The 68,540-nt window shown below is 52.8% G+C and overlaps 4 protein-coding genes across 4 annotated transcripts; all 4 read right to left on the bottom strand.

Moving 5' to 3' along the window:
• Positions 1-8,933: 8,933 nt before the first annotated feature.
• KRT3 (keratin 3) lies at positions 8,934-14,611 on the bottom strand. Its single transcript, XM_045553923.1, has 9 exons — positions 13,976-14,611; positions 12,686-12,906; positions 12,054-12,114; positions 11,618-11,713; positions 11,150-11,314; positions 10,616-10,741; positions 10,093-10,313; positions 9,696-9,730; positions 8,934-9,256 (listed from the first exon to the last, which is right to left on the bottom strand). The coding sequence occupies exons 1-9, from the start codon at positions 14,609-14,611 to the stop codon at positions 8,934-8,936; spliced, it is 1,884 nt and encodes a 627-aa protein (XP_045409879.1).
• A 10,709-nt stretch (positions 14,612-25,320) lies between these two features.
• KRT4 (keratin 4) lies at positions 25,321-32,416 on the bottom strand. The gene is made up of 9 exons (XM_045553921.1): positions 31,459-32,416; positions 29,655-29,869; positions 28,628-28,688; positions 28,153-28,248; positions 27,427-27,591; positions 27,035-27,160; positions 26,390-26,610; positions 26,126-26,160; positions 25,321-26,016 (listed from the first exon to the last, which is right to left on the bottom strand). Exons 1-9 carry the CDS (start codon positions 32,203-32,205, stop codon positions 25,829-25,831), a joined length of 1,854 nt encoding a protein of 617 aa, XP_045409877.1. The 5' UTR covers positions 32,206-32,416; the 3' UTR covers positions 25,321-25,828.
• A 5,291-nt stretch (positions 32,417-37,707) lies between these two features.
• Positions 37,708-47,459, bottom strand: KRT79 (keratin 79). The gene is made up of 9 exons (XM_045553920.1): positions 46,971-47,459; positions 44,575-44,795; positions 43,498-43,558; positions 43,275-43,370; positions 40,041-40,205; positions 39,730-39,855; positions 38,889-39,109; positions 38,227-38,261; positions 37,708-37,969 (listed from the first exon to the last, which is right to left on the bottom strand). The coding sequence occupies exons 1-9, from the start codon at positions 47,445-47,447 to the stop codon at positions 37,764-37,766; spliced, it is 1,608 nt and encodes a 535-aa protein (XP_045409876.1). The 5' UTR covers positions 47,448-47,459; the 3' UTR covers positions 37,708-37,763.
• Positions 47,460-53,896: 6,437 nt separating this feature from the next.
• Positions 53,897-61,802, bottom strand: KRT78 (keratin 78). The gene is made up of 9 exons (XM_045553919.1): positions 61,377-61,802; positions 60,744-60,958; positions 59,608-59,668; positions 59,052-59,147; positions 58,051-58,215; positions 57,571-57,696; positions 54,709-54,929; positions 54,392-54,426; positions 53,897-54,311 (listed from the first exon to the last, which is right to left on the bottom strand). Exons 1-9 carry the CDS (start codon positions 61,740-61,742, stop codon positions 54,034-54,036), a joined length of 1,563 nt encoding a protein of 520 aa, XP_045409875.1. The 5' UTR covers positions 61,743-61,802; the 3' UTR covers positions 53,897-54,033.
• Between the last annotated feature and the right edge of the window lie 6,738 nt (positions 61,803-68,540).

Below are 68,540 nucleotides of genomic sequence, written 5' to 3'. Positions count from 1 at the left end.
CTGGCTTGTGGTGAGACTTACAGGATAGAATGTAAGTGAAATTCCCTTGAAAATTACAGAGTGACACACAAGAGTAAGGTAGCTGTGTCTAATAAAAAAGCCTCTCAATATGGAGTTCAGAGGCCTGAGCTCAAATCCCATGCCCACCTCTCACACTATGCACTGACCTTGGACAGGGTACTTGACTTCTCTATTTGTAAGAGGAAGCCTCTACCCTACTTGCAGCATCGTTTTGAAATTTAAATACATCGTGTCCAACAATAAATGTTAAGATTTTTAAATCAACATTATTCCTCCATAGACAATCCATGAAGGGGATTCTGTGTCGGGTTCTTCCTTGAGACATTTACTCCACCCGTCGATTGAATGCCAGCCCTTCCCGGTGAGGTCTTTACTCATATTCTTTGGAATTCCTTTAAAAACAGAAGATCAAATGCCCTTCCTGGGAAGAAAGCTGACTAGGCTCACCCAAAGGCCCCAAAGAGAGCCCAAAGCAAACAAGAGCAGACCTCGGTGTCTCCGGTTGCCTCCCCTCCCTTGGCTCCAGCACTGAGACAACAGATGGCGCCTCCTAAGCGTGGCCCATCTCTGCCACCCTGGCAGGGGCTAGCGAAGCATGAGGGGAGAGAGTTATGTGCAGATCACAAAAGCGAGGGCCTGGGTTGGGTTCCCCTAATCCATGTCGCCTGAGCCTGCCAAAGCAGCACCTTATTTAGCAGGGCAGGGTCATCTTCTCAGCATTTGAATGGAGCTGCTGGAAATATCTAGAGTTGCCATCCTTGGCAAGATTTCTCTTATTCACTGTAGGATCTTTTAGAATAGTGTCTAAATGGGCTGCCTGCTGCCGGCAGTCTGAGCTCTAATCCCCCACCTGCCAGAACCTTCTGTGTAAAGGTTGCCAGGTGGCTGTGCACTGTGGGTCCTTATTTCCTCTCCTACAAAATAGGGAGATTGTCACTAAATAATGTTATTCCCTCTAACCAAATTGCTCTGTTATTCAACCACAGTGAAAAGGCTTAAGCGTTGCCTGTAGTAATTGCGAGTGGAAGGACGAATCGTGAGACAGTAGCCATTACCTCTAGGTCAAGGTGAGCAGACATCCCTCTCCATACAGGATCTGCTGAGAGTGAGGGAGTGATACAGGTGCAGGTTCACAGATCCCATTTTCAAGATAATCACTAATTTGTTCTCAAAAACAAACAAAAACAAGAAAAATGAACAGTCACTATGGGTATGCTGCCCTGTCTGAGAATTAGCATTCTTTTCTCCTTTTTACCATATTCAAACAAAAGCTTATCACTACTGAAATAACTTTAACCAATGAACAATAAAAATATATTACTACATAAAGCAAGCTCACTTTATAGCTAAAACTTGATAAAGAAGTAAACAGATAAGTCCAACTAAACTTTTTGTTACTAAGTTTTAGCTATTATCAATCACAATTTATTCTAATTCTGATCTTATCTCTATACTTGATTAAAATACACTTCAACTCACCCCTAAATCTTGGTCTGGTACTTAGATGTCTCCCCGTGCTTGTCTAGGGCAGAATTCTGTCCCCCAAGGTGGCCTTGATTAAAAGGCTCTGTGAATTAAATTTGGAAAATGAAAAGTCTGTAGCTCTTTCTTAGGATTTTAATAAAGCTCTTTAACACCTTAAAGGCCCTAAGAGGTCCTATAGAAAATAATCTTTTCACTTTTATTTAATCAGAGCTTCCCAAACAAAATTAACAACAAGATCTTTCTATCTGAACCCCTATTAACATGCTGTTGAATATACCTGGGGAAACTCTAGTCCCACTGACCATCTGGGACGGATGAGAATGTGCAGCTAACCCAGTCAAGGAAGTGAGGGCATACAGCCAAGGAGACTTGCCTCGTCCCTGGAGCGAAAGCTCTTGCTCCAAGTGAGGCGGCAGGAAGCTGAGAGCAGACCAAGGCCTGGGCTCAAAGAGGCAGGGACAGGGGCACTGGGACACTGGAAACTGGAAATGTCTCTAAAGACAGACTCTTCTGTCAACATATATTTCTTACCAGTTGTGGATCTTGCTGGTTCTTTCCGAAAGCCATCAATCTTTCCTTGGCATGCTAGATTTTCCAGAACTCAAATGACTGCCTTTCCTCCCTCTCTTCCCTTGCAACTTGAAGGACTGGAAACCATGGAGGCCTTGAAGTTAGGCAGGCCTGTGTTCAAATCCCCGCATTTCAAGTTGCATGACATCAGGCAGATCATTTTACCTCTGGGCCTCAGTTCCAGTCTGTATATTGGAGTTAGCACAACCTCCTCACAGGGTTGCAGTGGGGACTGTAGGAAGTTATATTAGAAAGTCCTCGCACAGGGCAGGTGCTTGGCACACGGCAGCACTTGGGATGATGATGACCATGTGTGAAGTCCTCCTAGAAGGTGTCAGTTTGGAGGCTGATGAGGAGGGAGGAGTCCTAAAAGGTAGCCCAGTTTAGGGTCAATGCAACACTGAAGTCTATGATGGTTTTTGCAACAAGTTACATGGAATCATGGCATCTGTATTAGAAGTTACATAAACATGGTTTTCCACGCACGGCCAAGTGTTTCCCACCACAGGGGCTCATCAGTAATGCAACCTATCAATCAATAAAAATTTATTGAGCTACTGCACACTTTCCATAAATGTGGGGACTATGTTTTAGTGAAAATAATTTCTACTTTCCTATCTTTACTCCTATTGCCTATCTGTGAAAAGAATATAAAAATAGCTGACATTCATTGAGTGCCTACTATATACAAGGCACTGACTTAGGCTGTTTACAAGTATCATATCTAATTGTCATAAAAACTTTGCAAAGTTAGAATTTTCATTCACATTTTACAGACAAGGATATGAAGTTAATTAACTTTCCCCACGTCAATTAGCTTACTGAGCCAAGATTTTAATGAGACTATCCCACTCCAAAGCCAGTCATAAATTCATGAATCCTTTCTCTTTTTTCTCTATGGGCTTGAGCAAGTCAAATTACACCACCCCAGAGTGAAAAGTCCACTTTGGCATTTAAAGAACCCACCCATAGATTGTAATGGACAGACCCACCTTGAAGCATCAGCTTGTGTTAATGAAAGTAGTTTTAAACTGTTTTAATTCCCCTTAGGGATCAAAGAGAAACACTGGTCATTATCAAAGTATGTTTCCCAATCAAACTGTCTGGCTTCTCTTGCTGGAGATCAGAACCCTCCAGAGTTGAAGGTGGGCCCACCCACCCTCACAGGGTCTCAGTGGCAGAAGCCTCTCCTGCTTCTGTATTAACTTTAGGTTTGGTTTCCAGCTCTTCGGGACTCCAGAGAGTTGGTAGCGCCACAAGCCAGTTAGGAAACACATGAGAGAGGACGTCCTAGAAGCCAAGAAGACATCAGCCAGCCCCGTTTGGCAGCATAGCACAGTGGTTGTACAAGTGTGGGCTTTGGATTTGATGCCATATCTGCCACTTCCCATCAGCCATGTCACTCTGCCTCTCTAAGCCCCAGTGTCCTCATCTAGAAAATGAGGATAATTACTGCCTGCCTCATAAGGCAGTTCTAGGGATTAAATGAGATGACATACGAAAAATGCCCGGTGTATGACTTGCACCAGTAACAAAAGTTAGTTGTTTAATCATGTTGTTTTGTTAAATATGACAGCAATTGCATTTAAGAGTCTACCCTTTTCAAGATCTCATTAGGTCAGTGCAGGTCATAGTTCTTGCTATGTGCCAAGCATCCACCCGTCCCTTCAGGTAACTTCCATTCTGATGTGGAGAACAGACACTGAAACTAGCATTTTAATATACTGTGGCACATGATAAACAGGAGTAAACGAAGTCCCATGGGAGCCCAGACAGATGTTCAAGGCCATGTGAGGCGTCTGGGCAAGCCTTCGGGAGGCAGTGCCTGAGTGATGTTCAGTGATGAGCTGAGTGAGTGAAGGTAGAATGAGCATCTGGCAAAGGGAACAGAGCATCAAAGCAGAGAGGCATAAAACAGCCAGGTTTATACCAGAACTGCAAGTACCTCGTAGGTCATTGCACAGGTCTTGAAAGTCCCCACATAAGGTCACGCTTTGCCTGGCTTGTTTCCTGTGTCTTTTTGTAGAATAAAAGGGCATTTCCATTTTAAAACAAATAAACTTATGAAAACATGTACTGCACCTACCCTATTCAGCTCAGCTGTAACCAATATCACTCTAGCTAAAGACTCTCTCCTAGGGAGAGGGGGGATAAGATGACCTCTTGCTTTGAGGCAGGTTTCTCATCAGTGGCCCCATGGACACTCTGTGCTGGCTGTTTCCTAATTCAGGGAGCTGGCCTGTGCAGTGTGGGATGTTTAGTAGCATCCACGCCTCTACCTTCTAGATGCCAGTAGTGCTTCTCTAATTGTGACAACTAAAAGTGTCACCAGACATCACCATATGTTCCCTGGGAGCAAAATTTGCCCCCTCTGAGAACCACAGCTTTATTGCCATCTAAAATCATCCTTTCCCACCCCCCACCCCCACCCCCATCTACTCCAGGGGTTGATGGAGCTGTCACCATTCAGTCATGTCACCATGAATTCCAACAGTATCCAATTGCTCCAACCATACCTTCATCAATGTTCCCTAGGAGAAGTAATATGCCTTCAGCCTTCAGCCTGGGTTGGAAAGGTTGGTGGTGATTAGCTTGAACTTAGACAGAACAGGGATGTGCATTGGGCAGTTTGCATGCCAGGAGGGCTGAGGAGGGATATAGGTAAGATGCAGACAAAATATGTGAAGAAGTATCTTCAGAACATGAGTTTTCCTCAGTTATCCCACAAGGTGTCCACATTGCAAGGTGTCTACATTTCTGGTCCTTGTCAACAGAGGGAGAATGCACCTGGGACAAAGTGCTGAGAAGGCAGCGAGATGGGGCAGTCCAGATCCCAGAAGATGGATCTCTGATGCTTGGCTGACAAAAGCCCCTCCCAGCTCTAGGCAAAACAGAGAAGAGTCATGTAGAGATTTACCTACAAATTACCCAAAACTTTCTCATCAACAGTTAAGTCTGGATTATCCACAGGCAGGTGCTGAACTACTTCCAGATTCTTGTGGGAAACAGTCCCTTGAATTCCTTAACTGAGCCTTTGGTGTTTGTGTCACCATCACCATTGATACGTGTTCTGACCTGCATAGACTGTGTCCCAGCAGGAGATGGAAGGAAATAACCTGAAATCTAAAACCATACCTTGGTCTCCTTAACATCAACCAGGAACCAGCAAGTCCACAAGCTCTTACAACAGGAAGGTGCTCTATTGAGTATTCCTCCCCATGGTGGGGAGGATATGGGAGGGAAGTAGGCAGATAGAGTGGGGTGGGGGGTAGAAATTTGTTCCTCTGTGCCATTGCAAGTGCATATACCACTCCACAACTAAAGAAGAGCAATGCAGAGGAGAGAGCAAATAAATTCTTGACCATTAACTAATGACCACAAATTCCAGTTTAGGACCCAGGAATACAAGTAGGCATCATTCAACAATCACTGCGAGTTCTCCCTATGGGCAAAAAGCATGCCTTAGAGGACAGGAAAAGGGTGGACAACACAGCACCCACTGACTACCTCCTTGAAGAATGAAAAGTCTATTCAAGTATGAGAAAGAAACCCAAGCCCAGAAACTTAAGAGCACTTGAAAATCAACATAGAATTGCACAAAGAAATTATATAAATGCTAAGGCAAAAAGAAGAGAAGCAGTACTCAGAGTCAGGTCAAGTTCCCTGCAACTGTAAGATGTTTTCAGGGCTGGGCTGAGAATATTCAGCCACGCATGGAGTTAACTCCTTGGGTCTCAGGTCCTGGCACCAAGGTTACCTGCCCCAGCCATTCCTCTGGAACAATGACACCTCCAAGAAATAGCCCTCTCCACCACCCCATTTCTCCCAAGCCATGCTTTCTTTTTAAGAAGGTGCATGAAGCCCCACCCCACCACCCCACCACTAGAGGGCTGCTTAGGTAGTGGGGGCTTCTATAAACCCCCACAGGGTGAACAGGGTCTGTGGGCATAGGTTAGAACTGTGGTTCCCAGCCCCTAGGCCGAGGACAGGTACTGGTCAGTGGCGTGTTAGGAACCGGGCCACACAGCAGGAGGTGAGCAGTGGGGAAGTAAGCAAAGCTTTGTTTATAGTTACAGCCACTTCCCATCACTTGCATCACAGCCTGAGCTCCACCTCCTGTCAGATCAGCGGTGGCATTAGATTCTGCATTATGGTGAGTTGTATAATTATTTCATTATATATTATAATGTAATAACAATAGAAATAAAGTGCAAAATAAAGGTAATGCACTTGAATCATCCTGAAACCAGCCCCTACCCCCGGTCTGTGGAAAAATTGCCTTCTATGAAACTGGCCCCTGGTGCCAAAAACATTGGGGACCGCTGGGTTAGAGTCCAGGGAGGAGCAGCAAAGGACAGAGCCCACTGTCTGAATGTGAGATTTGAGACCCAAGGAAGGCTAGGCCTGCTCTGGGCTTTCCTTGCAGCCACTTTAGAAATCCCTTGACTTCTCAGGTGGAGGCATTCTAGAAAACTTGGACCAGGCTCTACTGTGTAGTTGACTGTGCTTCTCTCTCCAACTCTACATGCCAGGCTTCCCTGGAGCTCAGCATGGGCCCTCTTCTCTTCCCTCTCTCTGGGAGAACTCATCAGCCTCCTAACCACCCTGTGCTGATGAGGACTGGGTGTGAGTCTCCAGGCCTGGCGGGACTCCCTTCTGAATCCACACTCACGTCTCCAACTGCAGTCCAGACATCTCACAGGGCTGTCTCATGAGCAGCTCCACCTTTTCAAAGTAGACTCCTGGGGTTCCTCGCACAGCAGCCCACGCTCGCACCCCTCCTCTGACCTTGGTAAATTGTACCACCCAGCACCCAGTTACCCACACTGGGAAACTGAGCATCATGGCTGACTCCTCCCTTCCCCTTACACCCCCTCCCCCACCATCCAGTCCATTAACAAGTCCTGTCATTTCTCCAACTCAGCCCCTGGTTTCCTCACATACTTATCACAACTTAAAATTATGTTATTCATTTATTTACTTTTTTTGTCAGCCTCCCTTACTAAAATAAGAGTGGGGTCAGAGTCTGAGTTTTGCTCACCAGTTCATCTCCAGAATTTAGCCTCACGCCAGACAGAGGACGAATGCTGAATGAATATCGGTTGAATGAGTGGAGGAAGGAATTCACCAAGAATGGCTTTGTCCAAGGTGAAGCAGCTGCCCCATGCCTGGCCTGGCACGCTCCCCTAGGGCCAACCCTCCAGCTGGGTCCCACCTGTGTCTCCTAGAAACCAGAAAAGGCACATTCCTGCCCAAAAATGAGGCAACAGGTACTAAACCCCACCTGCTTCACCAAGCCTTCCTGGGTCAGCAGCAGAACCAGCAGCTGAATCTCCGTACTGAATCTCCTCCACTCTCAGTGCAGGTTTGCTTTGTTTAACAGCCAATCCCCATCTCGGAAATAAATTCAGCTTTGGCCTAGGATGGAAATACTGCATCCCTGGCCTGGCCTGACTAGACATTTCTATGCCACAGCCCGGGTGTTCTCTCTGAGTGGCCAGGCAGTGTGGCGTGCCTGGAAGGCAGCGCCTGCAGCCTCAGACAGTGTGGAGCAGTGGATGGAGCTCTGGACTCAGGGTACTTGGGTCCACTCCTAGCACAGGGCTTCACGTGCTTCAGGACCCTAAGTGAGTCATTCCACCTCTCTGAGCCTCAGTCTTCTCATTTGCAAATGAAGGGCTTGGACTCCTTGCTCCTGAATCCTTTCCAGCCATGACCCTCTGGACAACACTCTCATGGCCAACTAACACTTTATCAGGGCTTCTTGTGCAGGGCAGAGGCCAGGATGACTGGGCTTTCATGGCTGGTGCCCACACCTGGAGGCCAGAGTGCACGCGGGCCGTGCTCAGGTGCCAGGTTTTTCTCTGAGGACTGTTGATAGCTGTTTCCAAGGAAGGGGGCCCTCTGTGGGAAATGCTGGATTAAAGAAAGCTAACAGGCTTTCTTTGCTACAGAACTTTTTAGAAACTCTAATATGTGCTCCAAAGAGAGAAGACTTAATGAGTGTGAATGCTTTATTGTAGAGTGTCTCAATGGACTGGTGTTCATGGATCAGACTTTGAAATAGGCTGCTCTCGGGAAATGCCTCCAGCCCTGGGGTTCTAGCAGCTCACACTTTCCCAGGTGCACTTTGATGTGGGACAGATTTTAAGATGTCAGCTGGAATGGGAACAAGGGAGGAAACCCTCTGTCCCCAAAACCCGCTTAGGTCCCCCAAATGAGAGAAGGCAGAGAGGAAATAGATGTCTGCATGGCCCAGGCTTCCTCCCTAACGAACACGGCCTCCTGGAGCAGCCCGCACCCTCCCCACCGTGCTCAAAGAGTAAATGGACAGATCTTACAACGGACAGTGGGGACAAACTGCCTTGGTCTCAGAGGAACAGTAGTTCAGGTGCTCTGTACATCACAGTGCCCAAGTGGCAGAGGCAAAGGCGGGGGGAGGCAGTGACCAGAGAAGTCGGTCCAGTGGGGACAAGTGTGTGGAGAGAATGCTCAGAGCCTAGTGTGAAACAGTGCACTTTATTGGGGAGGCTGGTGGGCAGAGGGGGCTGCGTGTTATATACATTAGGGCCGTGCTGACCACCCCACCCAGGCAGGGGACCCCAAGGACAGCAGAAGGTGGTGGCTGGGGCCACACCCGGACAATCACAGGCACAGGCTGGAGCTGCAAGGAAGAGAGCCTGAAATTCTCGTGTTTGGGCTTGTCGGGGATCTGAATGGAGGAGCAAGAGGCCACCAGCTTTCCAGCGACAAAGAGCGGCTCCCTTGGGGACAGGGGGATGCGCTGGGGTGTTGCTGATGGCGGGGAGCGATGGGGAGGCAGGTGCTGGGCTGGCTGCCGTGCTGACGCGCCTTCTTTATCTGGAGCTGCGCTGGGAGTACTGGGAGAACGTGACGCTGCCGCCCGGGTTGCTCCCTGAACTGAAGCCTCCGCCACTGACTCCACAGCGACCCCCGGAGCCAGAGCCAAAGCCGCTGCCACCGCTGAACCCGCTGCCGCTACCGAACCCAGCGCCGAACCCGCCGCCGCTGCCACCGCCGAACCCGCCGCTGCCGCCGCCGAACCCGCTGCCGCCGCCCCGGCCAAAGCCACTGCCTGCGCTGCCTCCCAAGCCACCGCCATAACCTCCGCCGTAACCACCTGCCGAGGCGGAAGTCGTGCTGCTGTTGCTGACCACCGCTGCAGGGAGAAAGGACACAAGATCAGCGCCCTATTATAATTAGCCAATGATCCCCTGGTCCCAGGATGGTTGGGATCACGACTGCTTTGCACCTGATGACCACCATGAGCCATTCTAACGCCCATAGTGTTAAGTCGTTATGAATTATCCAGTGGTTTCTCCTACATACCCAACTCTTGATGAACCCCTTGGAGGTTATCCAGCCTTGGAATTTCTCCTCCCATTGAGGGCTCCCTATTGGATATTCCCAATCTGCCACCTAGACCTATTAAAAGTGCCCTGAATCCAGAACAATTGCAAAAGCCAACCCACTGTCCTTCCACTCTCAGAACACCCTTCCAACTTCCATAGGAATATTTTTAAATTAGTAGCTATATCCCTGTGTTAGTGTAGATATTTCAGAATTAACTCATTGTCACAGCTACTTTGGCTACTTACAGATGCTGACAGCACTCGGGCACTCTCCAGACATTCTGTTTGAGAAAGCAAGAGAAATATAGCTCCATCACAAAGCACATCTCCAACATGTCCATGGATCCAGGTGACAAATAACAACCAGAACCGAACTCAGAAGCCTGGCAGGTCAGTAAACTTTCTCCACCCTTCTACGGGCCGTAACAAGGAGACCCTGTAAGCAAGCACTGGGTGCATGTGTGCTTTGGCTACCTGTGGAGCGAGTGGGCTGGTGGAGACAAGTGCTTCTCTCCAAGGCCCATGGAAGATAGGAGCCTCTCTGTATACAAAAAGCCTCCATTCCCATTTACCTAGTCACTTATCTGGCCCTCGATATGTGGCTTGGGTCAGGGGATGTGGGGAGATGGGACTGGAGGCTCACCTGTACTCCTCACCCTCCAGCAGCTTGCGGTAGGTGGCGATCTCCACGTCCAGGGCCAGCTTCACGTTCATCAGCTCCTGGTACTCGCGCAGCAGCCGGGCCAGGTCATCCTTGGCCTGCTGTAGGGCAGCCTGTAGCTCTTGAAGCTTGGCATTGGCATCCTTGAGGGCCATCTCCCCACGCTGCTCAGCTTCCGCAATGGCTGTCTGCAAGTTGGCATTCTGGGGCAGGAGGTAGAAGGGATGAGCACAGTAAGAGGGTCCCTCTGTGTCTTACAATGAATTATTCCATCTTAAAGTCAGGGAACATCCCCCCTCCCCTAGCACCACCATCTTATTTCCACCCATGGAAATATTGTCCTGTGGATTAGCCAGCCATCTAGACTGGCTTGGTCTTTGAACTCCCCGGAAGCTGATGCTGCCTGAGATGACCTTCAGAAGTCTATTCCATGCTGGGAGTCCTGAGATCATAGCCCCCAGCCCTCACCAGTCAGCCCAGGCACCAGCATCCGTGGCCATCCCACCTGCTTCTTGACATTCTCAATCTCCGCACGCAGCCTCTGGATCATCCTGTTGAGCTCCACGATCTCACTCTTGGTGCTCCTCAGGTCATCCCCATGTCTGCCGGCCGTGGTCTGCAGCTCTCCCAACTAAAGAACAGAAGGGAAGGTGTGATATTGATGAAGCTTTGCCTGACTTGTTTCTGTAACCTCAACATCACTCCCCAAACCTTGAAAAGTTCAGTAAGCATTTGCTAAAATGACACTGAATTGTGTTTTTGCAGGGACACTCCAAGGCATCAGGGAAGAGAACATCTGGGTTGTTGTAGTAGAATATTTTCCTACCCTGCAGTCCCTAAGCAAGCTAGAGTCCATCCCACCACCTCTGCCCCAGGGGAAAGACCTTCTGCAGCTGAACAACCATTAGAGGGATGTCTCCAGAGGGTAGAACCAAGAGGGGTTCACCCAGTGACTGCCGGGAACTCACCACCCAGCTGTCCCACAGGCCATAACCTCTGAGACCTCCCATGGCTCCTCCAAGAGGTGCCTAGCACCCACCTTGGTCTGGTACAGGGCCTCAGCCTCAGCCTTGCTCCTCTGGGCAATGTCCTCGTACTGGGCACGGACGTCAGCTATGATGCTGTCCAGGTCCAGGCAGCGGTTGTTGTCCATGGACAGCACCACGGATGTGTCACTGACATGGCTCTGCATCTGGGACAGCTCCTGCCAACACAGAGGGAGCCTGTTCACTTTCAGGGTCTCTGCAACGAGCACACAGAGGCCTGGAGAGACACCCAGTCAATGGTCTCATTCACTGACTCTTAGCTCTAAATGTGCATCTGCCCACCCTGCCCCAGCCACTCAGAGAACTCCAGGTCTGCATCCAATCCTGTGGGATCCCTGCCAGGGGGCCTCATCTCTAAGCTCATCCTAGATAGCCTTCTGGGGCCTAGACACCAAAATGCCCCAGCCTCAAATCTGGAAACCTCTCATCCTCCCTTGCCTGTTAGTAGGTGACATCCTCACCGCATCATAGAGGGTTCTTAAGAAGTTGATCTCATCCATCAGGGCATCCACCTTGGCCTGAAGCTCCACCTTGTTCATATATGCGGCATCCACATCCTGAGAAGACAGATGCATAAAGGCCCCAAGGAATAAACAACAAACTGTAAATGCAGCGAGAGAGAGCCAGAGAGGATCAGTGCTGGTGATGGTCCTTGCCCAAGACTGGTCTCCATGTGAAGGGGCAATTCACATCTCACTGGGCTGGTTTACATTTAATCCCACTGAAAAGCTGAAGACCAATAAACTGACTGTTTTAGGGATTAAAATGAAACTGGCTTCTGTCTATTGCTCCAAAGGCCTGAATTTCACAGCTCTGTGGCAGTGGAGCAAGGAGATTCCCCCAACCCAGCCAGAAACCTGCAGCTCCTAGCCCGGAAACCTCGCACACAGCCTTTACCTTCTTCAGGGTCACAAATTCATTCTCCGCAGCTGTACGTTTATTGATTTCATCCTCATATCTGTCAGAATGAAAAAGAAATAGCTGAGTTTGATTGTGAGGTAGTTGTGACACCGCTGTTCTCTGAAGCCCTGGAAGTTCATCTCTTCCACCCCTGCATCCCTATCCTGCTGCTCTAAGATGAACACATCCTCTTTAATACCTCCCCATTAGTTAGGGGGACTGACCATCCCAGTCGGCCCAGGAAAACTGTCCTGGTTTTAGCACTAAAAGTTCTGCTACCTGGGAAACCCCTCAGTCCCAGGCAGAGCTCCTGGTTGGTCAGGGTATCATGAGTTGGCTCAGAATCTTTCTGATCCTAGAACCAGGATCTTCCCCAACCTGGCTCATGGCGAAGTGCTTCCTCAACTCTAAACTCATCCCTCTTTTTCCACAACTTTATTTGTAAAGGACAATGCCTGGAGAAGAAAGGCCAGGGGAGCCTAACTGAACCAAGCTGCCCTCCATGAAGGTAAGGAGAGCGGAACAGGCCAGGTGACACACTGCCCAGAAGTCAGGAGGAATGTAGAAAGGGCTGGGACTCTGAGACAGGATGGCCCATGGCATCATCCCACTCCTGCCCCGTCACTCACTTCTGCTTGAAGTCCTCCACCAGGTCCTGCATGTTCCTCAGCTCCGAGTCCAGGCGGCCTCTCTCCCCCAGGATGCTGTCCAGGTAGCTCCGCAGGTAGTTAATACGGTTCTCAAAAAGAGGCTCAAGGTTGTTGGTGCCTGTGATGGAATTTGTGCCCTGCTGCTGGAGCAGGTTCCACTTGGTCTCCAAGACTTTGTTCTGTTGCTCCAGGAAGCGCACCTGCAATGCATTGGGGACAGCAAAATCGAGCAGCACTTGTAGCAGAAGAGAGGAGGGCTTTAGCTCAGGTAGGACTGGGTATCTGTATCCTGTGGTCCCCCAGCACAAAGGCCTAGACAGGAGGCAAAGAGAGGCTCCTACTAAAGCTGGGGAGATTATGGTCAGATGGTTGATCAGTCAGGACACTAACAATGCAGCATGGTTTGGAAAGTTACCAAGGAAGGAGAGAAGGTCAGGGGAAACTGGAAGCAGCCCTTGCCTGAAAGCAAGAGAATTGTAAAGACGACCCCTTGCTGTTCCTGGGGACTTCATGACTCTATCCCAACTTCCAAAACTACAGTGCACTCTGCAGAAATGTACATAGACCTCAACAGCATCATTTCCACCTAAGACTCCACTGACACTCCAGCGCTTTGAAGGCTCTGAATCACTGGGAAATGACACTAGCTGACATGCCGTCGTCAGCAGGACAGCACCTCTCTTGAGCCTGGAGGAGTGGCAGCCTTGTGTGAGCTATCTTGTCTGGAGAAGCTACCCAAGCACTCTTCTCTTTCTGACTAGTTTGAGTAGGGGTGCAAAGTAAGTTGCCCACTTCTCCATAGCCCTGTGGGACTAAGGTTGTACTTACGCCTTCTTAATCCCTTCTCCAGGGCGTCAGCTTCCCTTGCATGGCACAGCAGCATGTAGGGAAAAGGCCTCCTGGAGAGCCTCAGAGGACAGCTCATGTTTGGAAAGTCCCCAGGTCTGGGTAGACCCATCCCTACCAGTGGCCGTGGCCCTTGCCTTGGGCTGCCAGCTCTGCCAGCCCAGGCCTAAATAAGGCCATAGATGGGGAACTCACTTGTTCAGACAGGCAAGATTCAATGGTGTTTGGGTCCAAACAGGGGACTATTTTCTTTTCACAACTCCCCTCACTTACCTATGTGGACAAACCCCTCAGCACCCTAGAGTTCTGCCTGAATCCTTCCCCTCCAGCCTGGCCCATCCAGGACATATTTAAACACTGTGTCCAGAGGTCAAATGCAAAGTCCCCAGCCTAGGAATGAGGGCAAAGTCAGAGCTTCATTACCTTGTCGATGAAGGAGGCGAACTTGTTGTTGAGGGTCTTGATCTGCTCGCGCTCCTGGGCCTTTACTTGCCCAATCTGGGGGTCGATCTCCACATTGAGGGGCTGCAGGAGGCTCTGGTTGACAGTCACTTCCTGGATTCCCCCAGGGAAGCCACCAGGACCACCAAAGCCACCAGGCCCACCAAAGCCACCAGGACCACCAAAGCCACCAGGACCACCAAAACCACCAGCTCCTCCAAAGCTACCAGCTCCTCCAAAGCCACCAGCCCCTCCAAAGCCACCAGCTCCCCCAAAGCCACCTCCCATTCCTCTACCACCACCAAAGCCACCTCCATAACCTCCCCCAAAGCCACTTCCATAACTGCTCCCAAAGCCACAGCTGCTTCGCCCTCCACCAAAGCCACCAGCCCGGGAACCACCACCTGCCACGCTGATGGAGATGCTCTTGTTGCCTCCCAGGTTGTAGAGACTGCGACTGCCAAAGCCACCTGCTCCGCTCCGGAACCCACAGGCCCCTCCGCTGGCTCCCCCAGAGCGGGCCACACAGCTCATCCTGCTGCTGCCGGAGACCACAGCGGAGCGGCCAGAGAAGCCCTGGCTCCCGCCACCAGACGTCCTGCAGACTTGTCTGTTCATGGTGAGAAGCTCGGTGAAGAGAAATGTGTGAGAGTTAAGCAGGGACGCTGAGAGCCAGAAGATGAGGGAGGGGAACTGAAGACCTGTGCAAAATAAATCCCTTTATATACATTTGAGGAGGTTGTTGGGCTCAAACGAAGGAGAGATAATTAATCCCAAATACTCATGGGTTGGGTTTGCCTCTAAGGCAATAAGTTTGTTCCAGGCTACCAAACACACCTTGAAAATAATCTGAAACGGTAAAAGTGCTAGGGTGGCAGGCTTGCCTGGCAGGGGTGGCGCCTGGCGTTGCCCCATGCTTGGGCATGGCTGCCTCCTAGCTTTGTCCATGGGACCCAGGAGGCTTGCCGACCTGCAGCAGGTGCCCAGCAGCCATCTCTCCACCTGTCAGCTGCCCACAGGCCCTGCCAGAGCTGTGCTCAGTTCTGGAAAGGATGGAATGGAAGGTGGGGTAGGGGTGGTTCTGGTTCTCAGGGTGGTGGAGACAGAGAAACCCACCCACGACTCTGGGCAAGCGTCTCAACAGGAGTGATATAACTCGCTCCCCAGCCTGCACGTGGTTGCTGAGTGCCCACTGTGTGCTCAGCTCTGTGCTGGGCTTGGGGATGACGTGGTGACCTCTCTTTCTCCATTCCTGGAATCAAAGCCTAGAACTATCACAAATCTGCCTCCTGGGTTCTACCTCTCTCCCCAGCGTTAGTTCGGGAGGCAGTGGCTTTTTGTTTATGATGATCTTTTGAGAAAAAGTGAAATTAACACCTACACATGTTGATCAGACATTGGCAAAATCCAACATGCCAAATATTTGTTTGTTTGTTGTGAAAGCTTCCCAGAGATACTGTACATTATTACATATCTTGGCTTCTCTATGGTTTCCTTTCTTGCTCTGCACATTTTGGCATTTCTCTGGTTTTAGCCTAAGTCCCAGGGAACAGGAAACTCAAACATCAATCCAGCAGCAAATTGAACTAATACTTACAGATTGCCTAACGTGCCAGCCCCTGTGCAAAGCCCTGGAGACCCAGTCACGGACAAGACAGAGGGTGCCCCTGTGGGACCATTCTCTGGTGAGGGGTGTGCTCCCGAGAGCCAGCCGCCTGCCCCAGGAGGCCAGATCTGGCAGAGCCGGCAGCACTGCTGAACACGTCTGCATGTCTGACTCCAAAAGCCTGACCGTCTGTCAGCCTGGTGTGTTCCAAAGGCTTGGGCACTGGGCTTGGTTTGCCCAAGAGGAAACCATCCTGCGCAGCCTGCCAAGTCAGCTACTTATCTCTCTAGGACAGGTCTTTTTCTGTTCTGCCTCCTGCACATTAGACCCTGCCAAGGGTGCGGGCTGTGTGGCCTTGGCAGGAGGCTCCTCAGAATTGGGAGAAAAAAGGAAAGGACAGGGATTTCAACACTCATTGGGTAGGGCTGGGTGGGGGGTGGCCTGAGTGGGAAGGAAGTGAAATTTTCTTCCATTTTGTCCTTCTCACTCCCATATGTTACTCCAGGCTATGCAATATCCCAGCCCCTTCCCCAGGATAAAATCATAAACTTTCTAGGTGCTTACAGTCTCGTTAGTACACTGGATCCCTTGGACCAAAAAGCATGGTGCTTTCCCGATAATAGATGCTCATAAAGGTTGGTTGGTTGAATAAATGAATTTCAATCAATTTTATTAATTTAATTAATTAATTAATTAAGCCCTTATACTGGACTCCAACCAGCTAAAACTGGCTGAATGCTGGTTCAACTCCTGTTATGTGTGGTAGCCCAGGGTAATTGAGATCATTTTAACATGAGGAGCACAGACTTCTCAAATTTGGTGTTCAGATTTAGAAAAACATACGTGCAGAATGAATGTCACCTCCTCACCAGTGGCAAAAATGTAGAATCACAGAATCAAGAGCCAATCCATCAAGAATCAATCAATCACAGAATCAAGTTGAGGTTGACTGGGCATTTGAGGTCACACAGTCTGCCCCTTCTGTGCCTGGGATCCCCTCTCCAGCGTTTCTGGCTCATGCCCCTGGTCTTCCACAACTGCTGCCCAAGGCTGAACGGAGTGTGAAGTCAGCCCAGGCCCAGAGGCTGGCCACACAGACCCCTCTCCTCTTTGGTCCCTCAGAGGAAATTAACCAAACCTGGGGCTGGACCAGATCCTCCCCACGACTGGCCATGACCAAGATAGTGAAATTGTGTTTCAGCATCATCCATGATCTCAGCCCTCTGGATCTCACAGGAACATAGCTAGATGAATGAAATCTCTGCCAGTGTTTCAAGAAACATATCACAAAAATTAGGCCATTTTTTTCTTTTAATATTTAAGAAAGCAGGGTGGAGGGCCCGCCTCATGCCGGACAGAAATGAGGCTGCTGCACGACCAGATGTGGGGCCTCGAGGCCAGGGCAGTGGCTCTCTAGGAATTCCCAAACCCACGGCGCATCAGGGTACCTTAGTGCCCCCACTGGAGGAGATCCCAGCCATTGCCAGAGCCCACTGATTCTGAACCGTGCTGGTCGTTCCTTTAGAGAATTAACTTGAGAAGCGAAGTCACAACCGCCATTGTCATCAGCTAGTCCCATGTCTGGGACATCCCCAGCAGACTGGGGAAGGAGTGGGAAGAAGGGCATAATCTATACTTACTCTGGGGGTTGGGGTACCAGAGAAGGCATGGCTTGGTACTGGAGGGGACAGGGAGCAAGACAGAGACTGGGGGATACCTTAGCAGGACCAGGGCACCAGTGCTGCTCAGTCATGGGTGAAGGGCATGATGGAAGCAGGGAGGCAGCCAGCAACTTGGAGGTACGGACCTAGACGACTTGAAATTCTTGATGATTGGGCCCAGCCCTCTGAACCTGGAGGAACTGATAAATATTTTGAGAAAACAATGTTGGCTTACACTCACCCCCAACACCTGGATTATCTGAAGTTATTAACTAAGTATCTTAAGTGCTTTCTCTCTGGAGAAAAGGGTGAGTCACTGGATCACAATGTATAGAATCAGACACTCACAGGTGCTGCAGCAAGAGGCTCTCCAGTCCCCTCCTCTGCCTCGGGGCAGACATCCCCTGGCCTCTCCTACTCTTCAGGATGCCTGTGCAAGGCGATTCATCAAATCTCCTGACTTGCCCAGGCCAGCAAGTCACCACCCACACCCAAGGGGGGGTCTTCGCAGATCTAGCTTTAATGCCTCTGCTCCATCCAGTGGGGGCCTGATTCCTCTTCATGGGGTCAGTGAAGTTGGGGTTGGCAGGGGCCTCCCTTGCCTGTCCATCACCACATGGCGGGCGTCCACACTTCTCTGGGTCTGAAGTCCCCTTTTAACACAAAAAAATTGTACTGACCGCCACACACGTCAGAACTTACACTTTCAGTATCCTTTAAGAGTGTACATTTTTACCATGAATTCAACAAAACTTTTAAGTAAAAATGCATTTCATAATCATATACATTTGGAAATGGTAATACACATGCGTGAAGACATAATATTCGTTCAATCTACAGACACTTATGTACAAGTAGGTTCTCAGAACCCATGCGGCACTGACACAAAAGCAACCCTAACTGGGGCCCTTCAGCCTCCGGTCTCAAACTCCTGCCGATGGGCCTAGGTAGTCCTGGGTTCAAATCCTGACTCTGCTTCTTACTTACTGAGCAATCATGGGCAAGTTATTAAACCTCTCCAAGCCTGTTTTCTCATCTGTAAAATGGAACTAATAGCAGATTAACTATCTGTAATTTTTGTGAGAATTGAATTAAATAATGCGTGGTAAACACTAAGAATGGTGCCTAGACATAGGTAGCATTCAGGAAACACTAGCTATTATTTTGTACTTGTCATTTTGTGTCACTTTGGAATGTGCTTCTGTCCCAACATGAGAATAGGGCATGTCCTGTTGCTCTGGGAAAATTGCAGGTTAATGCAATGAACTAACTCTTCCTATGACAAACGAAGCAGCCCGTTTTCTTCCTTTTTTGGCTCTATGTCCTTTTTCCACAGGTGCAAAGCATCACCCTGACCAGCTTGCCGTGTCTCTCTCCATCCATGCAGTGGATACTTACTGAGCCCTTACTGTTCACCAAGCACTGTCCTAGGCACCAAGAATGCAATGGTGGACAAAATAAATGAAGCCCCTGCTCTTGTAAAGCTCACACACCAGCAGGGAATAGACAATACAGAAATAAGCACATGATATGTCAGGCAGTGAAAGATGCTATGAAAGTGCTGCAGGAAAAGGGAGGTAGGCATAACAAGGGTGCCATTTCACAGGGAGTGGTCTAAGTGGACCTGAGCAGATCTCTGAATATAGCAAAGGAGTAAGGCATGCAGACAGCTGGGTGAAGGGTGTCGCAGGCACAGGGAACCACAAGTGCAAAGGCCCTGAGGCAGGAGAGTGAGGAGTACTGGAGGAACAAGGCTGTAGGGCTGAAGCAGAGGGAGAGAGGGAGGTATCAGACAAGTCCGTGGTAGCTGGGAGACAGGCCACATGGCCACCAAATATTCTGGCTTTTACTATGCAAGGGGAACCCATTGAAGGGTTTAAGCCAAGGTGAGACAAGACCTGACTTTTAAAAGGATTCATCTGGCTGCTGTGTAGCACATAGACTATAGGGGTCAAGGGGAAACAAGGTGAGACCCACTCTGCCTTCCTTGCCTTCTACTTTTTAATAACTCATTTCCATGTCCTGCCTTAAGAAGAAACTGCAGGGCTGGGAGCAGTGGCTCACGCCTGTAATCCTAGCACTCTGGGAGGCCAAGGTTGGGGTTGGGTGGGATCACTTGAGGCCAGGAGTTCGAGACCAGTCTGAGCAAGAGTGAGACCCCATCTCTACAAAAAATAGAAAAATTAGCCAGGCGTGGTGGAGCGTGCCTGTAGTCCCAGCTACTCAGGAGGCTGAGGCAGGAGAATTGCTTGAGCCCAGGAGTTCAAGGCTGCAGTGAGCTATGATGACACCACTGCACACTAGACCGGGTGACAAAGCAAGGCTCTGTGCCAAAAGAAAAAAGAATAAACCAAAGAAACAGCAACCACAAAGCACTTAATAAAACTGGAAAAGAAAAGAAAAGTTTGCCTTGCATAAGCCCTTATTTACATAAGATTCCTCTGCATGCTAACAACTGTCCACCTGTATTTGTGCTGCATCGTGCTTGTCTGCCACACCTCCCCACACCAGAGGCTTGAACATAGCAGAAACCACATCCTTGTCTTTGCCAGGAGAATCCCCAAAATGCCTTAGGAAATAATTAGCTTGCATGAAATAAAAGATAAAAAGGGAGGTGGAAAAATCATTTAAGGAAATGGTGGATGAAAAGCTAGATATGACAGGAAGAGGTTGTTTGGAGAAAGGGTTTTGATTATTTGCCATTCACCCATCCACCCATCTATGCATCATCTGCTCACCCACCCATTTTACTCATCTATCTACCCATCCATCCACACATCCACCATCCATCCATCCACCCACTACCCACCCATCAACTCAGCCTTCCATCTATCTACCCATTCATCTACCTAGCCATCATCCACCCAGCCTCCCACCCATGTGTTCATTTACTCAGCAAACCACTAGACTATAAATTCTTTAATGGCAGGGACCATGGCTTTATTCATCTTGATATTCCAGGGCCAGGTGATCATTTAACCTGGGGAAGTGGAAGTTAAGAGGAAATTTAAATGTATTTCTCCATGCAATTATATGAAACGCATGCATCTCCCTCCACTGAAAAATTTGAGGGAATCCAGCTGAACATAAAGCAAAGTGTGTGATCACAGTAGGAAAGAAGGTGACCACAGGACAATGTAAGTAATCCAAGGGGACTTAGAAACAGCAATCCATAGCCCCTAGCATATGGAAAGCATTCAACGAATATCAAAGGCATGAATCACTGTGGGGAATGAGAGACAATTCTGCCAGCAGAGAAAGAAATGACAGCAAACCCCTTAGTCCCTGGAAACATGCCCTGGTAGGAAGCAAGGGTGGAAAAGGAGGTGGAGCAGTGACAAGGCCCAGCATCACGTGGAAGGAGTGAGGCGCAGATGTGGGGGTTCCCAGACACGAGTCCAAAGCACACCATGGGTTTCAGAGCCACACCCTGAAAGCAGGGGCCCCAAAGTTCCCTCCTCATCTCTCTGAGCTTGTTCTCTCAGACATGCCTCATTCTGAGCTCGTCTAGTCTTAGACCACAAAGCCCAAGTCCCAAACAGATGGGACAATGGGCCAAGCCATGGTCCTCCACAGCCTGCTTCCACTCATCTCTCCAGCTCCCTCTCCCACCACTCCCTGCCCTCAATCTTGAAGGATGCTAAGCTGGTTTTTGTTCACACATGTACTGTACTGAGCCACACTTCCCTGCCTTTACTCTGGGATTTCTACTACTTAGAGCACCCTGCTCCCCTGTACCCCTTAGCCCAACTCCAAGTCCACACCCCTTTTCCCTGGATGGTTTCACAGGTGTCACCTCCTCCAGGTAGCCTTCCTTGAATCCCTGGCAAAAGTAAATGCTTCTCCCCTGTGCTTCCAGAACTTCGGTGCTTACATATACCATAACTCTTAACACTCCTGAAAGCATGGAACATCTATATTTAACATGTCCGCGCTCCCCACACTCATGAGTCACCCTCACATTAGATCATGCCCTCCTCAAGAGGAAGGACCATGCTGCAATAAGCTTTATATCCCCATGGCCCCGCACAGAGCCTGACACAAAGTAGGTGCTCAGCAATGCTTGTCAGGCTGAAGCAGCTGCTCCACTGCTCTCTTAGATGGTGAATTCGCAGCAGAAGCTCCTAGTCTGATGGGGGAAATGCTGCAGACTCACAGGACCCTGCGAGGAGAAAGGAGTATGATCAAAATCCGGCCTGAGGAGGCCTAAGGGGGACAGAACATCAGGGTGATCCAAAGGGTTGGAGCCACTCCTTGAAGACCCTTGGAAGAAAAGACTTCTTCTAGCATCTACCTGTCCTTCAAGACCTGCTTAAATACCACCTCCTGCGTGAAGTCTCCTGAGATTGCAGTCTCCTCCTCCTCCCCCTCACCCAAGACTAGAAGTAATTTCCCTGCCTCTGAGCTGCTGTAGCCTTTGTTTCCAACTCCCAAGGGCATTCATCTATCTATGTGGTTACCAAGTTATACATGTGCATGTTTTTACCTAGATATTACTATCATCTATATTGAAAGCTCCTTGAAAGCAGAGTCTAATTCTTATTTAAGTATTAGGTTCCCATTGCCTCGCACAGACTAAACACTCAATAAATATTTTTTCATTCATTCAGTCCACATTTGTTAAACAACTACTCTATGGCAAGCACAGTGGCCCTGGAATATCAAGATGAATAAAGCCATGGTCCTTGCCATTAAAGAATTTATAGTCTAGTGGTTTGTTGAGTAAATGAGCACATGGGTGGGAGGCTGGGTGGATGATGGCTGGGGAGATGAATGGGTAGATAGATGGAAGGCTGAGTTGATGGGTGGATAGTGGATGGATGGATGAATGGATGGATGGTGGATGTGTGGATGGATGGGTAGATAGATGAGTAAAATGAGCAGGTGAGTAGATGATGCATAGGTGGGTAGATGGGTGAATGGCAAATAATCAAAACCCTTTCTCCAAACAACGTCTTCCTGGCTTATCTAGCTTCTCATTTCCTTAAAACTTTTGAGGATCCAATACACAACACTTGGCTAGGCACAGTGGCTCACACCTGTAATCCTAGCACTTTGGGAGGCCGAGGCCGAAGGATTGCTTGAGACCAGGAGTTAGAGACCAGCCTGAGCGAGAGCGAGACCCTGTCTTTACTAAAAATAGAAAAAAATTAACCAGGCGTGGTGGCGCATGCCTGTTGTCCCAGCAACTTGGGTGGCTGAGGCAGGAGGATGGCTTGAGCCCAGGAGTTTGAGGCAGCAATGAGCTATGATGATGCCACCGCACTGTAGCCCAGGCAATACAGTGAGACCCTGTCTCAAAAAAAAAAAAAAAAAAAAAAACAAAAGATCCACAACACCCAAAGTAAAAAGACTGCAGATGTAGAACAATCTTACTTGACCCAAAGTCAACCAGAAAAGCACGGGCAGCAATGAGCCTGAGTCCCGGGGCCCCCACCATCTCCCACCGGAGACCCTTTATGCCACAGTCTATATTCGCAGCCTTCTCTTCACAGAATAAAGAGACTGTACAGGTCCTACCTTCACCATGGCCGAAAAGAAAACTGGAGCAGGTGCTAAAGTGCCCTCTCTCTTCAACCTGCTGGGTCCTTTGTCCCTGGGTCGGCCCACTATTGCTGTCCTGAGGGGCACGAAGTGGGGCACAACTCCCTTGATTGCTTCCCCAGGCAGCTGTCTCACTGAACGCGGAACATCCACCCAGGACATGGGAGTAGCCTGCCTCACCCTGAGGTCCTCTGGCCTTAGAACACAAAGCCTGGCTCCCAGCAGTGAGCTGAACCCAAATCCCTCCTTGCTACATCCTTCTGGTTTACTAGCAGTAAGGTAGGGAGACGTCAGAAGTGTTGGTAAGAATTATCTGGAACTGAGAAGGCTGGACCTAGATCAGAGGGTCCCGGTGAAGGTGGTAGGGCGGGGGTGGGCACTAGGCAAATAGAGTAGTTGCTTAGAGCCGAGAGGAGCATGCACCAAACTGTGGTCAGCTGCAGCCAGGGCTGGACAGCAAGAGCTTTGGGGGTGGGGGTCAGGGCAGATGAACCATGAACTGAGTTAAAGATTTGCCAAGCACAGTTGGGCCCTTCAGCCGGGAGAAGTGACTTCAGTCTACTCAGAGGCGAAGCCCTTAGCGGAAAAGGGAGAGCATGGGCCTCCAGCGGGGCAGGTAACAGCAGCCTGTGTCTCCCTAACTCCCCTGAACACAAGGAGCTGCCCGGAATGCAGCTCAAAGGGTCTGAGAGAAGGGCGGTGCCTATTATCTCAGCAGCGTGTCCCCCCCAAATAATCCCCTTTGACCAGCCAGCCAGCTTCAAACCTGTGGATTAAGGCCAGGATCCACTCCCCTGGACTGTTCTGGAAATAGGTGCCAACATGAGTGTTTTTCCTCTTTTATGTAAAACAAGAGTCTTTTTATATAAATAACAAACACAAACACACTCATACAGCCATTCGCCTACAAATACAAACACATTTATTCTAAGACACATGTCTGCATGCGTAATCCACGGCCCGACTTTGCTGCCATATCACTGAGTTCAGCGGAAGCGCCCCGAGCGCCTGGGCTGCTCAGGCTGTCTGCACCCACCCACCGTCCCAGGCCGGCACGGGAGACACCTCCTTCCACCTGCCTCCTCGCCCCTCAGCGTGGCCAGCACCACCTGCAGCCTCCTGGTGGGTGAACTTGAGAAGCTTCACCCCTGCTTCCAACCCCTTAACTCCTCCTCCCCACCCCAGAAACCCAAAGAAAGAGCCAATCCAGCATTTTCCCAGGGCAAGGGCACAGTGGTGGGAAGAAGTCAAAGCTGCCTGACTTCCTGTTCTGACACACGGGGCTCCAGGAGCCCTGAGACAATGGGGAGATTAGGCCAGGCTTGAGAAGGACAGAGCCAGCCCAGGGAGCGGCTGCTCATGGCAAAGGCCCTGCCCAGAGAGCACAAGCCCCTGAGATTAACCCTTTGCTGCTCTGTCCCTGCTTTCCCAGAGGAGGGGCAGCCCTGAGCCCGCCTCGGGTCTGCGCAGGGACCTCGTGAGCAGGGACTGGCCCTGGGCAAACCAAGTGCCCTTCTGTCTGCACACGGTTAGGCCCCATGGGCACTGCACTGGAGAAATCGGAGTCTGGAGGAACTCTCTGGCAGTCAAGGGAGGGAGGCAGCAGCGGGGTGGCCAAGAGAGAGAGTGGCTTCTGCATCCACAGTAGCAGGGATTTAGGTCAGACGCAGACAGGGAGCTGGGAAGTGCTTCTCTGGAAAAGGGGAGATTGTGCCACTCCAGGTGTCTCAGAATCAGTCCAGGAGAGAAAAACGATGTCCTCAGAGGCTCTACTCAGACCCCCACTTCTGTCTGTCCTCCCCACACCCCTGCAGTCGGGCAGCTGCTCCAGAGGACCCACGTACCTCCGCCACTCTCCTGCCACTCAGGGACAGCACTCAGACGCAACCCCAGGCATCCTCGAAGAGCTGGAAGGGTGAGAAACCCATGAAAGCTCCAGGAGAACTACACACTTGTGCTCCTCCAGCCAACAACCGTGACCTTGTTGACTCTTGGAACAGGTTCCGGAAAGCCTTGCTGTTCCAGTGAGATTTAGCCCCATGCGTGGAAGTTCATGAACACAGGGAGGCCTTGCTAGACACTGAGTATAAACACTCTCATAGTCTCCGTAGTCTCTTGCTCTGTGGTGAGTGGAGCCCCCGGGACTGCCTGTCCTCACACCTGTCATACCCCCCACACCTGTTACACACCACCCACCTGCAGACTTGGGCACTTTCCCCCCAGGCTCCCTCCAGGATCGGCACTGAGATGGTGCTGTCCTGGGTCACCCTACAGCAAGCAATGTTTGTATAATTGCTGGCTGTGTCTTGAGCCTGTACGCTGCCCTGCAGGCAGCCTGCAGCCTCTACACACTGCACTTCTCCCTCGATAATCTGGGCAACCTGAGAAATTTGTGGATGACCTCGATCTGCACAGACAGATCCTTCAGACCCCCAGCACCTACTTTCATCAAAATTATCTGGTTATACAGGATTCTACAGGCTTCTCCCCAGGGAAAAAAGATGATTGCTCGGAATGAATGACAAAAGCGTTTTATTAAAGATTCACCTGAAGATGGAGAGAGGGAATGAGAGAGTGGAATGGGGCCCCGAGCGGTTCTCGTCCTAACCTTGCAGGGCCAGTTGCAAGGAAACAGACAATGAGTTTGGTCTGGTATAGATGAACAGCCAGGATCTGGTGGGAGATGGCATTGGAGGGGATGTATGTGACCCTGATAATTCTGGAGATGAAGCTCCTGGTCATTTTCTCCTCTGTCCATGGGAGGTGAAAGGTCAGCTGACAACCATCCCCTTCCAGGTGAGTCTCCAGGCCCAAATCAAGAAAAGGCTACCAAACTCCAAGAGGACAGAGTCCCCGTCCCAGCACAGAAGATCATCCTGGAGCAGAGAGAGCCCAGGAGAGAGTGGAGGTGACACTGGTAAGATAAACCCCAGGGGTCGGGAGGAGTGAGGCCAGGCAAAGGGGGCAAAGAGACACCACGGCTGGGCCCGGCTGGGCTCAGGGGGCTGCAGGACCTCGACTCCTCTATCGGTAGGATTTCTTGGTCAGGGAGGTGGTAGAGATGATCTTGCTGCTGGAACTGCCAGAGACACCACCACCAAATCCAAAGCCGCTTCCAGAGCCGGAGCCAAAGCCACCACCCAGGCCAAACCCGGAGGAGACTCCTAATCCTCTGCCGATGCCTCCAGCACTGGCGCTACCTCCAACCATGGCTGCAGGGAAGAGGCAAAGGACACAGTTATTCCAACAGTGCCAGCAACCAGGGATCTCAGCCCAGACCAGGGTGAACACACGGCCATGGCAGGGACAGAAGGTACTTACAGATGCTCACAGCGCTCTGGCATTCTCCAGACATTCTGTAGGGGAGAGAAAGGGCAGTGAGCCACAGCCAGCCCGGAACTAGTAGGTCTCAGGCACCTATCCCATCCTGGAGCCTCCAGATTTTAAGGACTGAGTAGGAACCTGTTATCTACCCTGTCCTGGTTATAGTGCACCCACACAGCACTGAAGCAAGCAGCCCAGCAGAGCTGCAAATTCAGGGCCCTGGGCCTCTCTGCCCCCCTCCCATGTTCCCACCCCACCCACCTGCACTCCTCGCCCTCCAGCAGCTTGCGGTAGGTGGCGATCTCCACGTCCAGGGCCAGCTTCACGCTCATCAGCTCCTGGTACTCGCGCAGTATCCGCGCCAGCTCCTCCTTGGCCTGCTGCAGGGCGGCCTCCAGCTCTGCGCGCTTGCTGTGGGCATCCTTGAGGGCATTCTCACCGCGCTGCTCAGCATCAGCCACGGACGTCTGCAGAGTCTGGCACTGTGGGCAAGGGCATTGGCCAGGCGGTCAGCAGTGCCCTGCTTTCAAGGCTCCTACACCTGGCCCCTCTCTTGGGCCAGCTTTACTTGGGTTAGGATGTCAGGATTCTGTCTGTCCTTCTCCCCACCTTCCCTGACTCTTATACATTTCATTCACTGCAGCCAGAGCCCACCAATGCCCCCACCGCACTGGGAGGGTCGAGGCATTAGATAAAGAGGAGCAAAAACCAATGAAGAGGAGCCAGGAAACCTATGCACTGTGTGTCATGGCATAGTAACTAGGACACCGCTGAAAAGATCTGAGCACGTCTTGTGCGAAGAGCTTTGAATGCCCTGCAGACAAGCTCAGGGTCTTCTGGCCTGATGCTTTATCTGCGTGTCCACTATGGAGACCTTGGACACCGCCTGGAATGGGTGACACCTGCCTGCTTCTTGATGTTCTCGATCTCAGCCCGCAGCCTCTGGATCATCCTGTTGAGCTCTGCGATTTCAATCTTGGTGTTCTTCAGGTTGTCACCATGTTGGTCAACTGAGATCTGGAGCTGCTGGACCTAATACCCAAGGAGACACAGGGAACCAGGCATCAGAGGTATTGGGGTAGGGTCCATTCCCAAGTGAACCCAGTTAGAACAGCCAAGGGTGGCAGGGATAACACAAAATGTCAAGTAATCCCAAATCAGAACAGGATCGGCCACGCCTGGGAGAATTTGTTCATCTCTGAGTTCTCCTGGGCTCGAGCTGATGCTTACCTGTTCACAGACAACCATAGCAGAGCCCCAGAGCCACCTGCATCGTGTGAGAAATCCACACCACTCACCTTGGTCTGGTACAGCGCCTCGGCCTCGGCCTTGCTCTTCTGGGCGATCTCCTCGTACTGGGCGCGGACCTCGGCGATGATGCTGTCCAGGTCCAGGTTGCGGTTGTTGTCCATGGACAGGACCACAGATGTGTCACTGACATGGGTCTGCATCTGGGACAGCTCCTGCAGGGCAAGTATCTCACATCAGCCCCCCAGAAGAGTCTTCACTGACTTCTGACACCAGATACCTGCTGTTTTCATGGACATGGCCATGACACAGGCTCAGACGGAAGCAGAGCTAGCGTTCCCAATGTGTAGGAAGGGGGACGGGGTAAGTTTCTAAGTAGAAATTCAAGTGAGACATCTCAGGACAGAAAAGCAACGCTTCTAGTCTTTACTGGTCCCTGGGAACCACGAGCTACTCTAGGTCTAATGTAGTGGCTGCCCAGTAAGTTGCATGGAAGGGAATGGAAGGGACCCATTTCACCAGAAAAATGCTACACAGCAATGAATTCCATCCCATGCAGTCTTTAGATCTAATCACCTCTTCTAAAGCAGCATCTGGTTTTAAGAACTTCCCAGTTGAATTTCTCGCTTCAAACCTTTCTATCCATGACCTTGCTGAGAACCTATTGCCTCGAAATAAGAGAGCTGGAGTCCTTCAGAGAACCGTGAATCCCAACCAGCAGCCTCAGGGACGGGGCACTCCCTGCCCCAGAGCGGAAGGGTGGACGGAGCCCTCACCGCGTCGTAGAGGACCCTCAGGAAGCTGATCTCGTCGTTAAGACTGTCCACCTTGGCCTCCAGCTCCACCTTGGTCATGTAGGCAGCATCCACATCCTGCAGAGGAGAAAGGAGATAAGGGGCAGGAATTACAATGGGGAGGGGCGTGGTAAGTGACACCTAAAGCTGCTCTCAGCAGCGTTTAGGAAAAACCACACAGCACCAGGCAAGGCGGTGAAGGGCTAATTCTTTGACATATTCTGCCCCTAAAGCTATCTGAAGACATGGAAGTTAATTATCCAAATAGGCTTTCCTCCCAACCTTAATTCCTTAGAAACTGGTTCAGTTACCCACTTTTTTGACTGCATAGATATGGACGGTACCGACTGAGGTGGAGATGAGGCAGAGATGGACCAAACCCGTGATCCAAGCCAGAGACCATTCTCCAAGGGAAGGGGTACCCTGAAGGTTCTCCCCACCACCCTTCATCTCGTACCTTCTTGAGGACCACAAAGTCATTCTCGGCCGCTGTGCGTTTGTTGATCTCATCTTCATACCTACGGACAGGGGCAGGAAAGAAAAGGCAAAAGCCCACAGTGAGATAGTGTTTCTCAGGTCTCTGCTCCTTGTTTTCAAACATTTTCAAACATATTTGGAAATATGCAGGTAACTAGCTGCGTTTCCCGTGTTCATATAGATGTTCATTCAACCTGCATTTATTAAGTAATTACCATATGTAAGGTACCAGCCTAGGTCCTGGTTTAGGATGAAAACCGAGGTTTGAAAAGACTGTTTTCAAGAGATGAGGTGTGAGGAGAAGAGCCAGAGATGATCTAGCTGATTTTATGTCTATGGAAGGGCTCTCCTTTTGGCCATTTTGGCAGATGAAATTCTCAGGAAGCTGCCAGTACTCCAGTTCCCTTTGTTTGGTGTGTAAATGATTGAGAGAGAGGGCTGGTATTTAGTCTGTCAGTCCCATCCCATAGTGAGCATAAGGGCTACTATGTATTGGGTGTTCGCCATATGTGCCACAGTAGGCTACATGCTTTCTCTATCTCATTATAATTTCATTTAATTCTCACAACCCATAAGGTAGGAATATCATGCCCATTTTGAAGATGACAAAAACTGAAGCTCAGAGAGGTTAAGAAACTTACCCAAGGTCACACAGCTAGTAAGTGAGAAATCGGTATGCAAACCAGATCCATCTTTGTCTGCAACATGTGTTCTTCTGCCCATGCTATACTGATTTTCATTTGTTTCATTTCTGATCTTGTTAGTATATGGCAAACCTGGATCCCTGAATCTATCACTAATTTTCTGTTTGGGACAACTTGTAGTTACCAGACCTCACCCTATGAAAGCGTGACCATGTGAATGCAGAAAACAGACTAGAGGACCTTCCTGGTCCCCTTAGATCTCCTCAGAGCCTGCGATTCTAAACCACTGGCAGGAGCCCAGGAAGCCTGGGGCATGGCTGGGCAGGTATGTCGGATGGCGTCCCTCCCTTCCTCCCCACATACTTGGTCTTGAAGTCCTCTACACTGTCCTGCATGGTCTTCAGCTCAGACTGCAGGCGCCCTTTGTCGTTGGCCGAGCCATCCAGCTGCTGCCTTAGGGCACTGAGGTAGGTCTCAAAGAAGGGCTCAAGGTTTTTGCTGGACGTCGTGGTCGTCTGCTGCTGGAGGAGGCTCCATTTGGTCTCCAGGACCTTATTCTGTTGCTCTAAGAACCGCACCTGTATTGGAAAAGACAGGCACCAGCCAACTAATGAGGACCTGACGCTTTGGCAGGAGGGCCAGCCAAGGCCAACACCAACCCAGGCGATCCAAGGCAGCCTGAGAGCCACCCAAGTGCAGCCACCAGGGTTCAACTCCAGGGCATCATTCACTAGGATCAACATGGACCACGTGGGCTGTGGGAAACAGAGCACAGCCAGCACAGCAGGGCCTGACAGTGCAGCAAGAGCAACTGCCTAACCACAGGAATCCAAAGGCCCTGGCATGAGTTACTAGAGAATAACATTGAATTTCTATGAAATAATAAAACAAAATAAAATTAGGAGATACCCCAGTCTGAAAGCTCTTGCATTCAAAGTGGTCCTAACCCAAGGCAAAAGACAGATAAATTCCCTAAAGACTTTTAAAACAGGCTCACTTATCAATGGGCCTGGGGTGTCCCTGTGAACCTCTGCTCAACTGAGATTAGCTATTTATGACCAAGGCCCTATACATATTGAGTCTCAGGTAGACTCCATTCCACAAGGGACTTTCCTAAACTTTCCCTCCATAAAAAGTCTAGCCAGATAAACCAAGGTAGCAGCTTAGCATGACAGTACCACTTTATATGCTTTGGAATTGAAAGGAAAGGAGGTGAGGAAGACTGATCACGTTTTGAATGCAAAAGGTGGCATGAGGTTAGATGCAACGAGGAAGTGTCGAAGAGTCCTTAGTCTGGCTGTCATATCTGAATGTCCTATAGATGCGATAAAGCCTCTTTAAGCTACTATGGGTTTATGCAAACTAGCAAGAAGAGCAAATATGCCCCATCAGTCTACTCCAGGGTTGTTCATTCTTGCCCCATACGTCTAAGAGACCAGCCAGGGCCTCCTGGACCAAAGTGCTACACCCACCCATCCAGTCATTAATCTTTGGATGACTCAGCTCTCTGGGGCTGAACTGCTCACCATCATCCATCACACTTGACTTTAATTGAGCTCAAAGGACTTGAAACTCTAGACTTTGCATGGTAAAGGAAGTTAGGCTACAAAAAGAAAAGCGAGATCCATCTCCTCCTCCTCTCAAACAGACCCAGAAATGAGCAGTTTTGCCCAGAGTCAAGGAAATGAAAAGGGAAGCTCCCAAGGTCCTGCAGAGACCTAGAACCTGCCGTGGGAATCAGTCCCTTTTTCATTTGCAAAATCAGCTTGGTTTTCTTCTGCTCGGAGGACAGAAGTACCAACAGTTACATTATTCACGGAGTTAACTGTGTTATTTCCAATACCAAAATCTGAGAAAAAGCAGAGAAATAATGAACCTGCTTTATAGCTGGGGTGACTGGAGCCAGAAAAGCCAAATGACCTGCCCAATATCACGCAGCATGTCTAGGGAACTCCAGACATTCAAGTGCCTTGAGCATCCTGTCTTCCCGTAAGCCAGGGGACAAAAGAGAAAGACTCAGGGTGGTGGTTCCCCTTCAACAGCTGGAAGATTGAGGCCCAGAGAAGTTCAGTGGCTTTCCCAATGCTTGTGGCAGGCTCAGGTCTGAGATCCCAGGACTCAGGAACCCTGGCTTCCACCACCCTCTCTGGCCAAGGACACAGCTCACCTTGTCGATGAAGGAGGCAAACTTGTTGTTGAGGGTCTTGATCTGCTCGCGCTCCTCAGTCCGGACTTTCTGGATTTCAGGGTCGATCTCCACGTGGAGTGGGGTCAGCAGGCTCTGGTTGATGGTGACCTCTTGGATCCCTCCAGCAGGGCAGACAGGGAAGCCAGAACCACCCCGGCCACTGAAGGCGCCCCCAAATCCACCGCCAAAGCTGCCAGCGCCGAAACCAGCACCAAAGCCACCAGCGCCGAAGCCTCCAGCACCAAAGCCGCCAGCGCCGAAGCCTCCAGCACCCCCAAAGCAGGCGCCTTGTCGGGACCCAGCCACGCTCATGGAAATGCTCTTGTTCCCTCCAAGGTTGTAGAGGCTCTTGCTGCCAAAGCCCCCAGAAGAGCAGCGGCCTGCACCCCCAGACACGGAGACCGAGCTGAAGGCAGCCCTCTTGCCCCCACCTATGATGGCAGAGCCAGAGCTGAAGCCCCGGGACCCGCCTCGGACACCTTGCTGTCTGGCAATCATGGCTGCAGAGAGGAGAGTGAGCTCGGAGCTGTCAGAGAGAAGCAAGTGGGGCAGGTCAGTGAATGCTGGAGCCCTCGGTCTGGGTCTCTTATATGTGCTGGAGCAGCAGGGCTTGGTTGCAGGGGCATAAAGGGAAAAATCTAAAACATCCCTGGGCTTGGCTTTTGGCACAGGCCCATCCTTCTTGCACCTGCTGAGCATGTCACTAAACACACCTACAGAAGTCATTCGGAGGGCACAGGTTATGGGAGCCCATCACACTCCCCTCTAGAAGAACCTGAACCAGTGCCCCAGGGCCTCCTCCTGGATCAGAGGCCCCTGCCTGGGCCCAGCCCTCCAGGCCCCCACCCACTGCACCTCCATGTCACCAGCCTCAGTGCAGTTCCCTGTGCCAGACAAGACACCCCATTGCCCATTCTGTCACACGGCAGAATTTGGACCAGAGGTTCTGGGTTCAAGTGCACAGCTACTAAGAACTTGCCAGGCGTGGAGCTAGGTACTGAGTAGACAGAGGCGATGGGGAGACAAAAATCCTCCCCTAAGAAGCCCCCGGCTCCCTGCCTCAGCCCTTGGGACTCATGCTGCCGCTCAGGCCTCCGTCCCTTCTGAGCTTGCAGGATTCTAGGTAAGCACTGTCCAGCAGGCCCCGACTGCACACTCTGCTGCTGGGTTTGCTTTCGGCTGTTTGCTTGGCTCTCCCGGAACAGAGCATGTTCTATTTTTCCATAACGGTCCCAGCATGCAGGACAGGAGCTTATAACCTTTTTGGTGCTGGGGACCCCTTTGAAAGAACGGTGAAACCTATGGGCCCTTTCTCAGAATGATGTTTTCTAAATGCAAAATCCTAGTTTTAACCCCTAACTTAAATTTTTCCCCACTGAGTGCAACAGATCTGTGTTCAAATCCCACCCATTGCCACTAACTAGCTGTGTAGCCTTGGGAAGACCACGCAGCCTCTCTGAACCCATCCAACCCATCTTCTCATCTATAAAACGGGACACGTTCCCGCAGGTACTACGAGGTGCCTACGGTGCCAGCACATAGGAGGTCGGCAGGCATTCACTCTCCTCCCGCCCAGGCCTTGCTGTTGCTGCTGACAAGGAGAAGTTCAATGGATCTGTGTTCTCCCTCCTCTCCTCATGGAGGACATGACCCCAAATCACAGCGCTGGATGGTTCCCATGGGCCTCTGACCGAATGATGGCAGATCAGGGCAAAAGTAAATGGCGCCCTTATGCAAAGGGAGAGGGCAGAGGCAGTGGTGGGGACAGAGTGGCCAGCCCCAGGGACGGGGCTGCAGGGAAGCCAGACTGGCTGGGAGTTCAGCCAGCTCCTTCTCCCTCCCCACCTCCTCCCTTCTCCCCTTTCCCCCAACCCTTCCCACCCCTACCTCTGATCTGCCTCTGCCCAGGCAGCCTCTAAGTAAGTAAGAGGAGAGGGGTGCAGGGGCTGTGGCCATAAGAACCAGAGGCTCCGGGCCCCATCAAGGAGAATGCCCGGCCGGGCGCGGTGGCTCACGCCTGTAATCCTAGCTCTGGGAGGCCGAGGCGGGTGGATCGCTCAAGGTCAGGAGTTCGAGACCAGCCTGAGCAAGAGTGAGACCCCGTCTCTACTAAAAATAGAAAGAAATTATCTGGCCAACTAAAAATATATATACAAAAAAAAAAAAAAAAATAGCCGGGCATGGTGGCTCATGCCTGTAGTCCCAGCTACTCGGGAGGCTGAGGCAGTAGGATCGCTTAAGCCCAGGAGTTTGAGGTTGCTGTGAGCTAGGCTGATGCCACGGCACTCACTCTAGCCCGGGCAACAAAGTGAGACTCTGTCTCAAAAAAAAAAGGAGAATGCCTGAGTGATGGGTCAGTCCGCCTGTGGCCAGCAGTCTGGAGCCAGGACGTCTCCTACAAGGGAAGGCGTTGGACTTTCACTCGTCCTCTCAGCCAGTATCCGCTGAGCACCGGCTCTGTGCCAGGCGCTGTGCTGATGCTTTACGCACTTGATCATCTAACCTTCTCGAAGGCTCCATGCAGTCGGTGTGGTGAGCCTTGCTTGCAGAGGATGCTCTGGGGGCTCAGAGAGGCAGAGTAGCTCCCAGGGTCACATAACAGCATGTGGTGGAGCCAGGACTTAAACCCACGTCAGTCTGGTCCCAAAGGCTCTGCGTTCCACGGCCTTCCCCACACCATTCTGCCTGGCGTGAAATCAGTCTGTCTCATTTGTGCAGCAGCCAGTCCAGAGCCGGGAGCCTGAACCAACCTGATGGAACCGACTGCTCAGGTCAAAGGGGCTCTGAATCTGCCAGGTTCCACCCTGGCCCCTAGGAGTGGGCACGGCTGGGAAGGAAAGGGGGAGCTGCTCCAGGTCTCTGGGGGCTGCAGACCTGGGAGCCACCCGCTTGGGGAGCTGAGGTTCGATTGTCTGGTTTCTCACCCAGTGAGGAGGTGGGAGGGCAGCCAGGGTCTCACCCTGAGTGTGGGCTCACAGCTCGGTCCCCTGGCTGCATCACTTTGGTCTCTGTACCTCCCAGTCACTGCTTCATTCTCTGCTGGCCCCTGAGAGTTTGATGGGGACTTTCAAGGGCCAGCATGTGGGGTGGCATCAGCAGAGGTGAAGCCCCAAGATGGCTCACCACACGTCCATCGAGTCTCTTACCCTGTGGCTGTAACACTCCAATACCAGGAGAAAATGATGCAGGTGTGTTGTAGCTAGAGTTGTGTCTAGTGCCTGAGACAAAAATGGGTGGAGGGGGTTTTCAGGGAAATAGGAAATAACATGCAATCAATCTTAGTCTGTGCCTGCAAACCATGGCGCCATGATTCAGGTACTGCTCATGATGGCAACCTGAAGCATATGCCAGCCCTGAGACGAAACGCAAGATGAGGGAAAGGCGGTGGTGCCTATCGGGTAGAAGGGACTCTCACTTAGAACTACCATTATGTGCTGAACACCAGGTGCTTTTCTTATGACAGTTCCATTCCTCATGATAAAACTGCCAAAGAAGGGTTGCTATGCCCAGTTTGGAGCTGCAGACACTGAGGCTCAGAGAGGTTATGCAACTTGCCTGAGATCACACAGCTAGGAAGTGGTATATGTGGGAAGCCAGTCCTAGCTGTTTGACTTGTGACCTTAACCTCTACTACAATGTTTTATATGGGTGACTCTGCCCCACACAAAATCTGCAGGAAAAAACGTACAGCCAATTACACCGTAGCTTACAGTCCCCCGGAACAGACCGGGGTCTCAGCCGGCGTGCTGTGTGCTCTGCAGACGCAGCTCAGCTCCTTTCTGTCCTTACTCTTGTCACATGACTGGTTGCTTGGTTTATGTGGCCCTGTCCTTACAAGTACCCAATAAGGTATGACACTGTCCTGAGGGGCCAATTCTATGTCCTCCAATTAACTAAACCCAAATTAATTTAATTACAAATCCCATGATAAACCCAAACCAAACAGGAAGAAAGTTCTAGTCTAAAGCTATATCCTGTGTCCTTATTATTAAATTAGAATTGCCAGAAGCTCATAAAATCCTCAAACTGTAACATGAGAAACTGAAGGTAGACATAAGGAAGAACTTCTTATGGAGAGTGCTTTTACACCCTAGAGTGAGAGACACAGAGAGAAGTGTTTCTTTCCCTGAAAATCAGAAAGATGTCCCCTTCTGACCTGGGCCAGAGGCAGGTGACTGCACAAGGTGCCTCTACTTGGCTGCAGCAGCTAAAAGCTGGTCCCCCACTCCCTACTCCCCAGCCCCCCCACACATAGGTTTTGCTATTGTCCTCTGTGCCCCTTTGGCAGCCGTTCCCAATCTTGTCAAAGAAGGATGAGTAGCTGACAGGGGTGTGGAACTGTGCTGAAAGTGTGTGTTTACTTAGGGCTTTCTGGGTGGGCGAGGCAAGCCTCGCATTCAGCCCTGGGATTACGGGATCCTAAGGGCTTCTGCTACTCTCAGCCCCAAACCTGCCACATGGTTCAGGAAGGTGCTCCAACCCTCCCTGGCCACGTTGGTGCCCTCACCTCATTGGGTCAACCTCGATGGCCTCACTGGGCCTGAGTCACTCTGGGAGAGCCAGAGCCAGCATGGGATCAGAGATTGTGCAGAAAAGGGCTGTCAGCATTTCAGGAAGTGGCCAGGGAGGGCGATGGGAGTACAGGGACTCCCGGAAACCAGACGAGGCGGTCTGTGCCCAGGGCTTCCTCTTTCCCAGGGCCAGAGAGCAGTCTCTCCTGGGCCCCTGTGGTGGGCATGTGCAAGCAGGGACTTCCCGGCGTGTTCTGGCAGCAAAACCATTCTTGCAAACAAAATCACAAGCGCAGCCCCATGTGTGAAGCAGACAAGGAGAGATGCTCGGGTTGGCGCCGAGGAGGGGCCATGAGCCTTCTCACCTGCTGACCCCCTGAAAGCAGCCCCTGGGGTCCTCAGGCCCCAGGAACTCCGTGTGGACACCCCTGGGTCTGGGCCGTTCCCATCCTTCAGTGACTATTTCTGAGCAACACGCTATTGTTAGTGGCTCCTCCTGGACTGTGATTGAATCTCTGAGTTTTATTCCGTGACAACTAAAACTGTCTCTACTGTTTAGTTTTCAAGTCCTAAATATAATTCCAATAAAACTATTCTTTCTTTACTCTGCCATTAGCTTATTGTGGCTTTTGGAAAAGTTCTTCCCCTCTCTGAGCCCTCCCACTGTGAAGGTCACAGGCAAAGTAATGTATTTCTAAACCACAGTATCCAATTAAGTGTGGATTTTTATTAGTGATGGGTGTTGGGGCCGAGAGAGCAATCACCTGACTCCAAGAGGATGAGCTGGGAATCTGGAGAAGGGAGAAGGGAAGCAAAGGGGACCAATGCTTGTGAGGCCCCATAACCCAGATGCTTTACCCACATTCTTATCACAACCCTGCTTTTACAGAGGAGGGTACTGGGGCTCAGAGAGGTTAAGTAACTTACCCGAGGTCACACAACTAGTAAGTGGCAGAACTGGGATTTAAAGCCAAGTCTGCCTAGTTCCAGAGCCTAATATCTCTCCACTGAACAAGTCATGCTGCCTGCCCACAGAGTGAGCGGGGGCTAAATAGGCACTAGGCGGTGGGCTGGGTAGTAGGCAGCCACTTGAACTGGGCCCTGCCTGGGGCAGCTTCCATATTTCCTCTGGGCCTCAGTCTTCTCCTGGGAACTCTGCACAAGCCCTGGAGTGGGGATGGTATTGAGCTAACCTGCTCCTGCTGGCGTGGTGACAGGGACATAGTGTGTGGTTGCTGTTGCCTCAACCTTCGGGGCATTAATCGACTGGCACAATTTCAGTTCCCAGGCAGGACAGACTGCAGCCACAGACAGCTGGCTGTAGTTGCCATTTATTGATTGAGACACATCTCAGGCACAGACAGGGAGGAGGATGTGGGTAGATTCAGGGAGGGGTAGGTCTGGTGGGGGACCACTCCCGACTTCCCTCTCTCCTCCCCCAGCCTGCCCTGGACTCAGAGCAGACAGGCAGAGAAGGTGAGGGAAGCCGTGATGGCCCGGGGAATCTGGCCCCCTCTCAAGGGTCAAAAAGTAACCCCCAAATCACCCAAGCATATCACTCAAGCTGGTGACTTGAACTAAGGAGAAAACCTGAGTAGACCTGAGCCCTTCCTAAAATGCAAATTGTACGCAAATAGCCTGGTATGAAATATGCTGGATTTGTGGTCCCCTGGGCTGTTCCTGCTCCTAGGAAGGTGGGTGGGAGGGCACCAGAGGTGGGTGAGTGGGGCAGGGAGAGGATTGCAGGGGCTCCCAGTCTGCAGGGCTCAGCAGCTAAAATCTCCGGCTGGACGTCTTGACCGTGGTGGTCTTCCGCAGGATGGAGGTGCCCCCGGAGGCCGGCCCTCCCTTGGCAGTGCTGTAGCCCACACTTGTGCCGAATCCACCCTTGCTGGCTCCCCCACTCCCGCCCAGGGAGATGCCACCCCCAAAGCCAGCTGCGCCGCCTCCGCACACAGTGGTGGAGTTGCCCGTCACAGCTGCAAGGCAAAGGGTCCACATTAGTCAGGGCAGCCATGGCACGAGGGGGCCGGAAATCAGTGAGGGGTCAGAACAACATCTGGCAGCAGAGCCGTGGGAAATGGATAGAGGCAGCTCCTTGTCTGGAACCCTCTGAACCTGTCTCCAGCGGCTCAAATGGAGGGAGCATGCTTTGGGCCAAGCACAGGCTGCACGGACTGAGCAGAGTTCTGCGGCCAGGCCAGGGGTGGGCGGGGACTGGGCAGCAAATACTCACAGATGCTGACTGTACTGGGACACTCTCCAGACATCCTGGGGGAAACAGAAAGGCCAGGAGAGGGTCAGTGGTCCCAGCAGCCCAAGTGGAAACCCTTTCTCTCCCTCTGCCTTTACACTGGGCCACCCAGTGGGTCCAGATGACAAAACCGGGAGACACGTGGTCTGCGCATGGCTATGCCCTAAAGCCGGTGCTGCAGGAGAGGCAGAGCTGCCAGAGGCCGTGCCACCCCCATCCTCCCTTCCCCACCCTCTCCCCATCCGGGGCAGCGACCCCACCCCAGTGGGCACAAGCCCATGACCAGACAGAGCTTCCCAGTGTCTGCCCACTTGCTCTCTTTCTCGTGCCTTCCCCAAGGACAGAGATGATGGATTTTTTCCCAGAGCTTCCACTGCTGGTGAAATCTGGGGCTAGGAGGGGAAGCTTCGTTCTTTGCTGGGCTGCCAGCCACCGTAAGGATAACAACGGCCGTGCCAACCAAGGCGAGGAGCGGCAGAGGCAGCGGACACAGTGGGAGAGTCTTCCCTGGGATGAGTCGGGAGCCCGCTCACCGGTTCCCCTCTCCCCGCCCCCCACCCCGCACTGGCCCCAGAGCAGAGTACTCGGGCTGTCCCGCAGGGTGAGCCTGGGAAGCCCTCTCATGGGGCAGCAGGGGCTGCCACCTGCTCTCCTCGCTCTCCAGCAGCTTGCGGTAGGTGGCGATCTCCACGTCCAGGCTCAGCTTGATGTTCAGGAGGTCCTGATAGTCACGCAGCAGCCGGGCCATGTCCTCCTTGGCCTGGTGCAAGGCCACCTCCAGATCCCCAAGCTTCTTCTTTGCATCCTTGAGCGCCAGCTCCCCACGCTGCTCTGCCTCTGCAATGGCCGTCTGCATCTGCTGACACTGCCCGGGGGTGAGAGGCGTTAGGAATACCTTCCAGAGTCATCCCATCACCTCTCTGCGCTCACGCCAGTCATCACCATCCCCGTGCCCCTGTCCCCAACCAACTGGGAAAGAAAGAACAAAGAAATATTCATCTGAGAGAAGAGATGCTATTACACAAGTAGGATCGTGTAGCACCACTGGGAAAGTCCTTACTGAAGTCTAACCTCAATCCCTCCTGCTGTAGCTCAGCCCAGTGCCCAGAAGAAACAAAATAAGTAATATAACCTCTGTACTAACCAAATGCTTCATTCTGGTCTGGACAAGAATCCACATGCCCTAGATGGAGTCAGCATCTGTGACCTGGACCCTTGAACCCTCTGCTTCCTGGTCTGCCTTCCTGGAGATGGAACGGGCTCCTTGAAGGAGGTCTTCCCGCCTGCTCTACCACTTAGATGCTGCGTGACCTGGACAATATCGCCTGCCCTCTGGGCCTCAGTTCCCTCCCTTGTAAAAGGAGCCTGTTGGATCTTGATGGTCCAGCGTCTGAGTGTGTCCCATCCACCAGGAGAAGAGCGCTCTTGCCCTCTGGCCCTGCCAGCACCCAGGCCTGACCCCCAGGCCTCCAAGACGAAGCCCACCTGCTTCTTGGCCGCATCCGCTTCCCCCTGCAGCCTCTGAATAGTGCGGGTGAGCTCAGCAATCTCGTTCTTGGTGTCCCGCAGGGTGTCCCCATGCTTCCCAGCTGTCACCTGCAGCTCCTCGTACTGCAGGCCGGAGAAGTGGCCGTGAGTTTTCAGACAGCCCTGGGCCAACCCCTGGCCCAGAGCCCACCCTCGCAGCTGGAGGCCCTTATGTAGGCTGAGTGTATCCAGTCCCCAGGGCTCCACGGGTCCCAGTGGTCCAGGCCTCTCACAGTCCCAGCCCCAAGCCTGAGCCAGTATCCACCCACCTTGGTCTGGTACCAGGCCTCAGCCTCAGCCCGGCTCCTCTGGGCAATCAGCTCATACTGGGCCTTGACCTCAGCGATGATGCTGTCCAGGTCGAGGTTGCGGTTGTTGTCCATGGACAGGACCACATTGGTGTCAGACACGTGGGTCTGCACTTGGCTCAGCTCCTGAAGAAACAGAGACAGTTGCCACCAGTGCCCCTGCCCCAGGCCCCAGGAGGCAACAGGGGATGGAGGGCAGGCGTCCCCAGGGGTCAACAGGAAGCCTGTGCTTAAAGCACAGGCACAACTGCAAGGAAAGGCCTCAGTCTCCCCAGCTGTGAAAAAGGGCTCCTCAGGCTCCCGTTTCCGTAGGCTCCATTTATTTTTGTGGGTCTGTAGGCTTCCAAGATATTAAAGAAGGAGAAAGGGGGTTTTCACTTCCTGTGCTGACACGGGTGCCTGGCACTGTGCCAGCACCCTCGCTTAGCCCCTGTGGTCCTCAGGGCACCCCATGAGGCAGGCAGGCCCACAGCTGGCCCACGGGGTGCGTTTGTGCAAACTGGGCAAAGGCACCCAGCAGGCAGAACAGCCCGTCCGGTGCCAGCCAGCCAGCCACCTGCACCAGCACCCCTCGGTCCTGCCCAGAGCCCGGTGAGGAAAGAGGCTGGGAGAGGAGACCTGACACATCCGGGGGCACCAGGACAAGGGTGGGGCCCAGGCTGGAACCAGTCAGTTGAGCAACAAAGCCCAAGAGGTTTCCTCTAGAACACACTGGTAGGTATAGACTGTGCTATGTTCCTGGGCCCACAACTTGCACACATGAACAGGTGTTTAAAGATGCCGTGGGTGGCAGGCTAGTGATGGGGAGTGGCGGGTCTCTGTGCTCTGGTCTTGGGAACCGCTGTGTCACCGGGTCAGGACTGCGCTGGCTCCCACTGGGGCCCTGCCTCCGTCTCTCCCATGGTCCTTCCTGCCATGGCGCCAACACATTGCCCTGAGCCCGGCTCTGACAAATCACTCATCCACTCGGCGCCCCTCAGAGGCTCCCTCTGAAAGGCAGCACCTTCCACATCCTGCCTTGTCCCCAGCCCCTCTCAGACACTGGCCCTTCGCAGCAGCCCGGGTGATGGTACCAGACCCAGACGGAGCATCAGAGCACGCCCTTGCTCACCCAGAGTCTCTGTGGCTCAGGCCCAGAGTCAGGCACTCGACAGGCACTAACTCAGTACCTGCAAGTGACTGGCCCCAAATCACAAACCACCACGTGAGGAGCCCAGTCTCAAATCTTGGCAGTCTGACACCAGAACCTGAGATGACAAGACTAAAGTAGAGATAGGCAGAAATAGAGAAAAGAGAGAGATCCCAGAACCAAGAACAATACCTATACAGATATCGAGTTAGAGTGTTAAAGTAGATTGTCTTTTAAAAGGTGAAATGGCTGGGGGGTTAGCCAAGCACTAAAACATGTGTGGTCTGGGGAAAGGTCTGAGTTTTGGAGACAGACAAGCCCGAGGTCAAGTCCACAACCTGACATTCGCTACCTGTGGGCTGAGGTAGCCACTGAGCCCCGCAAGGCTTTAGCTCCCTATTCTGTAAAATGGCCCCATAACACCTCCCTCACACAGCTGCCGTGAGGACTTAAGGTCCAGAGGTGGCCCATGGCAGGTGCTCGGTGAAATGCGCTCTTACTGTCCAGACTAGCCAGGTGCAGGGGCCGGAGGGGCAGAGTGGGACCGCTGTAGGAGGGCCTGGGTCCTGCCACAGAGGCTGCTCTCCTGCCCTCTGAAGGCCCAGTGATGGGTGGTTCACCCTCTGGATTTCCTCGAGATCTGGCTTGGCCAACACCAGACCATGAAATCTACTACTGAGTGCCACACTGGCATTTGTGACTAGCAAGCCCACAAGGCAGCCACGGAAGGACGGCACCAGCCTTCATTCTTATCCCGGGAGGCACTGCCGGGCCGTGAGGAGCTTTGACAGGCCTGGCTTGCTCCACACTCTCCTTCCCTTCCCACCTCTGCACCCCACACAGTCAATGCCCGGCCCACCAAACACCAGCTGGTCCCCAAAAACACTGTGCTCTGTCACGCCTCCCGGGCACTGCACAGGCAGGGCCCCTGGCTGGCAGGCCCTTCCTGCTCCTAAGATCCAAGTCAAATGTCACCTCCTCTGAAGGCTCCCTCAGCCCTCCCACGAGGGTGAGCCACAGCCTCCCATGTGCCACTGCACCTGTGCCTGTCCCCAACATGGCTCTCATCACTTGATACCCCAGAGCTCCTTGAGAGCAGGGACCTTGTCTTTGTTGTTTTGTACAAGGTACTCGGTAAGTATGTGTTAAATGAAGAAGGCAGAGCAAAGAAAAGGAATGCTGGGTGTGCCTGCCTTGTGCCTTACGGCAGGAAAGCCCATTCCTAAACACCCAGGGAAGAGGGAGAGAGAGACCAGGACCCAAGAGGGGACAAGGAAGCCCTAAACCGTGAATGACCCTCAATGATCCCATTAAAGAAGGAACTGGGGAAGCATCTAAAACTCAGCATAGCGCCCAGGTCACTTCCTAGACAGACCATGCAGGGATGTGGACAGGGGACAGAGCGGTCGAGGATGTGCCGGGCGATGCTAAGGCCAGAGGACAGGGGCTGTCAGACAAACTCTGGGCAAGAACAAGGGAGGTGGCATTGGGCTAGTGCCTACGGAAGACCCAGGAAAGGCCAACAGCTCAACTGCTTTGTCATTTGCCTCCTTCCTATCAAGGGGAAGAGTCATCAGCTGGAAATGTCAGGAAAAAATGCTCGGGAGGAAATGGGAACCCAAGACAGACACTGAGGCTAGGAGAGGCCTTGGCCTTGCTGGAGATCTCAGGGGTCCAGGCCGGAGCAGCACACCCACACCCTCAGAGGCTCTTGGGGGGCACCCTGGTGGTCCTTGAGAAGTAGGGAGGAGATGAGAGGTTCCGGAACCCCAAACACAGAAAATAGCCTGACTTTCAAAGGGGAGAGATTTAGAATTCTCCAAATTAAGCTTGATATCAACCTTCTACAAACACGTAGAATGAATGTGTATAAGAGGCATGAAGCCATCGAGAGTTCCCTAAGGAAAAGTCAAACGAAAGGATTTCATTTTCTTTTGTGATTATATTATCAAACTGCTAAAGGCCTGCCGTGGTTGTTTGACCAAGCCTTTCCTAGCATTATTGAAAATAAGACAGAAAAATGCATGTAAGCGCTGACAAATCTTCCCTGCCCGTTGGCATCTCACCATTTCATAGATCTGCCGCAGGAAGTCAATCTCCTGGGTCAAGGTGTCCAATCTGCCTTGCAGATCCACTCGGCCCATGTACGCAGCATCCACGTCCTGAGGGGGAGGGGAAGGGGAGAGCAAGGCAGAAGCTCGGCCCTCAGGGATCTCACCTTTCTCCACGTCAGCCCAGCACCTTGGCAGCCAAGGGACCCCCTCCCCCACCCCCTGCCACCCTGCTCACCTTCTTGAGCACCACAAACTCGTTCTCTGCACCAGTGCGCTTGTTGATTTCATCCTCGTACCTGTTACACACAGAAGACTCAGGCTAGACTCAGCCCAGTCCTGCCTTTTAGGTACTGGAGAAGCCTTGCTGGGTTCTCCACTGGCCAAGAACATCTTTGGGGAGCAGTTCTTTCATGCGGTTGACCAGTAAAGAAACTTGGGGTACTCTCTTTATTTAAACATTCTCTCTCCCCACCCCTTTTTGAGGAAAGAACACAGAACGTGTGCAATAATATGGCAATGGAGAGCCACCATGTCTTTGGATCTGAGCCATTAGGCAGCTTTGGGAGCCAGTGAAGATGTGCCAACAGTCACTAACCTTTGCATTCACTTTCAACAACAGGACATCACTGCGCTAACTCCTCCCCAACCACTTTTACTGAGACTTTAAGGTGTAGAAATTGCCAGTGTCAAGTTATGGGAAAAGTTACAAAAAATTGTGCCTTAAAGTTATAAATATACATATCAACCAATCAGAATACGTGAACCTAATTTGGAGCTTGATTCAAACAAACTGTAATTTTAAAATTTGTGACATTTATGGGATGACTGGAAATTCAAACTTTACTGGATATTTGATGATATTGAGGAATTATTGTTTTGAAAGTTTTAGGTGTGATTATGGCATTGTATTTACATTTGATTACATCAATTTATGTGCATGAACTATGTGAATATATCTAGTGAAATATTTCTGAATGAAATGACAGGATTGCCGGGATTTGCTTCAAGGCTGCAAGGGAGGAAGGGAAGTGAGGAGGGTAGAGATGAAACAAGATTGGCCGTGAGCTGATCGCTATTAAAGCTGGGAGATGATAACATGGGGGTTTATATACTGTTCTCCCTACTTTATAATAAAGACTTTTTAAAATTACAAACAATACATAAACAAGTGCCAATTCTCCACATGGCAGCAGGTCCCAGACCTGAGCACCCAAGGACACCAGCTCTGTCTGCGGTGGCCTTCTCTGGGGTGATGTCCCATGCTGCCCTCTCCCTGTCCCCACATGTCCCCAGCCTGTCCAGTTCTCCTCACTTGCTCTTTAGGTCCTCAACGAGATCCTGAACATTCTTCAACTCCGAGTCCAGCCTCCCCCGCTCGTTCTGGAAATTGCCAAGCACGTTCCGCAGGTTGCTTAGATAGGACTCAAAGAGGGGCTCCAGGTTGTTCCTGGTGCCACCTGAGTTCTGGCCCTGCTCCTGCAGCAGTGCCCACTTGGTCTCCAGCACCTTGTTCTGCTGCTCCAGGAACCGCACCTGGGCCAGAGCAAAAAGGGTGGGCTGACGTCACCCCCAGCCACAGGAGGGACCAAGACTGGACCCCCCCATCCCAAGGTGTCACGGGGATGTGCAGCAGCACCTGTGCCTTGCTGAGGGCAGGCATTCCTGAGGAGAGCAGTCTTTGCTGGAAATAACAGTCCAATCTGATAGAAAGGACTCTAGAAAGTTAATAAACATAGAAGCCTCGGCTTAGTCATTTACTAGATGGTGACCTTGGTCAATTCTCTTCTCTCTAGGTCTCCCCTTCTCACCTGTCCTGGGTAAAATGGACTAGATCAGTGTTTCTGAACTCTAATTCTGTATCAAAGTCAACTGCTAAAAATGCAGATGCGGGCTGGGCATGGTGGCTCATGCCTGTAATCCTAGCACTCTGGGAGGCTGAGGCGGGAGGATAACTTGAGGTCAAGAGTTCAAGACCAGCCTGAGCAAGAGCGAGACCCTGTCTCTACTAAAAATAGAAAAAATTAGCCAGGCATGGTGGCACGTGCCTGTAGTCCCAGCTACTCGGGAGGCTGAGGCAGGAGGATTGCCTGAGCCCAGGAGTTTGAGGTTGCTGTGAGCTAGGCTGACACCAGGACACTCCAGCCTGTGTGTCAGAGAGAGACTTTGTTTCAAAAAAAAAAAAAAATGCAGATACTACACACACTCAGAAAGAGAGAAAAAAGCAAATGTGGCAAAATGTTTAAAATGTCAAAAAATCTTTCTAGGTGAAAGAGTATACAGGAGTATGCTATGCTATTCTTGCTACTTTTCTGTAAATTAAACATTCTTTCCAAAAAAAGTTATCTTAAAAATACCGATGCCCAGACCCTACCTCTATAGACTCAGATGGAGGCTCATAGTGTGGGTTTCACAGGCCCCCTGGGGGTTCTTGGTCCAGCCAGGGTTCCAAGACAACCTCTCAGATGCCCAGCTCTCAGGCCGTGATCCTGAGAGCCTGAGAACAGTTTCAGTTTGTTTGACCTCTGGGACAGTCCCACAGAAGAACCAAAAGTCACTAGGGGAGAGGGTGAGGAGGTGGGCGGGACAGGTTGCTTCACCCTGTGCCATCCAGTCTCTCCAGGTCCCACCTCCACAGCACCCAGGGCCACAGCCACATGGCCTGGGAGCAGCACTCAGCAGGTGCACCTGCCATGAGCAGGAACACCTTTTGGTGCCAAGGACCATGGGGTCTGGGGACCTGGGTCCCAGTCCCACTTTTGCCTCTAATGACCTGTACAATCCTGGGCAAACCACTTGACCTCCCCAGACCTCAGCTTTCTCAGCTCAGAAATGGGCACAATATCACCTACTCTGACCCCTCATGGGACCACTGTGGGTATCACATGAGAAGGGGGATGTGAATGTTCTTTAGAAAAGCACAGATTACTGAACCAAGGTTGGATCGTCCACCAGAGCTTTCCCACCTGCCTCGACTCGGGGCCCAGGGGGACAATGCCAGCAAAATGGACAAGGCCAGGCCAGGGAGCAGCATGAGAGCTGCCCTCGTCCACCTGGAGGCAAGGGAAGGACTCGGGACACTCTGACCTGCAACAGGTCAAACCCCTCACCCCCAGACAGGGCCACCTGGTGACCACCTTCCTCATCATCTATCCCAAACTGAGTTTTCTTGGCTCAAACAGGGAAGAGGAAAAGGAGAAGCAAAAGAGAGACTTCCCAGAGGACCCTCCCCAGCTGTTCTGATCACTCCGTGCCCTTAGGCCTCCTCCAAGCTGAAAGACCGGGACTGACGGGTCCCTATGCCCTCAGCCTTGGACAACTTGTTGAACCATAGCTTTCACTGCTGTAAACTGTCGAAAGACTGTGAGGGCTGCCCTGCCAAGAGGAGCAGTGAGGACAGTCCATTTTTAATTGTGAGCTGAGGCTGCTGGGTAACCGCATTAGTGACAGCCGTAGGAAAGGCTCCAACACAGGCAAGGTGGGCTTGGCCAATAGGCCTCGTGAGTAGACCGGAGATTCACCTGCATGGTCCCATTAAAGACCCAGGAGACCGTCTCCAGCATCCCAGGCTCAGGCCGAGAGAGCTCCGAAGTCACTCCAGCAAGCCCGCACCCCACAGCACACGGGCCAGGACAGCCCCTGCCTAGCCTGCTGTCTCTTAGAGGCCCTACTTCTACTCCGAGGCCCCCACCTCCTTCCACCTCTGCCCACCTTGTCGATGAAGGAGGCAAACTTGTTGTTGAGGGTCTTGATCTGCTCCCGCTCCTGGGTGCGCACCCGCTGGATCTCCGGGTCTATCTCCACGTTGAGAGGGGTCAGCAGGCTCTGGTTGATGGTGACCTCCTGGATCCCTCCAGGAGGACAGACAGGCCCGACCGTCTGCCTGCCAGGCCCCAGGCCCGCAAATGCCCCGCTGCCAAGGCCAAAGCCTCCCAGACCCCGCCCGGAGGAGGCCGCTCCGGCCACACTGACCGAGATGCTCCTGTTGCCCCCCAAGTTATAGAGGCTCCGGCTGCCAAAGCCACCCACGCTGGGGCCACGGCGGGTCCCCCCACCACTGCCACTGCTCCGGGACACTGTCACCGAGCTGAAGCTGGTACGGGCCCGGGACCCGCCCCCTCCACTGGCAGAGTTGGAGCTGAAGCCCCCTTTGGTGGTGTATGTTTGCCGAGACCTGGAGGACATCATGGCTGTCAGAGGGGCCGGGGAGCAGGCTGAGAGCTGGGAGGGAACGCAGTGCGGTGCTGGGCTGCCCCTGGGCTTTTATTCTTTTCTCAGCCGGCCTGGTTCCGGGGCCCCACAGACGCTCCTGCCCCATCGCCCCAGGAGGAGAGGAGGGGCCCTGTGGGCTGGGGAGTGCCCCCTCCCCCAGCAGGAGGAGGAGCCACTCCCAGTTATCGCCTGTGCTCCAGAGCTGGGGCGGGATGCCACCCTCTCCCCCCTCGGGCTCTCCTCGCTTGGAACAGGATGACAGAGCTCCCACATTCGCCCCCGCCACCCAGGGGCTGACTTGGTCTCCTCCCACCCAGCCTGGTGGCCGTGTAAATGGGGCTCTGTTCTGCAGAGTTTGTCCCAGGCCCTGTGGTAAGGCTAGCCCAGGGCCCCGGGCTGTGCAGGTGGGAAGGGAAGGAGCGTTGGGCAACGGGCTGCTGGAGAGAGTGCCCAGGCTGCTCCCGTCCCACCCTCCAGCCCACAGCCCCACTGCTCCTCGGCCCAGGGTGGGGGTGCAGGCAACGGGACAGTGGAGGTAATCTGTGCCTTTGCCATACACTGGCAGGCAGTCCCTGTGCAGGACAAAGTGGATCTAAGGACAGAGAGAGGGTCCCTGCCACCTGTTAGGCCCGGGCACTTGAGGAGAAGATAGAAAAGTCCTGGGTTTCTCGGGCAGGGCCCTGCTGCCTGGGGCCCAGCACACTCTTCTGCAGGCTGAAGAGAGGCCGGGGGGCTTCACCCACCACCTGAGACCACTGACCCTCTGCCCCATGGCAGAGCTTCCTGCAAGGGCCCAGCAGCTTTGGAGGGAGCTGGAGGTGGGTAGAGGACACACCCCATCCTGGGTGGAGATAGATACAGAGCCAAGAAGTGGGTGTTCAACAGAAGCCCAGCATTCCCATCTTCCCCTGCCCACCAGGAGCCCAGATGTTTGGCTTGGAAGGGGGAGCTATCCCTCTAATCACCTCGCATAGCCCCCCACTCCCTACCCACCGCAGGCGGCCAGGACCAAACAGCCTGGCAAAGACACAGAGGCTTCTGACGTCAGGGCTGGGGGGATTGGGGAGGTAACTTTAGAGATTGAGCCTCCTCACCCCTTCATCTCTCAGCAAGTAAAGGGGCCAGAGAGGTCAGAGACTTGCCCGCCCGAGGGAAGGAGCAAGGATAGCACTTGCTGGGCTCCGCACACCCTGCCAGGCTGGAGCTGGGCCAACTTCATTCACCAGCCGGTCTCCCCAGGGTCCCCACAGAGAGGGCATGGGACCGCCACAGCTGGGGAGAGCCCACTCCAGGCCACAGAAGGCTGTGGGGTCTTTCCCTAGGCCCCTGGGAGGCTATGAATGGCTCCCACAGGGGTGGGGTGAGAGCACTTGCAGAACTCAACCCTCAAAACCCAAGAGGACATTTTCCACTCTGTTTGGAGTTGAGATACAAGCATTTGGGGGAGCTGGACTGAGAGCTGGACACTCTACTGCGTGTCCTCAGGCAACTCTCAACCTCTCTGGGCATCATTTCCTCTGCCTATAAGCAGTGCCCGCCACAAAGTCCTTTGGAAAAGCAATGGCCTGTGATCCCTGGACTGAGCTGTCACTTCTCACTGACCTTTGTCTCCTTTCCCCAGGCTGTGATCACTTTCTCAGCCTCTCTTATCTCTCCCCAGGCAGCGTGGGACGGGGAGGTTGAGTGGGCCAACCTCCAGGATGCGGCTGGGGGCAAGGGAGTGATGTCAGCCCTCTGAGTCACGGGGAGGCCCGGATGGTGGGAGTGGGCGCCAGGCGGTAAACACGAACCCCACCCCACCCCAGAGGCTGACATTCACTTGCACCAGGCACTCACACGTAGCCACCGAGCACACTGTCTGTGCCAGGCTTTGTGCGGGGCGCTGGTGACAGACGCACAGGTGGCGCAGGGCCAGCTCTCACGGAGTTCACAGCTGCTGCTGGGAGACAGCCTCCCTCCCACCCGGGCAGGGCAGTTCGCCAGTCCCGGTGCAGACGGGGAGTGGGGGGCCACTTTGGCTCCTCCAGCCCTTATCTCCACTTCACTTTCATACAGGACATCCACGCTCAGGCCTTTCTGCCGCCCAGGGAAGAGCAGTTTCCTCCCCTTGTGCCCTCCACAGAGAGGGAGAGCTGCCCCCTGCTGCTGCTCTTTCCCAAGTGGCTCCATCTCTGGAGACTCTCACCTGCCCAGAGTCCCTCCTGCCAGCAGAGGGGACTGAGGCTGCTGCTGCCAAAGGGAGGGGGCGAGACAGCTGATAACATCAACTGAGCACCTAACATGCAGCAGGCTGGGTCTGAGCAAAGGCAAGACGCAGGTGCCAGGAGTCCCCATGGAGGAGAGGGCTTTCTCTGCTGATGGTAATCATTACTGCAGTCGGCACAGACTGAGCATGTGCCATGTGGCCGGCAGTGGCCTGAGGGCTTCCTGTGCCATTGCATGTCGAGTTTCCATGCCGGGGTGCTGCTCTGCCTCCTCCCCGCTCCGTTCCCTCCTCCTCTAACCTCAGCTGCTCCCTTGCTCTCTGGCTTCCGGCTGGGTTGACCCAAGGGAGACATCAGCAGGCGGTCAGAGAGGAGGGAGGAGGTCAGGTATCTCTTCTCAGTTCCCTCCCTGCCCCGGACCACTCAGGCCACTCTCTCTCGGGCAGGGGCTGCAGCCGGCCCCCCAACCGTGACCACAGCTTCTTCCAGGTGACCCCCCCACAGTGCCAGCCACTCTATTCTCTGGTCACTCGACTGCTTCTCTGGTTCTTCAGCTCTGTGTAAGGTGACCAGCTCGTCCTGGTTTTCCCAGAACTGCCTGGTTTCAGCACTGAAAGTCCCCTCAGTCCGGGGTAAACCAAGAGGGCTGGCCACCCTAGCTCAGGGTGGGGACAGCTTCCTGCCAGGGCCACTCTCTGGCCTCTCTAGCCTCTGTTTCCTCAGCCCTGCCCCCACCTCTGTACCAAATCCTTTAATTTTTAGCAGGGAAGGGGAAGCTTCCCCTTCGCCCTCAGGAGATTTACTGAAAAATCAACTCACAGAAAAGCAGACTAATAGGAGAAAGGCGTACATTTTATTACTGCCATATGCATGGGGAGAACCACAGAGTGATCACCCAACATCCCAATGGGGTACAAAGGCTTATATATCCTACCTCTCAGGGGCGAGGGGAATGGGGAAGTGTGGATGATTTTAGGGGGATAGTAAATGATTTTTAGGGGAATTCAACGGGATTAAAGAATGTACAAGGGTCTGGGGCAAAATCTGGGGGGCTTGCAGAGTGGACAATGGTTTGTGACAAAAATCTGTCCAGATTTGTTGACAAACTTTAGTCTTCCTTCCTGTGATGTGGACTCAGTTCATGAAAACTCAGGGAAGGGACCAGAAGTAATTGTTTTATTGTTTTCTTCTTTGGTAGGTCTGGACTTCAGGCAGATAAAGGAACTTCAGGCTGTGTTTTGGTAGAGGTAGAGGCCTGGGAGACTGAGAGCTGGGTGGGGGAGACTATTGTTCTCCTTGCCGGGTCTTTCTGGTCTTTATGTAGACGGGGGAAAGTCTCTTCTAGTGTCTGTTGATCCCTAGGGGCCATTAATTCAAAATACTTTTTTTTTTTGAGACATGGTCTCACTCTGTTGCCCGGTCTAGAGTGCAGTGGCATCAGCCTAGCTCACAGCAACCTCAAACTCCTGGACTCAAGTGATCCTTCTGCCTCAGCCTCCCCAGTTGCTGGGACGACAGGCATGTGCCACCACCACACCCAGCTAATTTTTCTATTTTTAGTAAAGATGGGGTCTTGCTCTCGTTCAGCCTGGCCTCGAACTCCTGACCTCAAGTGATCCTCCCATCTTGGCCTCCTAGAGTGCTAGGATTAGAGGCGCAAAATACTCTTTATACTAGGGAGCCATATTCCCTGCACTCCTTCACCTTAAAGTGCATTTAGCTCTCTCAGGCTTTCGCTTCCAAGATGACAAAGAGAAGGAACAATGGTGGTACAAAAAAGGGCAGGAGCCATAGCAGCCTGTTCACTGCACAAACTGCACCCTAGATGTGCCCAAGGACAAAGTCTCAAAGAAGTTCATCATTCGAAACATAGTAGAGGCCCCAGCCATCAGGGACATTTCCAAAGCCAGCGTCTTCGACATCCGAATGCTTTCAAAGCCGCGTGGGAAACCGCATCACCACGTGAGCTGTGCTGCTCACAGCAGGGCTGTTAGGAATTGATCTCGTGACACCTGCAAAGACCCCACATGGCCACCCTGATTTAGGCCTGTGGTGCTGCCCCATGGCCTCCGCCAAAGCCCGTGCAAGGGGCTGAGTCCCTGAGCACTGAAGAAAGGCTATACTCTGAGAAAAGAGTAAAATGGAAGTTATGCCATCTTTTAAAGTCAGTGTAATTGGGCTACCTTGGGTGACTTTGGTTTCCTTTTGGATCCTGAACGGCACGATCGACACCCAATCCTGTAGGGAAGTATTGCTATTAATCTCTTTTTACAGATGAGGAGACTGAGGCACAGAGAGGTTCAGTCACTTGGTCAGAGCTGCACCACTCAGAAACAGCAGAGCTGGGACTCGAGCTCAAGAAAGAGCTCACGTTCTCACCCACCAGGGCTTCCTTCACACAAGGCTCAAGAGCCTTCTTGGATCATTGTGACGGAGTGACCCGTAGACCTGAGAAAAAGGCTGCCCAGCCCCCAAAGCAAGGAGAGGAATAGCACAACCTCCTGCAGCCCAGGCTGCGGAACTGGGAGTTGAGTCACGTTCCCACCTGGGTCTGGAAAGGCAGAAGGGGAAAGAACAGCCACAAGAGCCCACACGCTGCTGGGGCAGGTGGGAGAGGTGACCTGCCCAGCCCTCCCTGGCAGCCAGCCCTGACTCCCACACTCCTGGCTTCCTGCAGAGCTTCCTGAAGGAGAGGAAGGAGACATTTCCAGCCTTGTGTTCAGACTGGCCCGAGGATGGGATGGGAGCTGAGGAGTAGGGGACAGTTTCAGGCCCAAGGCCCCATCAGAGCCCCCAGGCACAAGCTGAGCTGCACATCCCCCCTCCTGGGTGCAGGGGAAGGACCTGCCCAGAGGTCTCAGGCTAACAGAGAAGCTGAGACCCCCAACCAAACCAGCCAGAAACAGAGCTTGAGACAGCAAGAGGTGCAGCCAGACTGTGCCGGGGACAGAGAGGGTCCCCTGTGGGGGACATGGGGCATGAGGGAAGGTTTCTAGGAGGAGGAAAAATGTGCAGAGTTGAGAAGAAGGAGGAGCAGGGATGAAGGCGGCTGCCCAGGTCAGGACTAGATCCTATAATTGACAAGGAAACAAGCTATGAGAGCAGCCAAAACATCAGTGGAGGTGTAGGAGATGGAGAACATCCCAAGGGACACACTGGAGGGTTCGAAACAATCCCTCAATAAACTGATTGGCATGTGGAGTGAGATGCCCGTAGGACATGCCTGGACAACCACATACTCCACACCTCGCCTTCCGAGGAGCGGCACAGCTTTTGCGTTGCTGGGTGAAGCGTGGCAGCCGGGGGGAAAGCTGACTTGCTGGAAGCAGTGGCAGAGAGGCTGCATATTGCCACAGGGAACCGTCATCTCTACCTTCAGCCTCGCCTCTAGATGTCCTTTGAACCCACATTTAAGGCTGCTGCTTGGCAGCACTGCTAAATTGAGACCTGCCAGGCCCCCTGCCCAGGAGAGCAAGGGCCAGGTGAAGGCTCAGAGGTGAGAGGGGGTGGGGAGGGAGCAAGAACCAGGCTTGCTGCCCTGGATGGAGGTGGGGCCAGGGCATCACTGGGATGGGACTGGAAGAAGGGACAGGGCACAAAGGGACACTGCCGCAAACCCTCAGTTCCCAGCATAGGGGATGTGAGTCAGTCACCGGAGGCCAGCCTCTGGCCCTGCAGGCCACGGCTCCAGGAAGGGAGATCTGGCTCTCAGAGGTGGGGGGTTATGCCGGCGAGAGCAGGAGACGGGGTGGGAGAGACGCTGTACCCACCGCTTGCCAGAATAGCCCCAGGCCTAACACGGCGCCTCAAGTGTGGTTTGTATCAAATAAAACTTGTGGGAAGAGGAAGGGAATGGGAGTGGGGAGATGAAGAAAGACCCACCCCAGGGTGCCAGCTGGGTGCTGCGTCACGTCACAGGAGAGCTTGAGAAACAGGCCCAGAGAAGGAGGGAAGAGGGTGAGGGTTCTTGGTTCCAGCTTCCTCGCTCTGGTCAGTGGGCCCCAGGCCTCTCCCAGTCCCCTGCAGGACAGCGTTTGGGTAGGGGGTGCAGTCTGCCAAGCCGGACTGGGAGTTTCTCCAGCTCAGCCCGAAGGCTGAAGGCTGCGGAGGGAGAGTGAAGGAGACTGGCTGGAGGGCGGGGCACCAGGAGCCTCGACATGGGGCAGGCAGCAACAAACAAATGAGATGCAAACCAGTGTATAGAACAAGGCCAGCTGAGCCACTTTATTGACCTTTGCAGAGTCCCATGTGGGCTGGCTTGGGCTGTGGGCAGGGGACGCAGAGTGGGCCATGCGGACCCAGGTGCTGGGGTGGGAGCAGGCTGAACGGGATCAGGAAGGAGGTGGCTGCCGGGTCACTCAGTATGTGATGGATGTCTTTAGACTTGACTCGACTGTTTTCTTCAGGATGGTGTGGCCGCTGGAGCCTGAGCCGGAGCCGGAGCCGGAGCCAGAGCCAGACACAGAGCAGGACCCCCAAACAGGGCCCTCCTTGGAGCCCGGGATGGCACTGGAGCTGCCAGTCACGATGCTGGAGCAGTAGGACCCAAAGCTGCCTTTCCCACCTCCGAGTCCACTAGAGCCGCCCAGGCTTCCACCAACTCCTCCAGACACCACGGTGCTGCCTCCTGCCACGGCTGCCGAGGAACACACCAGGGTCACAGCAGGGTCCTCAGCGCCCCATGGAGCTCCCACTCCCAAGTCCCCTGATACTCACAGACAGTGACCTGGCTGGTGTACTCCCCAGACATCCTAGGGGAGAAAGGACAAGAGCAGGACAGGCTAAGAAAGGCTGCAAGGAATGCTTCCCCGTGGGCTTGTAAGCCTCTCAGAGCAGTCACCTACGCTCTCAGCAGATAAAGTCCACAGTCCCCCAACTTAAAATCCCTCCCTGCACAGTCGATTGCCCTTAGTGACTTACATTGTCAGGAAACCTCTCAGAATCCCCTCTAGCAAGGAGAGCGCTGTGCTGGCATCCCATCCTCCTCCCCCACCTCAGTCCCACATTCCCGGGTCCCTCCAACCTGCCCCCACCTGCACTCCTCGACCTCCAGCAGCCTGCGGTAGGTGGCAATCTCCACGTCCAGGGACAGCTTCGTGCTCATCAGCTCCTGGTAGTCGTGCAGCAGCCGCGCCAGCTCCTGCTTGGCCGCTCTCAGGGCAGCCTCCAGCTGGTCCAGCTTGGCCTGAGCGTCCTTGAGGGCTGCCTCCCCTCGCTGCTCGGCACCAGCAATGGCGGTCTGCAGGTCAGCGTTCTGGAAGAGGGGAAAAATGAGGGAGAAAGTGGCTGTGAGCCCAACACGGCCTCCCAAAGCACCCACTGTGGATACAGCCTAAAGGCTGGGGTGGCTCACAGTCTCATGAGCTCAGAATTATCTGTGGCCACAACCCTCCTCCCCTTGTCCTCTCGTTCCAGGGAAGACACCACTTCCTCTGCTTCCTCACCTCATGTGGTAGGTAGAATGATGTCCCCAAAACTTTTGTGTCTACCCAGAACCTCAGAATATGACCTTTTCTGGAAGTAGGGTCTCTACAGATGTAATTAGTTAAGGATCTCATGATGATATCATACTGTATTTAGGGTCAGCCCTAAAACCAATGACTGGTGTCCTTATGGGCAGAGGAGAGGACACAGAGACAGGCACAGAGAGAAGAGGCCATGTGAAGATGGGGGCAGAGGTCGGAGTCATGTGGCAGTAAGACAAGGACTGCCAAGGGACTCCTGGAGCCACCAGAAGCTAGGATTTCCCAAGCAGCCTCACAGGGAGCACAACCCTGCCAACACCTTGATTTCAGACTTCAAGTCTCCAGAACTGCGAGAGAATACATTTCTGCTGTTTTAAGCCAGCCAGTGTGTGGTCCTTGGTTATGGCAGCCCTAGGACACAAATGCACCTCCTTTGCCACTTCCCAGTGATCTTTCCCTATTGCCTCGCACCCTCAACCCTCAGCACTTTATTGGAGTCTCTCCCAGGTACTTAGCACTCTTCCTGCCCCATATGGATCAGTAGCTACAAGACTCATCTTGGGGGCCACCACGGTGCTTCTTTTTCTTTTTTTTTTTTTTTGAGACAGTCTCACTCTGTTGCCTGGGCTAGAGTGCCGTGGCATCAGCCAGCCTAGCTCACAGCAACCTCAAACTCCTGGGCTCAAGCAATCCTCCTGCCTCAGCCTCCAAGTAGCTGGGACTATAGGTGCCCACCACCAGGCGTGGCTAATTTTTTGTTTCTTTTTTAGTTGCCCAGCTAATTTTTTCTATTTTTAGTAGAGATGGGGTCTTGCTGTTGCTCAGGCTGGTCTCAAACTACTGACCTCAAGCGACCCTCCCACCTCAGCCTCCCAGAGTGTTAGGATTACAGGCGTGAGCCACTGTGCCGGGCTGGTGCTTCATTTTTCTAGAACAGTCTTATTTCAAATGTTTTGTCCTATTATCAGAGTATATCAAACCATGTGCCTCAATTTTGGGTTTGAAAATATTACCTCTTTACTTACCTCTCCAATCTAATATTAATAGAAAACTCCTAGAGGAAGGATGAGATCCTTGTCTAATTGGCCTCACAGTTGATTTATCCTCAGGTCTGACGCAAAAAAAGAAGGAATTCCCTAAAGGCGCTCATTATTCTATTCCCACACAAGCACCTTGTGGATGGGAACATGTTCTCACTCTAAAGATGAGGAAACTGAGCCTCAGAAAGGTGACGCGTGGCAAAGCTGGGACCCTAACCCCTAACCCTGGGCAGGTGGCATCCAGCCCCCCAGGACCTGTGTAGGGGGAGCCCAGTTCATCATGTTTGTGCAGGGAAAGGAGGAGGGGGCAGCGCTATGTCCCCCAGAGGGACTCCCACAGGAAAGGCACGTTGCTGTGTGTGAGAGCTGTGATTCCTGGGCCTGGGTCCCTAATGAACACTCCTCAGTGCTGCCCCTGGGCACTGCAGACCAAGTGTTTCAGAATCAGCAGGGTGAACTTTGTTTAAAAAGCAGCTTTCTGAGCCCTACCCTTAGAGATTCTCTCTAGCTCTGGCAGGAGGCCCAGGAATCTGCATCTTAATAGGGGATCCCAAAGCAAGGGGTCCGAGTTCCTTGGGGGAAAGCAGCCCCTGCCCCGCTGCCCATCTCCCCTACCCCCTGAGTCCCTGGCACCCAAATTCCCCAACAGGGGCCAGAAAATTGCCTGTTGGGCATGAGGAATAAGAGTCAAAAGAAGAGGCCGGGCGCGGTAGCTCATGCCTGTAATCCTAGCACTCTGGGAGGCCGAGGCGGGTGGATTGCTCGAGGTCAGGAGTTCGAGACCAGCCTGAGCAAGAGCGAGACCCCATCTCTACTATAAATAAGAAAGAAATTATCTGGCCAACTAAAATATATATATAGAAAAAATTAGCCGGGCATGGTGGCACATGCCTGTAGTCCCAGCTACTCGGGAGGCTGAGGCAGTAGGATCGCTTAAGCCCAGGAATTTGAGGTTGCTGTGAGCTAGGCTGACGCCACAGCACTCACTTTAGCCCGGGCAACAAAGCGAAACTCTGTCTCAAAAAAAAAGAGTCAAAAGAAGAAATAAGAAAAGAGATGGATTAACCTTCTCCCCAAGGATCCAAAAGCAAGATGTACACCTGGACCTGGAGTACAATGTGAACAGTGCCCCTGGGGTCGTGCAGTGCAGAATGCTTCCCAGAAAAGCCCACATGCAGGCTAGAATTCATAGGAGGAAGGCTGAATTCGTCTTAGATGGGGCTTGAGGTTCTCTCCTCCCCAAATTAGCCAAAGCTCCAGCCAGTTATCAAGGTCCCTCAACACAAACTCACTGGTGCCCTGACTGGGGAGAGGGAAGCTAGGAACTGGGGACAGAGCTGAAGGCACAAAGGCAACAGGAGGAGTGTTGGGAAGGCCCTGGGAGCCCTACCTGCTTCTTGAGGTTCTCGATCTGACTTTGCAGCCTCTGAATCTCCTGGTGCAGCTGGGAGATCTGGACTTTGGTTTCCTTCATGCTGTCCCCATGAAGCTGGGCAGACACCTGAAGCTCCTGGTACTGAGGGGAGAACAGAGGTGACACCATTAGTCAAGAGGATTGCCACCTTTGACCCCAAGGCCGAGGGAAACACCATCTCTCTGGTGTCTAGAGACAGCTCTTCACATCCTCGTTTGGAACGTGGGTTAAATGCTTGCAACAAGGACATGGTGGGATGTGCTTGCAGAAGTCCAAGTTTGTCTTCCATAGTTTGCCTGCATTGCTTCCCTCCTGGAAAGGGGAAATGGTCCTGCCCACCCAGCCCAGACCTTCAGGCAGGTTACTGGAACTGCCCCAATGGGACCGAGGTGGACGACCACCCTGGGGTGTGGGCATGGAGACCCAGCCATTTCCAGCATGGTGTGGCCCCAGCACCTTGGTCTGGTACAGCGCCTCCGCCTCAGCCTTGCTGGTCTGGGTGATCTGCTCGTACCGGGCGCGGACCTCGGCGATGATGTCGCTGAAGTCCAGGCAGCGGTTGTTGTCCATGGACAGCACCACAGACGTGTCGCTGACCTCAGTGTGGAGCTGGCCCAGCTCCTGCAGGGAAGACCGACTGAGTATCCACCTGCCCCCTGGCTCCCTCGGCCCTCGGAGCCCAGGGTTGGTGGGCGGGATTCCTGCTTCTCTGCCCCCATTTCATCAGCCAGCCACCCTCGTTCACACCAGGTGGCACTGAGTATGCCCTGCACCCTGCCCTCTGTCGTGCTCAGTCACCTCATCTGAAAATGAGGGCCAACAGAGATGGGCTCGAATGACTCTTGCAGCTTGGACATAAAAGGAAAATGGCCTGCAAGGCTCAAAATCCCCAGGTCCCATCAGTCCTCGGAGTTCTCATCACACTCCTCTCCCACTGCTGGCCCCTTGCATCTCCTCAAAGATTGCGTGCCCCAGCTGTGGGTTCCGCCTGGAACCCCAGAAACACACCTGCATTGCGAGTCTCCTCGCCTCCTTCAAATCTTGGCTCAAATCTCATCTCGTAAACAAAGCCTGCCCTGAGCACACTATTTGAGATTGTCACCCACCCCACGTCTCCAGTCCTCCTCTCCCTGTTCTCATTTTCCTTTTTTCCATAGCATTTCTCACCATCCAACATACTACATAATTTCTGTCTTTGCTGAGGCTAGTGCTTGCCCGTTTCCCAGCAGGAAGCGAGCTGTGTGCTATTTGTCTGGTTGTGCATGGAGGTACCCCAGTAGCTAGTGATCCGCACAGTGAGTTCATCACAGTCAGTGACTGGCTGACCAACCTGGAATCTGAGCCCAGCTTAATGGGCTTCCCTCCTGGTCACTCCCCCCCCCCGCCCCCCGTGGCCACAGGGAGCTCGCCCGCCCTGTCCCCCGCTTCGCTCCCGCCTGGCCTGGGCAGAGCCTCACTTCTTCATACAGACGCTTCAAGAAACAGATGTGCTCTCGCAGAGCCGCCAGCTTGCCTTCCAGCTCCATCTTGCTCAGGAAAACCCCATCCACGTCCTGGGGACAGGGAGACAGAAACCGTGTGTCCCCCGCTTCCCTGTGTGGGCCCTACTCTGGCTCAGGAATTTGTTCACACACTGCCCACCCTGCGCCCACCACTGTCTCCGGAGACCCCTCTCCCCCCTCCTCCAGCCCCGCCCTGCCCTGCTGGCTCCTTGGCCTGACACTGACCCACACCACCTTCAGGAAACCTTCCCTCATTAATCCAACCAGTTCTGCTTCTTTCACTCCCTCCCCACCCTGCGGCAGTGACACCAGGGCTCAGGAGCAGTTCCTCAGTCAGGTGCTGTCTTGGGACCCTGAGTCCACGTAGATGGCCCGTTTCCCTGGGGGCCCTGCATAGAGTGGTAGCATGACCTGAATCAGGACCTCCCACCTCTGCCCTCCTGGCCCAGGGCCAGGCTCCTTGCACAGTGGGTGCTCGGGACCCAGTGGGGCACGTGACATCCACCCTCACCTTCTTGAGGACCACAAAGTCATTCTCAGCCGTGGCGTGCTTGCGGGCCTCCTCCTCATACCTGCCGAGTAAGTAGAAACGGACGCAGTCTGAGGCCTGGGAGTGCCCCTGCCTCCAAGCACGACCCGTGGAAAGGACCCCCTTGCCTTTCGACGCTCCCAAGCAGGACACGTGACCAGCCCTCTTCTCTCCTTTCCTGCCAGGAAGTTTCTGCCACATCCCAGCTATGTCCTTGTTCCACTCTCTCAGCCCACGTGCCCTTGCTGACAACAGCCATGTGACGTCAGCGTGTAAGCCACCTTCGAATACCTTTTCTCACTCACTGCTTATAACCTCCACCTGGGGTGCGCTGTCTGGATTTCATCAGCGAGATTATATGCGTTCCCCAAGATCCCACCGACAGTGAGGCAGCCATAGCAGATCTAAAGCCGGGGTCTCCTGGCCCCAGTCCTGGGGTCCTTCCAGACACAGCCTTCCTTCCTCTACCTCACAGCTGATCCTCCCAGAGCCCTGGGAGGTCAGAGAGCAGATGACATTTTCCCGGCTTACAGATGTGGAAAGCTAGGCTGGGAGAGGTGACATGTTCTGCTGTGGCCACACTTCTGCTCCTGGCTCACAGTGTCCCCGACCCAAACCTCCTGGTAGTCCACACCACCAGGTGACCTAGGTGGGGAGCCCGGAGCCACAGCCAGCTGTGAATCATGGCATGGGCCTGCGGATGGTCCCTTCCACCCTGAGACCAGAGAACATCTGAGTCACTTTAGCCCACACCCTGCTAAACAGGAACTTCTCGAGAAAAACCCACCGAGGCATTGTGTCAGTAAGCCTTCCCGGCCCTGACCAGAAACGTGGGCCCTCGTGGCTGGGGCCTGGAGGAAACAGGGCATGACCCACAGGAGAAGGGTCTCCCTGCCCTTCATCCAAGGTCCTCCAGACCTGGGCAGGGGGGCTGTGGGGCCTCCTTTACCTGTGGCAGGTGGGCACCCTCACAGGCAGGGGAATGGGGATGCAGAGGGGAGAGGGGAGGCCAGTCACGTGTCGCTGGGCCTCAGCGTGTGGGAGACCCCTGGTGACACACCCAATCCAGGTCCTCCCAGACCCCACCAACCCCCCTGGGGGATCCTCAGGTTGCCTACTTGGCCTTGTACTCCTCCTCCTGGTCCTGGCAGGCCTTCAGCTCAGCATCCAGGGACCCCCGTTCCCTCTGGAGCTGCTCCAGCTGCTTCCTGAGCTGGGCCAGGTAGGCCTCAAAGGCAGGCTGCAGGTCCTGGGGGCTGCCACTCACGCCCTGCTGCTGCAGCAGGTGCCACTTGGTCTCCAGGACCTTGTTCTGCTGCTCCAGGAACCGCACCTGCAGCACAAGCAGAGGGTCACTGAAGCCTCTGTGGGACTCCCTAGGCACAACCCCTGGAAAGCAAAGCCTCGGGGCCCCTCAGTCAACAGCAGCTTTCCCCTGCCTCCTAACCTTACCTGGGTTTGGGGAGCCTCATGCCCTTCCGTGAGACTAAGCACATCAAAATGACTGGACAGAGTAACAGGGAAGGTCCTGCCACTGCTGGCCGGCTGTTCTCTGCCCGGAGCCCAACCATAGAAAAACAGGGCCTCAGCTTAACCAGAGAGACTCCAGCTGGACCACAGGAGAGACTTCCTTGCCACAGAAATGATTAGAAAAGTGGTGCGAGGAGGCCAGACTTCCCCATTCCGAAGCCCATCGAGAGCAGCTCCTCTGAGCAAGGCACAGAGACGGGCCAGGCTGAGTTGACCCTCACCTTGTCAATGAAGGAAGCAAACTGGTTGTTGAGAGTTCTGATCTCTTGGGTCTCCTGTGTCCGCACCGCCTGGAACTGGGGGTCAATCCCAATCTTCAATGGGGTCAGCAGATTCGAGTTGATGGTCACTTCTTGGATGCCCCCCGGAGGGCACAGGGAAAAGCCAGACCTGCCACTCCCCTCCCCAAACCGCACCCCCAGCCTTCCCCCTGACCCCCAGGTCCTCCCACGAGACCCTCCTGGGCACCCCCTGGAGGAACTGAGGCTCCTGCTGCTGAAGCTGCCCCTGCTGCGGCCCCCTGAGCGCACAGAACAGGCTGAGCGAGCACTGAAGCCCCTCTGGGCCCGGCACGGGGAGAGAGACATGGCAGAGACAGGCAGTCGCACGGCTGCAGATAGACGAATTGCCAAGGTGTGTGAGTTCCTGCCCCGGGGCCCCGGCACGAGACTTTTATCCCCTCCCATACTTGGGCTGGGCCTTGGAGAGCAAGATGCTGTTGACCTGACTGTGTCTGTCACTTGGCTCCAGCTGACTTACTCTGACACACTTGGAGAATAGGCATCTGGCACGTGCAGAGCCCAGGGGAGAAGGAGACCCAGACCCTGCCCTCGGAGCACCCAGACTGGTGGGGAGACGGGCATGGCCCGAAGACAAGGAAGCAGACAGAGGAGACCCGGACTTCAGTGCTGGGGGTGGGGAGGGATGCCCTGAGCCAAGTCAGTGAGGGCCATTCAAGGAAGGCTTCCTGGAGAGGAGGAAGGGACATTCAAGAGGAAAGGAAGAGGAAGGGGTTCAGATGAGGCATCAGAGGGCCCTGGAGATGCCAGACAGAGGCGAATGAAGCTTCCTGAGGGAGAATCTTTCTCAAAGAGTTGGAGAAGAAAGGCATTTCGCAGCACTGCAAAGCCAGGAGGTTAGTGGAGGTGTTATTGCCATCGTTGCCTAAAAGACACTCCAGGATTTGGAAATGAAACAGAAAAACAGGGTGTCCAAGTCCCTCCTCTTGCCCAACTCAGTAATCATCCATGAGACACCACCCCGCTGAAACCAGGCGTCTCCATCCAGGATCCACAGGGAACAGGGAGCTTCCAGCCCAGCCTGCACCCCTGCTCCGTCCACAAACGCACAGGCCCATCCACCTGCGGTCAAGCTCTGCACCTGTCAGGTTAGACACCAGGCCCCCAGGCTCTGAAATAAAATGTGCAGTAAGAAAAATACTCCCGGGGGACTCAGAGCAGAAACGGGAGATTTGGAATTCCCCACAGGACAGATTCTGCCTTTGACCCGAAAGTCTAACGAGGGGAGGAGCACTCTAGGGTCCATCCGGTGTTCTAGCACAGCCTCCCACCCCAGACGGGATTCCTGGCAGGAAGACGACCAGGAGCCTCCATTTAAGGTCCTCTAGTGCTGGCCAGCAGAGTTGGACAGCTCTGATTTTTTCGGAGTATCTAAAATTCCTTCTGTACATGGGGGGAGGGCTATTCCTCCCTGTCCCCCTTCCCTTTTTCTAGAACCTGGTGCATTCAAAAGCAAGGATACTGGGGCCTTTGACAATGTAACTCAAAACAAGGACAAACAGGGGCTCAGTGTAACAAACACTCAAGACACGTGCTATGAGGAAGTCAGTCTTAGCAACTCAAACCATCCTGTAAATACTCCGCCCTGAGGCCAGTCAACAGCGAGTGTGACCGCCATGGGATTAGAAGCCCCTTCCTCCTTCCCCTAGCCCCACTGGGCAGCACCCTTGAGCGAAACTGAACTACAGATGACCTCAAGGGGAAGAAGAGACAGGACCTTCGGTGGGGACAGCAAAGGAGTTCAAGGAGCGAGGAGCCCAGTAAGGAAGAGGACAGGAAAGAAAAGGTCCAGGAGGAGAGTTAGGCGCTCCAAGGAGAGGGGAGGCAGCACGGAGCAGCCCCAGAGTGTAGAACAGGGAGCTGGGAAACGGGGTGAATCCCATGAGGACACACCTCCAAACCCTAGCCCCTGGGGACCACTCGGCAGAAGTAAGGTTTTGTACGGAAGTTTTGCTTCTGGATCCCACGAATGTGCTTGAGAAAGGTCTCCATGGATGGAACTCTACCATCCCTCCCTCTCAGTATTAAGGGTGGAGGACATACTTGGGATGGGACCAAATCCACCACCATAGGACTTCCCCATATTTGTAATATTATAGAATATTAGAGACAGAAATAAGCTTCAAGGTCACCTGGTCCAATGCCTTTGTTTTACACTTGAGGACTCTGAGGCCCCAAAGGGTGTGGGGTGGGGCATGGAGACTGTGTACTCTTGGGTAACCAAGGAGGTTGCACCAGATGACCTCCAAATCTGCTTGCCCTATCACTCTGCGATCCAAGGGGCTTGTCCAAGGCCTCCCACACAGCTACTCAGGCTGATCCACCAGCCCCACCCAGCTCACACCATTGCCCCACGGAGCAGCCCAAAGTGAACCTCCTCCCTCCTGCACATGCCCACCCTTTGAGCTTTCTAAGTCACCAGCACCAAACACTTGATCAGAACCCCATGTCTGTCTTGTCCGTCCAGCTCAGGGTCTGGCAAACACCACGTATCATAAGTATTTGTTTAAAGAGATGAATTTTTATCCATGACAGTTACACCCAGGGACCTTGAATCCCCAGGTTTGCAAATGCTGCTGTAACAGATGCTTCCCCTTTTAAAAAATAATTTTAAAAAATTACACAGTCATGGAGAGAACAACAAACCAGTCTGGAGCCTGAACTAGGCCCCTCACAGCTGAGTGACTTGGCCCTACACACAAAGGTGCACAGAAGAGATCCCAGTCTGTGCAGCAGCAGCAGGACAGTTAGCTCACATCATGGACGTAACATTAAACCCTAAAATGCAAAGGCTCTCGTGGGCTGTTTCATTCCTCAGTTTCCCCTGCTCCAGGTTGACCATCTTCAACCACTGCTCATGCTCTGCAGCCCCGCCCTTCCCTGGTCCCCGTCTCCGGGAAAGCCCCAGCCAGCACAGCTCTCCAGCGCCCCGCCCAGGGGTGGGGAGCCTGTGGCCTCAGGCCCACATGTGGCCTTCTGGGTCCTTGAATGCAGCCTTTCAACTGAAGTTTGGATTCGGCGGCAGGCCACTCTGGGATCTGGAGGGCCACATGTGGCCTTGAGGCCCCAGATTCCCCACCCCTGCGCTAAGAGACCTTAGTTAGAGTCTCCGGGGAAACAGACATTAAAAAGGTAATTAGACAAGTCTTTAATTATAATTACGATAAGAAGGTAAAAACATAGGACACGAAAGGGGCCTAACCTAGTTTATCCCCTAATTTATTCTCAAACGTTCCAGGAACACTCCCGCCTCAGGGCTTTTGCACTTGCTGTTTCCTCTTCCTGGAATGCTCCTGCCCAGATACCCACACAGCTTGCTCCCTCATCTCCTTCAGGCCTTTATTCAAAAGTGGTGGCTCACACCTGTAATCCTAGCACTCTGGGAGGCCAACTCGGGAGGATCGCTTGAGCTCAGGAGTTCAAGACTGGCCTGAGCAAGAGCGAGACCAGGTCTCTACTAAAAATAAAAAAAAAAATTAGCCAGGCATGTTGGTGTGTTCCTGTAGTCCCAGCTACCTGGGAGGCTGAGGCAGGAGCATCAGTTGAGCCAGGAGTTTGAGGTTGCTGTGAGCTAGGCTGAGGCCATGGCACTCTAGCTCAGGTGACAGAGCAAAACTCTGTCTCAAAAAAAAAAGAAAAAGTGAAGTTCCCTGGCTGCCCTAAATCAAAATTGCAACACTGAGGCCATCCTTCCTCTGCTACTTCTTATCCCCATCTTTGCTTCATTTCTTTCTGCTTAGCACTTATCACTTCCTAACACATCGTGTACTTTACTAACTCATTTGGTCTGTCAGTCTTCCCGCACTACGGTGTGAGCTCCATGAGGGCAGGGATTTTATCTCTTTTGCTCGTTTCCGTATCCCCTGCACTTGAACAGTGCCTGGCATCCAGTAGGTGCTCAATAAATATTTGTTGACTGAATAAATCTCCACCCAGTTTCATCTTCTTGATTTCCTGCCATCTTTCAACCTCTGGAGATGCTTGTGTCTCAATTCTCTTCTCTGAAACATTAGTCATCCCCCCCACGTGCCCACCCAAGCAGGGAGCATCTGTACATTTGAGAAATATGGTTTTGTTATTCTGTGTGTGTGTGTTATTGAGCATCTACAACTGGCTGAACACTGAGCTAAGTGATACAGGAGCTACGAGATGGATAAGGCTCCTCCCCACCCTGAAAGAATACCAAGTCCCCATGAAAGATCCACGTGAACACAGAAAATCAAGACAGGGTGGGCCTGAGAGGGTCTGTCCTGACTGCAAGTTGGCATGTTGGGGTGACAGTGGAGGATTCCTCTTTTCACACATCCAGTGGCATGGTCTTGGAGGAGAGCGAGGACAGAGTCCTTTGGCACGCCACTACAAACCTGCCGCTCTGCTCAGGAATCTACCCAGCTGTCCTTTTATCCAGACCCCATTTTTCCCATCTTACCTCCAAGGACATCAGAAAATTAGTCAAATGTCTCACTGAATCCCAGAGAGCCTTTGTCTTATCTACAGTAACTATCAAGATAATGTTGCCAGTGAGCTATTTTATCCAATGATTGAACAGTAAATGGGGCCTACATAGCAGGCCTGTTCTAAAAACTTCACATATATTAAGCATGTAATGTTTAAGTTCACATGCCAATTTTAAAGCATTTATCCTAAAAACCCTATAGAGTTGGTACTATTATTGTCACCATCTTACAAAAGGGATAACTTATAGAATGGAGGCACAGACAGAACAAATAATTTGCCCAAATCCACACAGCTGTTAAGTGGCAGAGGCAGGATTCGGACACAAGAAGTTGGACCCCAGAGTCCTTGTACTTCACCACCACACTGTGCTCCTCTCAGAGAGCCAGGAGCGTCAGTGTGGAAGGACACCTTAGCCAACGGAAGCCCAGAGAGGTGGAACAATTTGCCTAAAGTCACACAGCAGATCCAAAACTGAAATCATCCCTCAACGTTCATCCATTCACTCCACATGCATTAAGCACCTACAGGGGCCAGGCACCATGATACCCCAGGTTAAATGAGGATTAATAAAATCGCTCTTGGTGATGGGAACACCTATAACTTTGGCTCAAACTACACAAAAGCAAATCATGTAATCAAAACACTTGCACCCCCATAATATTCTGAAATAAAAATAAATAAATAAAATTAAAAAAATAAAAGTCCCTGCTTTAGAGGAACTTACAGTCTGGTGAGGGAGGGAGGGAGGAAGCGGTGGGAACTCACCTATGTGAAAACCAGCAAGCGCAATAAAGTGTTGGAGGCACCATCGTAGAGGGTGGGGGTCTAGGAGTCTTCTTGAGGCAGTAGCAGGTGGTGTTCCTATTCTCGGCAACTTCAGAAAAACTGGAAGTCATCTTCCGGGGTCTAGGGCCTCCCCAGGCATAAAGGGAGCAGGATGTAGGCTGGGAAGTGGGGATGGAGCCGCCCGGTGTCAAGGGCAGGCCAGGCACAGTCACTGGGGCTCCCTGGTTTTCACAGGCCAGTGAAAGGCTGGCTACTGCCAGAGTGGTTTGAGGGCAACTGAACAGAAAAGGATCCTGTCTTTGATCAGCCTCCCCTCTCCCACCACAGACAGCCCGGTGACCTCCGCTGATCCAAGCACCGTGGAACCTTCCCTCAGTGTTTGACTTTTGCAGCTGAGAAATACATTCCGAATTCTAACTCAGAGTATCCTGATTATTGCAAGTATCAGGCATTTGTGTTCAACCTTTACCCTGGTGTCATACCATCCTCCCATAGGTACTATTATGTATTTAAGATTTTCCTTTAAATCGAATCTAAATCAGTTCACTTTTTTCTTATCCTGATCCTAAGCAATAACATCCTTGGAATCACGGCTTTTTTTGTTAATTCTACCTTTTCTAATTCATATGCAAAAAAAAATAACGATTAAAATGTAAAGTGCTTGTCTCTGTGCCATCGAAGCCCATCTTGTGTTCCTCCAATGGCTTGCGTAGCACCCTCTGGCAAGCACAGGTCAGTGCCTGCACCGCAGCTTGCTGCACTGAAGCTGGAAGGCTCGAAGTTCCCCCAAAGGCTGGACGTGGCTATTGCACCTCTCTTGGCCTGTCAGGCAGAAGAGAGGAGGGAGCAGATCAAATGGTCTGCCCCTTCCTCTGCCCCAGGCCAGGCAGAGCTCCCTCCAGCATTCTCTGCCCTGGGATCTTCCCGCCTGCTGGGCTGGGGGCAGAGAGCCACTGCTCTCCTCACTGAGCTGGCAATGTAGGAAGGCGGCACCCACACAGCGGGCTTATTGCAACTGGCAAGGGGTGCCACAAAGGCGAACCAAGCTGTGCAGCCCCTCACAGAGGCCTTGGGGAGAAGGGATTTGCAAAACTTTGCCTGGGAGTTCAGAATTTAAGTGTATGTCTCCAGGTTTCAAGTTGAGAATGGGAATGAGGGATGATGCCAAACTTTGGAATAATAATAACCCATTTACACATATGGCATGACCATGGTTTACAAAGTACTTTTAAAAATTCTTTGGGAACCCTCTGTGAGTGCCAATCACTGTGCTGGGCCTTTGCAGAGCCTTCATCTTCTTTCATCCTCACCACAGTCTGAGAAGTGGGTATTATGTTTATTCACTCTAGAGACACAGAAATAAAAGCAATTGCCCAAGATCTCAACAACGGAAAGAGGCCAAGTCAGGATGAGAGCCCAGATCTTCTAAACGTATATCATTCCAGCAGTCTTCTCAGGAACACTGTGCATCCTCTAAAATGCCTTTATGCGCTATGGATGTGCACGTGTTATCTTATTTAACAAAGGGGGCCAGAGCTTCCCCAGGGCTGGGGCTGGAGGAGAGCCCCCGGGAGAAGACGCCTGCTCCCACTCTGCTGGGGAAGCCAGGCTGCCAACACACGGTGCTCTGCTTCAGGGTGGGGGTCAGGTAGCTGCTGTTACACAAACAGCTCTCTGTCGGGGAGGGGAACAAATCTCTGTTTGGTGGTGTTTGCCATTTTCTATGGTGTAAATTGCTCCTGCCACGGCTGATTTCAAGCTCCCAAGTTGATGTCACCGAAGGCAGAGTTGGGAAGAGCTTCACGCAGCACCACTGGCCAGGGCTGAGGAAGGTGGAGGGGA

The sequence above is a fragment of the Lemur catta genome, chromosome 6 (assembly GCF_020740605.2).
Source record: "Lemur catta isolate mLemCat1 chromosome 6, mLemCat1.pri, whole genome shotgun sequence".
NCBI classification, from domain to species: Eukaryota; Metazoa; Chordata; class Mammalia; order Primates; family Lemuridae; genus Lemur; species Lemur catta.
Note: the sequence above shows the minus strand (reverse complement) of the source record. Positions and strands in the feature narration are given on the sequence as shown.

Bases quoted from the DNA above. Each gene is read 5' to 3' on its own strand.
- KRT3 (XM_045553923.1), bottom strand. From the start codon at position 14,611: ATGAACAGACAAGTCTGCAGGACGTCTGGTGGCGGGAGCCAGGGCTTC. The intron at 10,742-11,149 runs GTGGGTGCTAGG...TCTGTTCTTTAG, and splicing joins AGGCCCTGTACCAGACCAAG to TTGGGAGAGCTGCAGACCAC. The intron at 10,314-10,615 runs GTGGGATGGCCA...CTCCTGCCCCAG, and splicing joins TTGAGAATGTCAAGAAGCAG to AATGCCAACTTGCAGACAGC.
- KRT79 (XM_045553920.1), bottom strand. From the start codon at position 47,447: ATGATGTCCTCCAGGTCTCGGCAAACATACACCACCAAAGGGGGCTTC. The intron at 43,559-44,574 runs GTGAGGAGAACT...TGTGTGTAACAG, and splicing joins GTTGAGGACCTAAAGAGCAA to GTACGAGGATGAAATCAACA. The intron at 43,371-43,497 runs GTGAGCAGGGTG...CCTCCCCCTCAG, and splicing joins AGTTTGTGGTGCTCAAGAAG to GACGTGGATGCTGCGTACAT.
- KRT78 (XM_045553919.1), bottom strand. From the start codon at position 61,742: ATGTCTCTCTCCCCGTGCCGGGCCCAGAGGGGCTTCAGTGCTCGCTCA. The intron at 57,697-58,050 runs GTGCTGGGGCCA...TTCTCCCCTCAG, and splicing joins AGGCGCTGTACCAGACCAAG to TACCAGGAGCTTCAGGTGTC. The intron at 54,427-54,708 runs GTGGGGGCAGGT...TTTCTCCCCTAG, and splicing joins CTGGAGGTCGAGGAGTGCAG to GATGTCTGGGGAGTACACCA.
- KRT4 (XM_045553921.1), bottom strand. From the start codon at position 32,205: ATGACTTCTGTAGGTGTGTTTAGTGACATGCTCAGCAGGTGCAAGAAG. The intron at 28,249-28,627 runs GTACGAGATGAA...TCTCCTCTGCAG, and splicing joins ACTTTGTGGTCCTCAAGAAG to GATGTGGATGCTGCCTACAT. The intron at 26,017-26,125 runs GTAAGTACCTTC...TCTTCCCTGCAG, and splicing joins CCAGAGCGCTGTGAGCATCT to CCATGGTTGGAGGTAGCGCC.